Source organism: Schistosoma mansoni, chromosome W (assembly GCF_000237925.1).
Source record: "Schistosoma mansoni strain Puerto Rico chromosome W, complete genome".
In the NCBI taxonomy this organism is placed as follows: Eukaryota; Metazoa; Platyhelminthes; class Trematoda; order Strigeidida; family Schistosomatidae; genus Schistosoma; species Schistosoma mansoni.
The window spans coordinates 28,081,564-28,144,574 of NC_031502.1; the positions used below are offsets into that span (position 1 = coordinate 28,081,564).

At 38.9% G+C, this 63,011-nt stretch overlaps 2 protein-coding genes across 2 annotated transcripts; both read right to left on the reverse strand.

Annotated features, from left to right (window-relative positions):
* Positions 1 to 8,937: 8,937 nt before the first annotated feature.
* Smp_179720 (putative oxysterol-binding protein) lies at positions 8,938 to 39,407 on the reverse strand (the record flags this gene model as incomplete). The annotated part of the gene is made up of 6 exons (XM_018789224.1): positions 8,938 to 8,997; positions 23,337 to 23,411; positions 31,938 to 32,036; positions 33,489 to 33,577; positions 35,972 to 36,101; positions 39,309 to 39,407. The coding sequence occupies 6 exons, from the start codon at positions 39,405 to 39,407 to the stop codon at positions 8,938 to 8,940; spliced, it is 552 nt and encodes a 183-aa protein (XP_018654689.1).
* Positions 39,408 to 49,666: 10,259 nt separating this feature from the next.
* Positions 49,667 to 57,523, reverse strand: Smp_210580 (sad1/unc-84-like protein; the record flags this gene model as incomplete). Its single annotated transcript, XM_018789225.1, has 4 exons — positions 49,667 to 49,872; positions 51,520 to 51,748; positions 53,444 to 53,767; positions 57,182 to 57,523. 4 exons carry the CDS (start codon positions 57,521 to 57,523, stop codon positions 49,667 to 49,669), a joined length of 1,101 nt encoding a protein of 366 aa, XP_018654690.1.
* Positions 57,524 to 63,011: the final 5,488 nt, after the last annotated feature.

Consider the following 63,011-nt stretch of genomic DNA (forward strand, 5'->3'; position numbering starts at 1 on the left):
AGTGCTCAACTAAGGACCTGACCATTCTGATGGGAGATTTCAATGCCAAGGTTGGAAAGGACAACACTGGATACGAAGACGTCATGGGACGACATGGACTGGGAGAAAGGAACGAAAATGGTGAGAGATTTGCAAACTTATATGCCTTCAATAAACTGGTCATAGGTGGCACCATATTCCCACACAAAAACATACACAAAGCCACTTGGATTTCACCGGATCACACTACACAGAATCAAATCGACCATATCTGCATCAACAAAAAGTTCAGGAGGACGATGGAGGATGTGAGAACCAGAAGAGGAGCTGATATAGCATCCGATCATCATTTGCTGGTCGCCAAGATGAAACTAAAACTCAAGAAGCACTGGACAATGGCGCGGACAACATCACAAAAGTTTAACACGGCCTTTCTTCGAGATGCTGACAAACTCAACAAATTCAACATAGCCCTCAGCAACAGGTTCCAGGCCTTTCATGATCTACTCAATGGAGAGGGAACTACCGTGGAGAGCAACTGGAAAGGTATCAAGGAGGCAATCGTTTCAACATGTCAGGAGGTTCTGGGCCAAAAGAAGCACCACCACAAGGAATGGATCACTGTTGGTACACTGGATAAAATTGAAGACAGGAGGAACAAGAAGGCAGCAATCAATATCAGCCGAACAAGAGCGGAAAAAGCCAAGGCACAAGCCGAATACACAGAGGCGAACAAGCAAGTGAAGAGGAGCATCAGAACCGACAAACGTAAATATGTGGAAGATATAGCAGTGACAGCGGAAAAGGCTGCAAGAGAGGGAAACATGAGACAACTGTATGATATAACAAAGAAACTTGCTGGAAATTACCGTAAGCCAGAAAGACCAGTGAAAAGCAAGGAAGGCAAAGTAATCACCGACATTGAAGAACAACGAAACAGGTGGGTAGAACACTTCAAAGAACTCTTGAATCGACCAGCTCCACTGAACCCACCCAAAATCGAAGCAGCACCCACAGACCTCCCAATCGATGTTGGCCCACCAACAATTGAGACCAGCATGGCCATTAGACAAGTCAAGAGCGGCAAAGCAGCGGGACCAGACAACATCTCGGCAGAGGCACTGAAAGCAAATGTAACAGCAACTGCCAAGATACTCCACATCCTCTTCAGTAAGATTTGGGACGAAGAACAAGTACCAATAGACTGGAAAAAAAGACTTCTGATCAAGATACCAAAAAAGGCGATCTCAGAAAGTGTGATAACTACAGGGGCATCACTCTTCTCTCAATACCAGGAAAAGTCTTCAATAGAGTATTGTTAAACAGGATGAAGGATTCCGTGGACGCCCAACTTCGAGATCAACAAGCTGGATTTCGTAAGGATAGATCGTGTACAGACCAAATCGCAACTCTACGTATCATTGTGGAACAATCAATCGAATGGAATTCATCACTCTACATCAACTTCATCGACTACGAGAAGGCATTTGATAGCGTGAACAGGATAACACTATGGAGGCTTCTTCGACACTACGGCGTGCCTGAGAAGATAGTCAATATCATACGGAACTCCTATGATGGACTAAACTGCCAAATCGTACACGGAGGACAACTCACCGACTCATTCGAGGTAAAGACCAGTGTTAGGTAAGGTTGCTTACTCTCACCCTTTCTCTTTCTCCTGGTGATCGACTGGATCATGAAGACATCAACAACTGGAGGAAATCACGGGATACAGTGGACAGGCAGGATGCAGCTGGACGATCTAGACTTCGCGGATGATCTGGCTCTTCTATCACAAACGCAACAACAAATGCAGGAGAAAACGACCAGTGTAGCAGTAGCCTCAGCAGCAGTAGGTCTCAATATAAACAAAGGGAAAAGCAAGACTCTCCGATACAATACAATATGCACCAATCAAATTACACTTGACGGAGAAGCTTTGGAGGATGTGGAAACCTTTACATATCTGGGCAGCATCATTGATGAACACGGTGGATCAGATGCAGATGTGAGGGCGAGGATCGGCAAAGCAAGAGTAGTATATCTGCAACTGAAGAACATCTGGAACTCAAAACAATTGTCAACCAACACCAAGGTTAGAATTTTCCATACAAATGTCAAGACAGTTCTACTGTATGGGGCAGAGACGTGGAGAACTACGAAAGCTATTATCCAGAAGATACAAGTGTTTATTAACATTTGTCTACGCAAGATACTTCGGATCCGATGGCCAGACACTATCAGCAACAAGTTACTGTGGGAAACAACAAACCAGATTCCAGCGGAGGGGGAAGCGCTCGATGTGGATTGGGCACACTTTGAGGAAATCGAACAATTGTGTCACAAGACAAGCCCTCACATGGAATCCTGAAGGTCAAAGGAGAAGAGGAAGACCAAAGAACACATTGCGCCGAGAAATTGAGACAGACATGAGAAGAATGAACAAGAACTGGAGAGAACTAGAAAAGAAGGCCCAGGACAGAGTGGGTTGGAGAATGCTGATCGGCGGCCTATGCTCCATTGGGAGTAACAGGCGTAAGTATGTAAGTAAGTAATCATACAACTGAAAAACATCCATCAATTGTAACACTAAAATAAAACCGATTTGTGAGATCAATAGTTATCATCAAAATTATTGAGTTAATCTTGTGAAATGAGGCAAGAGTAGACAGTCATGAATGTGCCACACCTCAAATCAGCACAGTGGAAAAGCAAGAAAGCAAGATAGGGAGAGCAGAGCACTTAAGTTCAACTCCAATGAAAAGTGAAGCGTGAAGGAAATCGTTAGAAGAAATAAGATTGAAGAGTGAAGAATCAACAAATAAATTTGGCACAAAACTTGGAGGAACACATAGGATGAGTGAATCGGCATCACTGTGATTGATTTTGCGCCATGTTACCAAAAATCCTTAACCAATGAATCAGATTATTGAGTGGACACTAACCAGAACCGAACCGAATTCTTGTTTTTATTCGGTCATTCCTAGCTCTTTTCCAACATACACACGTCAGTTAACATTGCATGTCAAGATAGACGGCAGTTACACAGGCGTAAAACATGCTTTAACCATTCCAATCGATTAAAATTTATAGACTCGTTGTAGAACTTATACATTGATGATCCAGTGGCATTGGCTGCCGATCAGAGATCTCTAACGAACTCTGTCTTAGACATTATTTACTATTCACTACTAATTATTATGCATGATTATGATATGTGCTTCATATTCCTGTAACCACGTATACTTTGTTCGAAATCTTATCCTTCTACCTTAAAAATTTCAAGTTACTGTTTGACTGGTGATGCAGTTTAAAGGTTTTTTTAAAGTGTGTCCTACCCACTTAGAGCAACTCCACCTGTAGCTCCTCCGGGGGTTACTGCCGGTCCCAAGCCCGGGTAAAGGAAGAGGGTTGGGCATGGGGTTAGCGACCCCATCCCGTAGTAAACCAACTCGCTAAAGAAACGCTAACCAGAAAAAATTATTCAAACCATTTAAACTCTGCCCTGGGGGTAGAAGGAATAATTATGACGTCTCATGATGAAAGCCGAGTTCCTTCGGAAGTCATGAGGCCGATGCACCTTCTTACAACCACAGTGACAATTTTTATAGGTACATGGAATGTCCGGACAATGTGGGAAACCGGAAGAGTCTTCCAAATTGCTACAGAAATGAGAAAATACAACCTGGAGATGCTTGGAATCAGTGAAACACATTGGATTCAGGTTGGACAACAACGACTATCTTCAGGGGAACTTCTGTTATACTCCGGTTATGAAGAAAAAAATGCCCCACATACACAAGGAGTTGCATTGACGCTGTCCAGAAAAGCACAAAATGCACTTATTGAATGGGAATCTCATGGACCAAGGATCATCAAAGCCTCCTTCAAAACAAAGAGAGAGGGCATTACAATGAACGTTATTCAATGCTATGCGCCTACCAACGACTACGATGAAGACACTAAAGACCAATTCTACGATAGGCTGCAGTCGATCTTTGAGAAGTGCCCAACCAAGGACCTGACCATTCTGATGGGAGATTTCAATGCCAAGGTTGGAAAGGACAACACTGGATACGAAGACTTCATGGGACGACATGGACTGGGAGAAAAGAACGAAAATGGTGAGAGATTTGCAAACCTATGTGCCTTCAATAAACTGGTCATAGGTGGCACCATATTCCCACACAAAAACATACGCAAAGCCACTTGGATTTCACTGGATCACACTACACAGAATCAAATTGACCATATCTGCATCAACAAAAAGTTCAGGAGGACGATGGAGGATGTGAGAACCAGAAGAGGAGCTGATATAGCATCCGATCATCATTTGCTGGTTGCCAAGATGAAACTAAAACTTAAGAAGCAGTGAACAACGGCGCGGACAACATCACAAAAGTTTAATACGGCCTTTCTTCGAGATGCTGACAAACTCAACAAATTCAACATAGGCCTCAGCAACAGGTTCCAGGCCTTTCGTGATCTACTCAAAGTAGAGGGAACTACTGTTGAGTCGGCTTCCGGAGAACTCTAACAGAGCCTCCAGAGGCTCATAAAGAGCCCCAGCCAATCAGAATACGACGGAACATTCTAGAGTTCCAGCGTGGCGTGATACTATTGGTCGGTATCATAATATGTCGTTAATGGATTGGCTAACATCTATAAATACCTATGGTTTTCTGTAACAAGATGGAACCCTGTAGTAAAGTGCTTCCTTCACAGTTTGTGCCTTTTCTCTGGTCTTCAAGTCGGTGTATAGTTCTAGCTCGGGGGTACGGAACTAGCTTAGGGAAGCGAATATAGCGTTCCTAACCGGCCAGACGTAACAACTACCATGGAGAGCAACTGGAAAGGTATTAAAGAGGCAATCGTTTCAACATGTCGGGAGGTTCTGGGCCAAAAGAAGCACCATCACAAGGAATGGATCACTGTTGGTACACTGGATAAGATTGAAGAAAGGAGGAACAAGAAGGCAGCAATCAATATCAGCCGAACAAGAGCAGAAAAAGCCAAGGCACAAGCCGAATACACAGAAGTAAACAAGCAAGTGAAGAGAAGCATCAGAACCGACAAACGTAAATATGTGGAAGATTTAGCAATGACAGCGAAAAAGGCTGCAAGAGAGGGAAACATGAGACAACTGTAAGATACAACAAAGAAACTTGCTGGAAATTACCGTAAGCCAGAAAGACCAGTGAAAAGCAAGGAAGGCAAAGTAATCACCGACATTGAAGAACAACGAAACAGGTGGGTAGAACACTTCAAAGAACTCTTGAATCGACCAGCTCCACTGAACCCACCCAAAATTGAAGCAGCACCCACAGACCTCCCAATCGATGTTGGCCCACCAACAATTGAGGAGATCAGCATGGCCATTAGACAAGCAGCAACTGCCAAGATACTACACATCCTCTTCAGTAAGATTTGGGACGAAGAACAAGTACCAATAGACTGGAAAAAAAGACTTCTGATCAAGATACCAAAAAAGGCGATCTCAGAAAGTGTGATAACTACAGGGGCATCACTCTTCTCTCAATACCAGGAAAAGTCTTCAATAGAGTATTGTTAAACAGGATGAAGGATTCCGTGGACGCCCAACTTCGAGATCAACAAGCTGGATTTCGTAAGGATAGATCGTGTACAGACCAAATCGCAACTCTACGTATCATTGTGGAACAATCAATCGAATGGAATTCATCACTCTACATCAACTTCATCGACTACGAGAAGGCATTTGATAGCGTGAACAGGATAACACTATGGAGGCTTCTTCGACACTACGGCGTGCCTGAGAAGATAGTCAATATCATACGGAACTCCTATGATGGACTAAACTGCCAAATCGTACACGGAGGACAACTCACCGACTCATTCGAGGTAAAGACCAGTGTTAGGTAAGGTTGCTTACTCTCACCCTTTCTCTTTCTCCTGGTGATCGACTGGATCATGAAGACATCAACAACTGGAGGAAATCACGGGATACAGTGGACAGGCAGGATGCAGCTGGACGATCTAGACTTCGCGGATGATCTGGCTCTTCTATCACAAACGCAACAACAAATGCAGGAGAAAACGACCAGTGTAGCAGTAGCCTCAGCAGCAGTAGGTCTCAATATAAACAAAGGGAAAAGCAAGACTCTCCGATACAATACAATATGCACCAATCAAATTACACTTGACGGAGAAGCTTTGGAGGATGTGGAAACCTTTACATATCTGGGCAGCATCATTGATGAACACGGTGGATCAGATGCAGATGTGAGGGCGAGGATCGGCAAAGCAAGAGTAGTATATCTGCAACTGAAGAACATCTGGAACTCAAAACAATTGTCAACCAACACCAAGGTTAGAATTTTCCATACAAATGTCAAGACAGTTCTACTGTATGGGGCAGAGACGTGGAGAACTACGAAAGCTATTATCCAGAAGATACAAGTGTTTATTAACATTTGTCTACGCAAGATACTTCGGATCCGATGGCCAGACACTATCAGCAACAAGTTACTGTGGGAAACAACAAACCAGATTCCAGCGGAGGGGGAAGCGCTCGATGTGGATTGGGCACACTTTGAGGAAATCGAACAATTGTGTCACAAGACAAGCCCTCACATGGAATCCTGAAGGTCAAAGGAGAAGAGGAAGACCAAAGAACACATTGCGCCGAGAAATTGAGACAGACATGAGAAGAATGAACAAGAACTGGAGAGAACTAGAAAAGAAGGCCCAGGACAGAGTGGGTTGGAGAATGCTGATCGGCGGCCTATGCTCCATTGGGAGTAACAGGCGTAAGTATGTAAGTAAGTAATCATACAACTGAAAAACATCCATCAATTGTAACACTAAAATAAAACCGATTTGTGAGATCAATAGTTATCATCAAAATTATTGAGTTAATCTTGTGAAATGAGGCAAGAGTAGACAGTCATGAATGTGCCACACCTCAAATCAGCACAGTGGAAAAGCAAGAAAGCAAGATAGGGAGAGCAGAGCACTTAAGTTCAACTCCAATGAAAAGTGAAGCGTGAAGGAAATCGTTAGAAGAAATAAGATTGAAGAGTGAAGAATCAACAAATAAATTTGGCACAAAACTTGGAGGAACACATAGGATGAGTGAATCGGCATCACTGTGATTGATTTTGCGCCATGTTACCAAAAATCCTTAACCAATGAATCAGATTATTGAGTGGACACTAACCAGAACCGAACCGAATTCTTGTTTTTATTCGGTCATTCCTAGCTCTTTTCCAACATACACACGTCAGTTAACATTGCATGTCAAGATAGACGGCAGTTACACAGGCGTAAAACATGCTTTAACCATTCCAATCGATTAAAATTTATAGACTCGTTGTAGAACTTATACATTGATGATCCAGAACGTGCACTCCGTACATGTTTTCTATTTTTCTAGACAACATTTTGTAGTCATACACTGAAACAGGGCGGACTGTTTTATAGTATATTCAGCGTTCGGTTAGCAAGCTAACGTTTCTTCTGCAACACAGGTAGCGAAAGAAAGCAAGAGCCATAGAAGCGCTTTCTACCCTTTCAGATATTTTGTCAGATAGTAACCTAACAGCGTTGATGAAAATCCCAAGATAAGTGAAGTGATTAGCACCCTCATTTCGTATGGTTAAACTAGGAATGATGCAGATCAGATAGGAAGCAACATCTCACGTTGACAAGGAGAGATAAATATCTCGAACTAATGGAATTTATAACACTGTATCTTTTCTGCCTTTTTATTTATTTTATTTTATTTAAACACATAAATATTTGTACAAGGAAGCACCAGATACAGATGCGCCTCACAAATCTCATTCGATTTGTGTGGCGGCTGTGATACTGCCCGGGTGCCCAAACCGAAACAGGTGGTTTTCTTAGGGGGCCACACCCCGAGCCTTTGACCTGAAGGTCTAGTCCACAAGGCAGTGGAGCATCGTGAGGAGATGCAGTCCCATGGTAGCCGGTGACCAACGATTGATTCATATGCCATTTGTTCCCTCAGGATACTGGAGCCCATGTGCACCATTGGTTTGGAATCAGGGTTTTCTAACTCCTCTAGGTGGACTCGCCTTATCCACCAACCCGGTTAAAGCGCCGGACATTCGCTTTCCGTCCTCTCAATTTCGTAAACAACACCCGCGCCACGAGAAGGCAGTGAGCAGGACTTCCCTGGCAGAGGCTATATATTCGCGTGGCCATGTGAGAGCATTTCGAGAGGGAGAGCGGACTCTCCCCACTCTCGACTGTACCAGTCAGTCAGTTAGTCAGCTACAACGTAGGACCAGGCACATATATGCATCGGTCCAAGTTGCCATACCTCACTCGTTAGCACAACAAGATCAACACCGGATTCATAGAAATAGTTAATTTAGTGGTGGTGGTAGTATATAAATTATAGGTTGTATATAAGGATATAGTATAGGAAGGAAGAAAGTTATGAAGCAATTTTAATCTCAAGGTTTAAGGGAAGATAAAAAGTGTATACACCTACGCCATTGTGATAGATTCTGAGCCATGTCACCTAGAGTCTCCAACCATTGGTTACGATAGTCACGCGGACCCCAACCAGGTAGTCTGCATCTGCCAACATGGCTCAGGCTAGAAGTTAGTGACTTCAAGCACTGATGCCATGTTTTGGTTTGGCCGCCCCCAACTCTCTTCCAACCATCCCCAATACTAGTCATCATAGAGCGTCGTGGTAATCGGTGTTCAGGCATACGTAACACGTGGCCCAACCATCTCACCATCTCGGCTGTACCAGGGCATTTGGGGGCCTTTTAGCTAAGTCAAATTCATTTTAATAATCATAGAGACGTAGAAACAATGCTGTAGCCCGTCAGTAACTTCGAAGCCAACACAAAAAAACTGCTTATTCACGACTGACATTAGTCTGTTTCGGAAACAGATTTTAATTCATATTAATTTATCGGCTATTATCATTAATATTCAACTTACTCTGGCAAACTGGAGGCATACAATTGTCTTTTTCACCAGTTCGATAAGCCTCTGTAAAGATTGAAAAATGAAAACAAAACACTAGTAAGCATGACCAATTAGACATTTCATTAACAATGGATAAATATGTAAGTGATAAATGATGAAAGGAGAAATGCAGGGAAGGGAGGTAGGCAGGTAAAATATGGATAATTTCGATTTAGTTCACTGCTACACACCACCAGATGAAGACAAAGTGTTTAGCTTGCTCTTTTGAAATACTTATTCAACCTTTCTCAGTATCAGTGCTTCCATGATTATTTTGCTATTTACTGTATTTAACTTATTTCATCATTTTGATGTGGTACGGCAGTGAGGGCGGTTATCACTTCCCGTTGCCCATACACGACCTTTTTGTGAATGATTTTCGTGTTAGCTCCGTACTTGTTGACACCTTACCGCCGAAGACGGATATCAGTGGGATAAGGCAAGGTGTGCATTTTTAGGGTAAACCTTTACTAACCTCACCCCTCCTCTTGGGAAGGCTGCATCGCTGTCACGCTGATTGTCTGAAGGAAACACCTTACTACCGTCACACTTCTGTACAGTCAGCAGTAAGACTTCGCCTGCGGACCTTGTGTTTCCTGTTTTTAGTCTTGCCGCTCTTCAATCGACCTGTATGGCATGGTAGAACCTTGGGAAACGATTGTCCAGCCAATATGGCCTAATAAGTTCGTCATGATTAGCAAGCCTGACCACCACGTCAAGATAGCAGCAACGATCAGGTCATGAGGGCTAACGGAAAATTGTTCCAGGCTCTACAACGATAAATGACTGACTTTTGAAACATCGGAATCTGAAAGCGTTGAAATATCGAACAAAGATAAGAAAAAGAAGCGTGTCACTCAATTCATTAACCAATCCATAGACAGATTTTGATAGACTTGATATACTATCCAATGAAAATAGTAATGATCAAACACGAGGTCAGAGAATAATGCAAGAGGAAAGACAATGAAAACATATGTGCAAGTATTGACAGCACAATTAGTATAAACAACTTGTCACATTTTAAGTGGACAGGACAAACTGTTAGCTAATTGAAAAAAAACTAGTAAATCAATTATCTTTTCAAGTTCATGATGACGAGGCTGAGTATTAACATAAGGAAATCCAACACAAATGGAATGCCGAACTGAGAGAACAAAAGGCCAATAATATGAAACATAATAGGCATATAACATGACTAGTTACGAATTACTATTTGAATAACTGAGATAAAACACAGTTGATCTCCAAAACTCCCATTAATTGAGTAATCTGTACTTTAATTTCCCCAACTTCAAACAGTAACTGATTACAAGAAAGAGTAATGATGTTTTTGTGTTACGATAAGAATCTTCCTAGTCGTCACTTGGATCTTATTTGAAATTAACATATGCGATTTTAAAAACCATTCACTGTTGAAAATCAAAAGAAAGGAATAATCCTAAGTAATGAATAAGGTAATCATGACTGTGCAGCATTATTACCAGTCATCAATAAATGAAAGTGGCGCACAAGAAATGAACATGTCTACGACCACCTTTGTTAGTATCCTTTTTTCCTTCTGACAAATAAGATAGCAACAAACAGAATTATTCTGATTGACAACAATGATCGGTAAAACATTATAACCCAAAAGATACGGTTAAAATCCTTAAAGATAATGCGATAGAAACCGATAGACACCTTCAAATATGGACGTTAAAATACAAGTTACATCAAAAATAACGGTCAACGAATTCTGGATTCGTTGCAATCAATAAGCTAAACAGTCAATTAAGTTATTACCAACTATTTATTGTAATATAATTAGAAGATTTAATCTACCTGATTACTAATATTACAATTGAAGCAAACAGTTTGCGACGAACTACGTGTCGATAGATGACTAAATAGCTTGCGTTAATATCTGACTTTGGAATTTTTCAAGGTGAGTACGAGTACGACAGCGAGCAGCCATGACCTCAAGATCACAGGTAGATCTTAATGAATTATGGCAACCCTAGGACCACGCACAGGGTTTCCTGTTGACCATTTCCGACCAACCAATTGAGAAACGTAGTACACGCAATTTCGGGTCACTTAAACTAGTAACCACAGCATAACTTGATCGAAAAAACTCAACCAGAACTAAAACCTATACAAGTATGCCATTGGTCAATGCTTAGTGACCGATCAATATAGATTATCAGGGAAAATCTCTCTAAGTTATTTATATTCATGCAAAACAAACAAGAAGTGTGAATAATAAAAAACTAAATTTCTATGATTAATAACGTGTTTCGCAATTTTTGTCTTGACTTTTCACAATCGGGGATACGTTTTGTCAGAATATCAAAAAATTCGAACTGTATATTATAAATGCATTAGTATGTCCTATTCATGAGCATAAAGGAAAATTTGGGACATGAAAGATCGATGGACAGAAAATCGATATTGTCTGGACTTTAGTGCCTACCAGTCAATCCATCGAAAACCTAATTAAAAAACATTCTCAAAATGTCACTATAATGAGGTGTAAAATAGAAACATGATTATTACGAATTCACTTAAACCTAAGGAACATTGAACACTAAGTAGATTGGTATTAAACATTTTATGAATCTAATAAGCACTTTCTTAACTGCCTGAGTACAGTGATAAGGTATGTCAATAAGGGTTGTATAGTAGCTGATTTCATATTTAAAATGTTATTAAGATATTATGCAATGGATGGATGATTTTGTTCGCTGATTAAAAACGCGAGTTCAGAAAGATCTGTAACATTCGAAAACAACGAAAATGAGTAAAAAGAGAAACAAAAATTGGAAATAAACTTTCGAGGTACACTAATTATCATTAGGCGTTATCTGACAGACAAAAAAGATGAATACCAAAATAGACACAAAATATCATTACGACAGAAAAAAGGTAATCAAACAAGTGGATTCACATTACATGATCAGTTACTAAAATTATTTATCTATTAAGGAAAAACCCCTATTATATTTACTAAGTTGTTTTTGAACAGTTTGAAAGTAATTCTACTCGGTAATGATCAAAGATCTCTTTTAGAAAAGTTTAAATGTGACCCCTTATAAAAGCCAGTATAAGGTAGTGTGTATGCATTTCGAAACTTAATTACTACACACAAAATAGAAGGTAACCTAATCTTTCTGAGAACTACACAACGGGAAATGGATACAGATTTGTAAAGTTCAGCGGTTTATCACCATCCAACTGTAATCCCAATGAAAATACTCTTTATTTAACTACGATAGAAAAGTATTTCGCACTCCTTCATATACTTTTTGGGGAAAAATGTAAAGATATGTAATTATGCAATCTTCATTTTTACAATACAACATATTGTTGCACACTAATATGATCTAATACATTAGTGAGATATATCAACAAGTCAACTCAGAAAGTTCACAGCCTGATACCATAAGGATTTTTTTTAATCGATGATGTATTTATCTATAAATATACTTTCCAATTAATAACATTTAAGTGAACAACATGTGGAAGAAAAATTCACGAAGCTAATTAGTATCAATGAATATGGAATAAGGTGAAAGAAAGGAAATTGTAAAAGCTACTATTTTTAAGTGGTCATGAGAGACTGTTGACAGAAGTGCTGTATTTGTAGAGGTAAAGCTAACTAAATGACCCTTTTCCAAATGATAAAGACTGAATAATTGAATATTAAACACTTTTATTTCATGGATGATACCAAAGAAGGAACTTAACCGGCATATTTTGCAAATATGTAGTAGAAATAAAATATTTCCAGCGAAAACGTCAAGGTTCTAACGTAAGGAAGGATACGAAAAAACAATGGCGTTAGTAGCTGGAATCAAGAAAGAACTGCTGCTGGCTTTATCGGACCACGTGCTGAACCATCTGTGTTCACACAAATTCTCAACAACAAAAAGCGAGTCCCAGATTAAGATGAAAGTGAGAATCTTAATAATTTATTAGAGTAAGAGCTAGGATACGGACATTGGATTTGGCCGCATCTGAATAAAAGCCCGAAAGTGTAGCCGTTACCAATATAAGATTTCATATACGGTCCTTCTTTATGCTTACTGCCCCTCCAGTGGCATTGGCTGCCGATCAGAGATCTCTAACGAACTCTGTCTTAGACATTATTTACTATTCACTACTAATTATTATGCATGATTATGATATGTGCTTCATATTCCTGTAACCACGTATACTTTGTTCGAAATCTTATCCTTCTACCTTAAAAATTTCAAGTTACTGTTTGACTGGTGATGCAGTTTAAAGGTTTTTTTAAAGTGTGTCCTACCCACTTAGAGCAACTCCACCTGTAGCTCCTCCGGGGGTTACTGCCGGTCCCAAGCCCGGGTAAAGGAAGAGGGTTGGGCATGGGGTTAGCGACCCCATCCCGTAGTAAACCAACTCGCTAAAGAAACGCTAACCAGAAAAAATTATTCAAACCATTTAAACTCTGCCCTGGGAGTAGAAGGAATAATTATGACGTCTCATGATGAAAGCCGAGTTCCTTCGGAAGTCATGAGGCCGATGCACCTTCTTACAACCACAGTGACAATTTTTATAGGTACATGGAATGTCCGGACAATGTGGGAAACCGGAAGAGTCTTCCAAATTGCGACAGAAATGAGAAAATACAACCTGGAGATGCTTGGAATCAGTGAAACACATTGGACGCAGGTTGGACAACAACGACTACCCACTTAAAGCGCCTTTTCCTAATATCTGCCTCGATTGGCAGCCGGTCTGGTTTCTGCCACAGATTTTTACTGATGGTCTCTGTCCAACTGATCTGGAGTATCATACATATTGGGTAACAGTTGTTTTGAGTTACAGATATTCTTCAATAGTAGGAAAGCTCCCTTTTTTTCTTTTTCCCCGTGAATGTTGATGCCTATTCCTGCCGAAGCCGATGCCACACTGGATCCCTTCGTCTGCGTATGTTGCTGTGTATGAGATAGAACGTCTATGTCATCTGTAAAGTCTTTTTCCTAATCCGAGGTCTTCACGATCGAGTCAGCAACTTGAAGAGAAAAGGTGAGGATATGCATTCTTCTTTGACATCAGTCTTTACTTAGAATATATCTACCTGTAAGCTCCCTTCCATGCACGGCTTACGAAGTCGGTCCTCAGTAGGAGTCCCAAATGATGGTGACCATCTTTTCGGGCACTCCATAGTACAAAAGAGGATTTATGGGATTTATCTATTCACACTGTTGAATACCTTTTCAGAATCAAGAAAGTTGACGTAAAATCAAATTCTATTGATTATTCAAAAATGATCTGTAGTGTCGCAATAATGTCGGTACATGAATAATCCTTACCAAACCCAGCTTCCTGGCGTCGAATTTGGTTATCTACTGGATCTTTCATTCGCTTCAGAAACACTTGAAAACTTCCCCTGTAACGAGAGTACAGTGACCCCTCTATAGTTCTCGATGAAGTACACCCAATTCATACCATGTAGTCGTGGTCGTCTTAGTATAGAAAACTTGAATACTAACCAAATGTAAATTATCTTAACCAATTTCCTTTCTCTGTTTGTCTGAAAAGTAGTAATTCATCGTGTAACAAAAACAAATAAGCTGCGATTTCGAGACAGTCTGGTAGGTTTCTTCTCTGACTGACGATGTATCGACCAGATACCCTAACAACCCTTGCAAAATAAACAAAAATTATTGGTGGTCGACTATGCAGATAATAATTATATGTTACTCAACCAAATAATAAATATTTTCAGGCGAAATGGATGAGTACGAATATTTTAAAACCGTTTGAATATGGTGTTCTGTAGCGACAATCGTTGTATTATATAACCTCCAAGACTAAAATATGAACTAAGATGATATAAATTTGAGGAATAATCCCTTTGAAAATCCCTGTGAGTATTTTGAGTTTACAAAATGTGTAATCTTGGAATTAGTTGAAGAGTATTGTAAAAGCGAAGAATCCCAAACGACTACACTTCAGCTTGAGTCAATAGTGTTGCAAATAAACTATATATATATATATATATATATATATATATATATATATATACATAAACCTCGCTGTGATCAGATCGACATTGGTAAAACGCAGTTACCAAGTGCCCGTCTATCTTCTAGTGTGGCAGGCAGTGATGCTACACAGGAAAAACAGTACAACAGATCCATTATCAGATTACAAAGGGTAAATTGGAATTCAACTGCTCAGACATATCATTGCAGAAGGAAATAACTAGACAATAATTATTTAAAGACCAGTTATTTGATAGAAGCAAAGAACCAAAAAGACAGTTAGTCAGTCACAACGTAACACTTCGTACGTAAGTTCATCAGTTCCAGCTGCCATAACACATCAGCACAGAGATGCAGTTGCTGATTCAAATCCCATTGTGGTAGAGGTAGTAAGAGTACAAGCAGTAATCCGGAAGATTATGGTTTGAAGATATTATTCATGAGGTATAATTCAGTGAAATAAATTTCGAAAGATTCTCCCTAGTAGGAAATACAACATTAAGGTGAAAATGAGTGCTTTTGGCGAGAAAACAAGAAATTCAAAGTTTTAAAGTAAGATTACAAAACTAAGGCATTTACCAAGTGAGTTCTGGGGACCTAACATTCCCAACAACTTGTGCAAGCAGTCAGTAGAATGCGTCATTTAATTTGACCACAAACGAAGGCTGTTACGTAGTGAAATTGGGCAAAGCTTGCGTAAGGACCGAGAAGCCTGGTGGTCGGAGCGTGCTAATGAGATGGAAGCAGCAGCTGCATCTGGTAACTGCCGGAAGCTCTTCCAACTCATCCGAGCCACTGGCAGCAAGAAGTCTGGTGTGAGTGAAACAATCTACGAAGATGACGGGATGCCAATCACTAACATCTCTCGACGTCTTGGACGATGGGCAGAATTTTTCGAAGGGCAGTTCAACTGGCCTGCTGCTCCGGCAACATCAACCAGTTTGTCCTGCCCTCCATGGCCGGTGACGACCGATCCACCAAACGAGGCGGAAGTCCGCAAGAAACTCCAACTCTTGAAACGTTACAAATCACCGGGCCCAGATGACTTACCCCCAGCTCTTTTTAAAGATGGTGGTGACTTTCTGACTAAGGAATTGACTGTGTTGTTTGCAAAGGCTTGGGAGCAAGAAAGTGTTCCAACATCATGGAATGAGTCGATAGTCGTCCCTATCTTTAAAAAGGGTTCACGTTGTTCCTGTGATAACTATCGTGGGATAAGTCTACTTCCGATTGCGTCCAAACTATTGGCTTCTATCATTCTTCGTAGGTTGTTTAAAACCCGAGAACGATTGACTCGCGAGGAGCAGGCTGGTTTTCCTTCTGGTCGAGGATGTATTGATCACATCTTCACCCTCCACCAAATGTTACAGCACCGTCATACTTATCGCAGGCCAACAATCGTAGTGTTTCCTGATATCAGGGCTGCCTTCGATTCGTTGGACAGGACTGTTCTCTGGGATTGTCTATTGAAGAAGGGTGTGCCTGAGAAGTTTATTAACATATTAAAAGCCCTGTATACAAACACCTCAGGCAGAGTGAGGGCATACAACCACCTTTCTCCCTTTTTCCATTCGAGCAGTGGGGTTAGGCAGGGTTGCCCAATCTCACCATTCCTCTTCAACTTTGCCATCGACGACATTCTGGAAACAGCTCTGATGGATGTAAGTAATGGCCGTGTGGATCTGCTGCCTGGAGAAAGACTTCTCGACCTTGAGTGATGAGATTGATGCACGTATAATGAAAGCCAGAGCGGCTTATGCCAATCTGGGCCATCTTTGGCCCAGATGTGTGGCTAGTTTGATTTCGGATAAATTCGTCATATAAACTGAAAAAAGCAACTTGTTAAACAGCAATATTAATGTCAATGTTTTCTAATATTTTGTATCCAACATAGGTTGTTACTAGTAGAAATATTGTTTTACTCAAAAGTGGCCTCATTGGCAATATGTAGTGAGATAGGAATCTTGACATAATGGACAAAACCTATTCTCTGTTTAGTACTGTTGTAAAGTATTTTTACTTTTGGCGAGCTAGTTTTTGAAACATAACTAGTAGGCTTATACTGTTTGGATAAAATGTATAACTTAGTGATTCTTACTGAGTGCTGAATTTTTTTCTGGAAAAGCTTATATATTCTGAAGGTTTTGGAATTCATTTTTTCCGAACTGTTGTCTATTGAACATGTTACTGGTTTTAAGACTAAATACTCAGCTAATTCGTTGACTAAGTGACATGACCATCAATCATAGTGAATGTATTACTCATTATTTCTTCGTCTAACTTTTCCAGAAAATAATACGTCTTCAAGCGTGAAGAATTTCCATGTTAAACTGCGAATATCCTCTACTCTTATCGGCCATGTTTCACTGCCATAAAGTAGGACGGAACGAACTGCTGCACAGTAAACCTGTCCTTTCGTTGCTAGACGGATATCTCGCCTACACCATTAAAGACGCAAGTTGGCAAAAGCTACACGAGCTTTCTGTACCCCTGCTGAGATTTCGTCACACATCAGACCACAAGAGTTGATGAGACTCCCAAGATAAATGAAGCGGTCGACACGCTCAACTATTTCACTTCCTATCATTAGTTCGGGTGCCGATTCAACCCAATCCCTGAAGTAACATTTTGCATTTCAAGGGAGAGAATCGCATACCGAACATGCCTGCATTTTTGCTTATAGTAGTCAGAAGACTGCATTTTGTCATCCTCCTTAACAATTAGAACTATGTCATCGGCGTATTTTAAGTCAACAAGTGAGTCTCAAGTTGCGTTGGACTAGATGGTCTTTATAAGGTTAATGTATTTCTTTGGTACTCCTTTCAATGACAGACACTGTCACAAAACGTCACGATCAACGGAGTCAAAAGCCGCCTTAAGGTCGAGAAATACTACTATTGTGGGACGTCTGAATGTGTGTCTATGTTCTAGGACCTGACGTAAAGTGAATATCTGGTCTATACAACCACGTCTAGGTCGGAAACCACCCTGGTTTTCTCTAGTCTGCTCTTCACCAGCTTTGGTTAGGCGTCGAAGTATTATTGAAGCTAATATTTTAAACACTATATTAGTTAAACTAATTCCTCTGTGATTGCCACAAGAGGACTTTTGTCCTTTCTTATGGACTGGCACAACCAGTGATTGAAACCAGTCAGATGGAATTACGTCTAGTTCTCAGATTCTACCTAAGACCTCAGTCAATCTCGCTGCTGGTACTGGACTGCCATCCCCGAAAATATCAGGGGTAAACCTGTCAAGGCCTGCTGATTTTCCCTCGCTTCAGATTTCTTATAGCTTTCTCAATCTCATAAAGAGTTGGAGGACTAACATTAACTTGCCGTTTAGGTCAACTGGGGATCGTGGGAAACCGACGTTTGGCTGAAGGGGAGTTGAATTGAGCCCTAAAGTGTTCTGCCCATCGATCCAATCTCCTGGATTGAGAATGAATGATATGTCCATCTATTTCCGAGATAGTTTTGCTAACAGTTGGATCCCTAATGCCGGTTTACTTAACAAGTCTGAACAGTTGTATGCTGTTGCCTATTGCCGCTGCCTTTTCCATCTCTCTTGCTTTCGCTACCCACCACTGTTCGCGATCATTGCATAGGCTTCTTATTAGCTTGCGCTTAAGTTGACTTCGCTCTTCGTTATGTTCAGAGCCAGATGGGATGAGTTTTCGAGCATCTACCAGTGCGGTAGATGCTGCCGAGATCCATTGTTTCTCCCTGACCTTATGGTTTACCTTACTAGCGGATATCACTGCTGTTTCCACAGCTTTTCGGATTTCATTCCACGCTGCCTCGTGGTGGGCACAACTTACATAGCTGCCTAACTGTTTTTCTAGTTGTTCCTGAAATATATTCTTAGCTAGCCTATCATTAAGTAGGACCCTAAAAGGCTTCCTTGCAGCGTCTTTCCTACGTCCAGTAAGACACAGACAAATACGCGCTCGCACTAGAGCATGATCTGAATCTAAGCACGTGCTCCAGAATGAACGACAGTCTTCTGTCGAGCCTCCCATCGGTGGCTGATAACGATGTGATCTAGTTGGGTCCAACGTTAGGATGAATTGGGGGGTCTCCATGTCAAAAGATGTTTTTCCTTATGCTTAAAGTTAGTATTTGCAAGAAATAGGCGGTTATCTGAGCATAGCTGCAACAGACGGTCTCCATTATCTGTTCTTTGAGCTACGACACCATAAGATCCACCCAGGTGTCTTTACCTTTCGCTTAGTTTATCTACTTGAACATTGAGGTCACCAGCCACTATTACTACATCAGAACGCCTAGTTTTTCGAAGGTCGGAAAGCTTTCTGTAAAACTCATCTTTTACATCATCTGAGCTGCAGTCAGTGGGAGAGTGGGCAGAGACGACGAAGAGGCAATAACGAATGTCCCTATCTTTCCGAGTCCTTACTGTTCCGTTTAGTTGGACAGCGCACAAACGACTGTCTACTGGGATCCAGTCCAAAAGAGCTAGTTCTACCCTAGGACTCAATCTATATCTACGCCAGCGAGGCCACGGGAAGTAGCATCAGGGCTTCCAGATACACGAAGCGTGAAACGAGTTGGTTTTTTATTACGACATGGTGAGGTCAAATGAATAACGCTTCTCGGATCTTGTATGCGCGTTTCGGAGATGCAGCACACATCGATGGTGCGAGATTTTGAAGTTCTAGCTAAGGAAGCCTGTTGTCCTATTTGGCACAATGTTCGGACGTTAAAAGTTCCTACATGTAGTTTAGAGTGTGGTTTCAGGAGACCGAGTATAACGTTCCACGTACTCTAATCGTTTGCCCTAGTGGTGCGAGGTGATGAAAGGATGTAAGAAGGGTTAGTCGTGGAGATAAGAGTGTTATTAGAAGGTGTAGGAAGGATTTGAATGTGACCAACTTGGTCTCGTGTGCTGTTACGGGTATGAGAGCTAATATCCCTTCCCGACTGCCCATACCGTGGAAGGGTATTTCTTGAGGGACCTGAAAAGGAAGTTAGATTAATGTTGGACTTAACGACCTGGGGGCGTGACCGCAGAGTCCAAGGGACAACTGCTTGGTGCCAGTCGCGCACGGCCTTTTTGTGGGTTTTTGACGTATTAGCTCCGTTTTTCAAAGGGCCTTATCGCTGGAGACGGAAATCCGTGAGGTAAGGTGACTTCTTTTAGGTCGACCTTTTCCAACCCCACCCCTCCTTGTGGGAAGGCAGCATCGCTGTTATGCTGGTTATCTGAAGGAAACACCTTGCTGCTGTCACATCTCTCTACAGCCAGCTGCTTTTAGTCTTATCGTTCTCCAAACGACCTGCCTGGCATGGTAGAACCTACAGGAACATATGTTCCAGCCAATGTAACTCGGTTGGGTCATCACGATAGACAAGCCCGACCACCACGTCAAGGTAGCAGCTACGGTGGGGAAAGAACCAAACACTTACACATGGTACAGAAATATAAATTATAGTAAATTTATATTAACAGAACGAACCATGACTCAGTTAACTCAAGTGACAAACATTTGTGCATAAAACAATACGATTTAGGTAATGACAAAATTAGGTTTTAATGATGAAACCAGTTATGATAACAAATTTCGTGTTCGTATAGTTCTAAAAAATTAACAACTGGTAAATAAAACCATCTTGTAAAATGGAAAAAAACTAGAGACGTTAATGTAACATAATATTACGACTTTGCTTACGTAAACAGTCGTATACACCGTTACAGTTTGACAAGAAATCCTTTCACATTCGTGGGCAAAGTTTTGCAGTACATTAGGCAATGGATACTTTATCATATCACTATTCAATATCCACGTTTTATAACTTTTATGAGTAAATATTTATTTAGTAGTAGTAAATTCAGGCCAAATATGTTCATTGTAATTTGTACGGTTTAAGTGCACGAATTTAGTGAAGAACGAAACGGACAAGTTAAACAATGTGATATGCACACAGAAAGATGGTTAAATTTTGTCTATGGTGGTAAAAATTGTTTCCATGGCACTTCCTTGATAAATGGAGTGAAAATAAAAATAATTCTAGAAACCAGAATGAAAATGTAACGTATCCTTTGTAAAATAACGTGAAAAAAAGTTCTCAGATGACCATAAATAAGAATGATATATAGCTAAACAGAATGTCAGCTTTTGAAGAACTGTATTTGAGAAGGTCGCTTTCAGAGTTGAGGAAGCGCACCAATATAATCCTAATAGGTAGTATAAAATTATTGATTAATTTCCGACTATTTATCACTTGATAATGGCTATGATTTAAAGTATATTGTGATAGTTTAAATCCAAATAGATCAGTGTGTTTTTGTTAATTGTGTTGCACATATTCTTTGTTATCTTTATAATACTTACTAAGTAAACAATGCTTTTCTTTATTTTATGATTACGGCATGCAATAAATTAATCATAAACAAATTGAAAGCACTACGGAACACAACCACGGTATGAGATCAAGGTGCGGAACACCTCAAATTATGATTTTTGACGAAAAATGAAATACGAGCAAACTGCATAATTTCACAATGAGATGAGACAGCTGTGATTGGATAATCAGTAAGTCATAATCACTGTACAGCCTACCACAAATCTGTGTCATTCAAAGTATCCACACCCCATCCATTCAACGAGACAAAAGTAACAGGTTGAATGAGTTGGAACAATAGTAGTGGTAATGATAGTATGAGGGAAACTAAAGCACCACGATATAGTTTAAAAAGACAGAATAACATATGCATGGCAGAACATTACGACTCAAAGTTTAGTAGAAGATAAAGAGTAAATACATTTTTGTCATTGTGACTGATTCTAAGCCATTTTAAACATCTTCAACCAATTGTTATGATAACCACGTAGACTCTATCCGGGTAGTCGGCATCTACCGGCATGATTTAGACCAACAGTCAACGATTTCATGGACTGATGCCACATTTTGGCTGGGCTACCTTTAGCATTTTTGCAACCTAGTCTTACATCAATTACCACTCTACGTCGAGGTAGGAGGTGAATAAGCATATGTAACATACGTCCCAACCACCTAAGTTCACGAACACTCACAACGGCATCATCCTTAATACCAGACGTTGAAAGTCAACATTGTTCACCCAGTCGTTCCACAAGCTAATAATGCTTGAAAACACTGCAGCCTAAGCATATATTGCACTTGCATAGACCGTTTTTTAAAGCTATAAAATGATACAAAGTGAACTACCATGAAGTTGATCAGCTGAATTTTGTATACGTAGACGGTGACTGAAACTACGAAACGTTATGAGCTGAGGAAGAATCCAAAGTAGCGACCTCCAGGCAGTCAGCTAAGCACTGTGCCATCTAAGACACGAAACCCATATTCAAAGAAGGTTCCGATTTCGCCACAACCACTGAGTGGTTTCAACTAATTCAGCTACAGCTACCGCCCCGGTGAACAAAACTAAATTTGTCCATCAAGACTAGGCAGAAATCAATCAGTTTCTCATCCTGTCTTCCTTAAATATGGTTCCATTGGGTGTAGAAGAGTGGATTGAAGCGAAGATATGGTGATAAGATGCGTTCCACAAGCTAATGTATGTCAAAAAACTAAAAAAATTTACTGATCAATTAAACTTGTAAGAAAAAGGATAAAAATATCATTATCTATACGATATTTTTTGCTTCATTCTTTAAACAATACCATATTATATGAAAGTCCTCATAAATTATATACGTTCAAAATAGTCGTTACCATAAAAACCACGCAAATATATAATTTACATCATAAATAGTACAACTATCTGTAGTAATATGAAAAATTTAATAAGAGACTCAGTAATGGTTGATATGCTTATGTACACAGGCCTTTGTAGATTGACAGTAAAAAATAAAAGGAATATACGTAAAATCAAAAATGAAAAAAAGTTTAGGTATAAAAATAATAGGGATAAATATTGTCTCATAAATACATACAGTTGAAGGTTAACTAACTCTCAGTTATTGAGTTCAACAATAGGGGAACTGAACATCTAATACAAATAATGATATTAAGAAGTAACAACAAAAGATAAACCGGTAAATTGTGTAAATATTTAGGACAAGTAATTCTCATATGAATAAATGGTGTAGCATTTTCTTAAGCAGTTTAGCAAATTATGCGTATTAGTGAGGCATTTTGATTTAGTAGTATTGTAAATTGAGTGGAGCTACATGTTGTCGAGATTGATGCAATCGTGTGCAAAGTTGTGGTTGGGCACTAATAATGAGTCCCAAATCACAACGAAACAACTGTCGTTTCTCCTTCGTTTCAGTTTATTTCACTTTGTAGTGAACACTATTTTTAAATTCCATAAGCCTTACCACAAAACACTTTAGTAAGAACTAATGTGACTTTAACTTACTTGCATCCGGAAAGTGACAGCACCCATAATCTCCGGCCGACATTCATCGGACGATGGAATATGACTGACAAGTTGCTGAAATCGAACAGTATAAATGTAATTACACACCTTAAGTTGACTTTTGAAAAACTTTACAAAGAAAAGTTGGGTAAATATCTATAGTCAATTGCAAACTTTATATATATATATATATATATATATATACCAACAATTAGGCTGATTGAATAACTAATCAGTTGCACTTTAACATAACTGCAGAGAAAAGACAGAAATGCCATAATACCCAAATTCTATAAGTTCACGGCAGCTTGCCAAATTAATTTTAAACCATACAACTTAGGCTTCAAGATCGACCAAAAAAATCATTAACCTAACCAACCATTTATACTGTTCACCACATGTTTTAAACAAAGACAAAGATTTGAGCAAAAGAAAGCTACACAAAGGCAAACATGATGGAAAAATTTGCACCACACAGTAATTGTTTAAGCTGCTAGACTTTGTAAAAACAAAGACAAGACTAAGTAACGGTAAATAGATGCAGGATAAAACTTTTGGGTATGAGAAAATACAGAAGGAATAGCTTGGTAGGTGATCAATTTAGCCGGATTGGTACGTTACAAATGATATGCAGGTAAACAATTTTCTCACGAGCGTAGTCTATGTATCAAGCGTCACCAGGCATGAACACGACTACACTGCTTTGAATATTTATCAAAAAATTGCAAACTAAATGTATGGGAAATATTTGCGAACATTGTTTATCTTTAACAAAGCTCGTATTTACAACAACTAATATAGCATTTACGAGACGAAGTATCACCTGGTTCAATTCATATGATCTAAACTATCAGTGTGAAACGTTGTAAAAAAATAATGGATCACAAAAATTTGTTAAATTCAATATGTAATTTAACATACGTCATCACCATTCTTAATGCTTTGATATATGTCGGTTTATTCCAATGTCCATAACGCAGTCTACCTTATTTTATACTCAAGTGCTGTTAAACAGTTGAGAAAAATACGTTACAATCATACTTTTGTTTTCACAATAAAAATAGACTACAGTTCTGAGTGGATCGCTGTAACACAATCAGTTATTCCTCGAAGGCTCACAAATATTCATGCCATTTTAACAACATGTAATTTCATGAAAATAATATTAAATTTGTTTCAAAATAAAACCTAGATTATATGATTATAGAAAACTACATTACATGTAACAAGGTAGATATAAGCAATGGACTAGACCTAGTGATACTAAGCAGTTACGAAGAAAAGACTAGTATGGAAGGAAGACCGAAACTAAAATCTAACATCTATCGGAATCTGAATCCGTTTAACCATTATACCATAACTAGCAAGCTGATTAGGATGTAATAGGACGATAAGCATATAATTCAACTCTAATACAGTTAAAATTAGTACTCAGTTTCTACTTCAAATATAGGTTGAAGAACATAACTAACAAAACGAGAAACAATTAAAATAAATGTTTACGATTAATTTAACTCCATTGTTATTCATCTTAAACGATTCATTATGTAACTTCTTCCCAATCAAATAACAAATTGTCTTGTTGGATAGTGTTAGTGGGATATAGATTGGATTAAGCATGTTTTATGCATGATGGTGTTGCTGCGCGCTGATTGGTTAATTTTAAACCGATCAGCCCGGGCATATTATTGCAGAAAAATCTATAAGCTTCTTATGCTTATACTATAAATATATGAACGATATTTAAACTATTGATTGCTGATTGCTGCTTGCTGTTCACTTATTATTATTATTTTGAATACAATTTCATTCCTGTTCAACGTGTTCTGATTTTGGGGTCTTGTCGAGTGCCATCGTATAAGAATACTAAGCAATAGGAATAGCTGGGTCGTTTATATAGCAAAAACACAATTATAACAGTGGCGAAGGGGAAAAAGGAAAATTCATTCAAAATGCCTATATCAGATGACCAGCTCAGCCGAATACTACAGCAACAGCAAGCACAACTTGACGCACAAATGCGCCTGTTAGAAACTCTGACGCAACAGCTTAACATACACTACTCGAGTTCACATGCTACTACAATTACTTCTTCTTGTGATGCAGTTGCCAGCAGCATCCCAGAATTCTATTATGACCCCGAATGTGGCAATACATTTCTCACATGGTTCAAGAGTTGGGAAGACACATTTAGAATAGAGTTCTGTAATCAAGACGACGCATGGAAGACTCGACTGTTGATGCGCAAGTTGGGAAGTCATGAACATGCACGCTATGCTGATCATATATTACCAAAGTTACCTCGAGAGCTCAGTTTCGAGGAGACAGTATCTCAGCTGTCAGAAATATTCGGTGAATCTTCCTCATTGTTTAGTATTCGCTACCAGTGTCTTAATTTGGTGAAACGAGAAGCCGATGAATATGGTGTTCTAGCAGACATCGTCAACAGAGAATGTGAAAAGTTCAAGTTACGCTCGTTGACAGAAGATCAATTTAAATGCCTTATATTCATCAAAGCTCTCCAGTCACCACAAGATGCTGAGATTAGAACCAGACTTCTAACTCGTTTGGATCAAGATTCTAACATCACACTCAGAACATTAACAGATGAGTGTAAGCGGCTACAGAACATCAGTTGATTAAACAGGTAAATCCTAATTTAACCTGCAGTAGTGTCAATGCTATTACGAGGTTAAAAGTTCAGAAACCGAAAACAAGTGGTAGCAAACCAACGATTGCATGTTGGTTATGTGGTGATTGGCATTATGTACGATTCTGCCCATTCGAGAAACATAAATGTCAGATGTGTAACAAACGTGGGCATAAGGAAGGTCATTTGTCCTCAAAATAGTACGTCCCAGCCTAAGCAGAAGCACAAAACGTCCTCGACACATAAAGTCAGCCGAATCTAAATCACTTTCTCTGGTAGCAGCCTTTCAAACAGACTATGACATTCGGAGAAAGTATGTTACGATCCAGAATAATGGTATAGCGGTTCGTCTTCAAATTGACACAGCATCCGATATTACTCTAGTGTCTAGAGAGACTTATAACTTGCTGGGAAAACCGCCAATGAAGCCATCCAAGAAAACGGCTAAAAACGCATCTGGAGGTGTACTGAAACTAGTTGGTGAATTACAGTGTGAATTTTCCTTCAATGGAAATAACTGTAAAGGGGTATGTTATCTAACAGAACGACCGAACCTTGATCTACTTGGTCTAGATATGTTAGAAAAGCTTGGATTAATGGATATACCCATCGACAGCGTGTGTAACGTATCGTGTCCATCATCAGACACCACTTCATATGCAAAAAAGACAGGTGAAAAAGTTCTAGAAAATCTGAAGAGAAAATTCGCCGGTCTTCCAGAATAGCCTTGGTCACTGCACTAAAGTGAAAGTTCATTTACCCCTGAAAGCAGATGCCAAACCGATTTTTCGCCCGAGACGTCCTGTGCCATATGCTGCTCTTGAATTAGTCGATCAGGAACTTAATCGTTTGCAGCAAGCTGGTGTTATCCAACCGGTTAATTACTCTGCATGGGCCGCGCCGATTGTAGTGATTAGAAAGCCCAATGGAACTATCCGCATATGTGCTGATTTCTCAACGGGTTTAAATGCTGCATTGGATGAATATTAATATCCACTACCTGTTCCTGAAGACCTGTTTGCTAAACTAAATGGTGGTACATGTTTCGCGAAAATAGACTTTTCGGATGCCTATCTGCAAGTAGAGGTAGATGACGATAGTAGAGAGCTTCTGACTATCAACACTCATCGAGGGTTATTTCAATACACCCGCCTACCATTCGGCATCAAGACCGCACCTGCCATCTTTCAGCAAATAATGGATACAATGCTAACTGGCATACCGGGTGCAGCAGCTTATCTAGATGACATCATAGCTATGGGTTCCACTAACAGTGAACTTTCCGATCGTCTACACCAAGTTCTCAACCGAGTGTTGGAGTATGGTTTTCAACTACGTGAAGAAAAGTGTATCTTCTTCATGCATTCGATCAAATACCTTGGTTTCATCCTAGATAAGAACGGCCGACGACCAGACCCTGTCAATATAGAAGCCATTCAGAAAATGCCCGTACCAACTGACGTCCCTTCATTAAGATCATTCTTGGGATTAGTTAGTCACTACAGCACATTTTTGCCTGAAATGCATCGAGTGAGAGGCCCTCTGAATGAATTACTATCGAAAGATAAACCTTAGCAGTGGTCAGCAGAATGTCAAGCATCCTTTGACAAAGTCAAGTCAATGCTCAGCTCAAAGCTTCTCTTGACACACTTCGATCCCAGCTTGGAAATTGTTGTCGCATCTGATGCATCTAGTCACGGAGTTGGAGCAGTTATATCACACGTGTTTCCAGACAAAACAGAGAAGACAATCGCCCATGCTGCCAGATCACTTACCCCAGCCGAACGCAACTACAGTCAAATCGAAAAGGAAGCTCTGGCAATCATTTTTGCTGTCAAAAGATTTCATAAAATGCTTTACGGCCGTAAGTTCACTCTGTTAACAGACCACAAACCACTGATTGCAATATTCGGTTCCAAGAAAGGGATTCCTGTTTACACAGCTAACAGACTACAGCGCTGGGCAATAATGCTTTTGAGCTACGACTTTAACATAAGGTATCAGTCAACCAATACTATCGGTCAAGCCGATGCCCTCTCACGACTTATTGGAGTTCAGCATCCTGGACCGGAGGACATGATCATTGCCTTGATATCAGTTGATCCAGAAATACGGAGCGTAGTAGCAGCGGCAATTCGAAACACTCCAGTGTCGTCAGATGAAGTCAGAAAAGAGACTCTTCGAGACCCTGTTCTACAAGAAGTCAGAAAGTTCCACCTAGAAGGGTGGCCCTCGAAGATCAGTTCAACAGAGCTTCAGCAGTTTTATCAGCGCAGATTATCTCTTTCAATCATCGACGATTGTCTCATGTTTGCTGAACGTGTTATAATCCCAAAAAAGTTGCAACCGGCAGTCCTCGAACAGCTGCATGCAGGGCATCCTGGAATAAACCGCATGAAAGCCCTAGCACGAAGTTATGTATACTGGCCACAATTAGATACCCAACTCGAGCAGCTATCCCGTTCGTGTACAAAATGTGCATTGGCAGCAAAAGCACCACAAAAAGCAGAGTTGCAATCATGGCCGATACCACAGTCACTGTGGCAGCGTATACATTTAGACTTCGCTGGTCCATTCCATGGACAAACTTACCTTCTGGTAGTGGACGCATACAGCAAGTGGCCGGAAATCTTCATCATGGAGCATCCAACTGCAAGCTGCACAGTCAAAAAGCTACGTCAATTATTCAGTCGTTTCGGGGTACCAGAACAAGTAGTCAGCGACAACGGCACATAATTTACATCATCTATCTTTTCAGAATTTTGTCAGCAGAACAGAATCAGGCACATCAGAACACCTCCATTCCATCCGCAATCGAATGGTCAGGTGGAACGCTTTGTTGGTACGTTCAAAAACGCCCTAAAAAAATCAAGAGGGGAGGGTACCACCGACGAGATCTTAGAGAGGTTCCTGTTTATCTACCGTTCTACACCGAACCCTCAAACAACAAATGGGGTCTCTCCAGCGGAAGCGTTACTTGGCAGAAAAATAAGGACACATTTCGATGTCGTCCGTCCGACGCCAGCTCGTGAACCCCAACGAAACTTACAGATGGAGAAGCAGTTCAATCGACACCATGGGGCACAAAGAAGATTGTTCACGGTGAGTCAAAAAGTACTTGCTATGGACTATCGTGGTAAACATCCTACGTGGACAGCTGGTCGGATCGTGAGAAAGAAAGGGAATGTGGTTTATGAGGTGTCAGTTGGTTCAGAAGTTTGGGTGCGTCATGCTAACCAACTGAAATCAACCTCGATCTCCAACAACGAAACGCAGCATAGATTACCTCTTGATGTTCTGCTAGACACCTTTGAGATCAAAACACCTGAAACAGACAGGACAGTCAAGGTGCAAACGAAGGATGATACAACGTCCTTATTACCTAGAAGATGGACTAACCGGAAGCGCAAACCAGTAAAGCGGTTGCAGTTGGACCCTAACACCAGATCCTACGAATCTGCTCAAGGGGGAGGTGTTAGTGGGATATAGATTGGATTAAGCATGTTTTATGCATGATGGTGTTGCTGCGCGCTGATTGGTTAATTTTAAACCGATCAGCCCGGGCATATTATTGCAGAAAAATCTATAAGCTTCTTATTCTTATGCTTATACTATAAATATATGAACGATATTTAAACTATTGATTGCTGCTTGCTGTTCACTTATTATTATTATTTTGAATACAATTTCATTCCTGTTCAACGTGTTCTGATTTTGGGGTCTTGTCGAGTGCCATCGTATAAGAATACTAAGCAATAGGAATAGCTGGGTCGTTTATATAGCAAAAACACAATTATAACAGATAGAATAAAAAAACACTAATCAGATGGAAGTCAAGTGAGGAGATCGGTATACAGGTTAGCGAAGCGACTACTTCTCAGTTTGAAAAAAACTGATGAACGATATGAAGAACCAAATAAACTTGAGCAGCGTAAAAAACATACGAGTATCTTGATAGTTCAATACATACTAGCCTGATATACAGCTTCAAGTCGTTGTATAGGCTTTTTTGAGATTCTGAGAAAAACGTTTGGGTCTGCAGAATCATGCTGCTCAAAATATGCTGTACTGATATATAGAAATGATGAACAGATTCATATATTAACCTCCAAGCCATGCTCAATGTGTGAGGCCTAATTACACTACATGGCTCGCAATTCTGGCCCTTTTGGTTAAAAGTGGAGCATTTCAAACAATTAGGTACAACTTTACGTTGACAATAGTGTGAATACATCACAAGCGCTAGAAATTAATTATAAATATCACAATTTCGATACTGTCGATCTAGTAAACATAGTGCTCTGTTTTAAAAGTATGTATCCAAACAATATGTCGTTGTTATTATTATTATTTAAACACATAAATATTGGTACAAGGAAGCACCAGATACATATGCGCCATACAAATCTCATTCGATTTGCTTGAGGGCTGTGATACTGCCCAGGTGCCCAAACTGAAGCAGGTGGTTTTCTTAGGGGCCCACACCCGGAGCCTTTGACCGAAAGATCTGATCCACAAGGCAGTGGAGCATCGTGAGGAGATGCAGTCCCATGGTAGCCGGTGATCAACGATTGATTCGTACGCCATTTGTTCCCTCAGGATACTGGAGCCCATGTGCACCATTGGTTTGGAATCAGGGTTTTCTAACTCCTCTAGGTGGACTCGCCTTATCCACCAACCCGGTTAAAGTGCCGGACATTCGCTTTCCGTCCTCTCAATTTCGTAAACAACACCCGCGCCACGAGAAGGCAGTGAGTAGGACTTCCCTGGCAGAGGCTATATATTCGCTGGCCATGTGAGAGCACTTCGAGAGGGAGAGCGGACTCTCCCCACTCTCGGCAGTACCAGGGCATTTGGGGGCTAAGAGTTATGTTATCAATAATTAAGGACCTGTAATAGCTTCAACTGAGCCAATTTAGTGCTCATGCACACGAACAACAACTGATTCTTTTGGAACGTGGTCTGTAGCCCTTACTGAAACATACTTTTTTATAACAGTCTAAACATTCACTAAATAATTATTCTGTTTTAGAGTAGCACACAATTATTCGAAGTGTGTCATATGGGTAGATTATTTAGTTTGGTGAACTTTGATTCTCTGTACATCATTTCAAACTTAAAGGATTATCTCAATTTTGCTTACGAGATGAAGCAAAGATTACTGATTGTATCTCACTGATTTGATATTCTTAAAGAAATAAGGGATGTATCAAACAAGATTAGTAGAAAGAGAGAATAGAAGAAACTAAAGTAACAACGATGATGGATTACAAAACAAGGAAAAAGGAAATTGTATAAATATTGTGCTATGTCTGAAGAGATTACGAGATCACCTAAATAGGTTAACGGAACGAAGAATCAGCAACACAACGAAAAGACAAGCTAACTATTCCGATGCGTTCAAGACCTGCTAATTAGAGGGAGAAGACCAGGTTTAGATGAGGGAAAGGTATATTCCACAGGCAGCCAGAAGCACGAACAAATCAAGCACACAACTCAAGCATATATATACACAGTATAAAAAGGTCCTTGAGAAACGTCACAAAATAGCGTATTAAAAGATGCAACGAACCACTGACATTTAGGGTCCTTCCACGTGTGAAATATAATCTGAAGGTAAAAATGGACGCTTTTGATTCGAAAACGAGAAATTCAGATTTCTAAAATAAAAATTACAAAACCAAGACGTTTACCAAGTGATTGCTGGGGATCTAGCATCCCTAACATATTGAAACACTGTGTTTATGCTGTTCCCATCGTACGGTTGTGTGTGTCTCGTTCTATCCATTGAAATAAACACCTAGAAGCCCAGCTTATCGAATAAGTTATAATTTTCTGGTCACGCTCAACTGATTAAAACGGTTGAAATGTTAACGATTACATAGGACTACAGAAAATGGACTCGATAAACAAATAAAACATGAAAATTAAGAATAGTTTCCTAAATATACCTCATGTTGATCTATAAGAATTTGTAAAAAAGCATCTGCCTCTACGATACGACGGTCAAATTCAGAAAGGCAGCAAGGATGTTCCAGTAAACGGTTGGTCTGTAAAAATGAACAAATAAATGCTTTATAAAATAGCTATCAAAAAGTAAAAATGATTATGTTCAATATGATATAAATCGAGTGACATTGATCATTGAAGGAGAATGAAGGTAATAAAAAATCCCATGTTCAGAGAAATTTTGATGTCAGCAGAGAACATTGTAATAACTTACATGTAGTTACAAAATATTTATGAAATAAAACGTTGTACAAAATGATTACTAGTTGCTGAAAACTAACATTATGTATAAAGTGAGTCATACAGGCTGCGAAACAAGTTGTAAAGATGAACAATACATATTGGGATTAAAACGTTAATAATGTTAAAGTTGTCAAATAAATTTCTCATGAACTCGAAATCAATACATAATCGGCTTTAAGTAACAATAAATTTGTGTTAAGTAATGAACATATCTAAGATACATGACAACATGAAAACATAACATCTGTCTTAGGCAACTCAGCATCAAGAAGATATGCAGTCAGTTTAATGGTTTAAGGGTGACAGTTAGTAGCTTCGCGATGGATTTAGTGTTGTATTCAGAAAATGTCAGTTAAATTTACTTCAGTCTGATCATTCTCCTGCAGTTTGAACACCACTCATCAAAAAAACGCTTGAAGTATTTTGTTTCATTCAATGCGATCCTTAATAAAATGTTTTAATATCTAATGTCTTCTATTTACCCGTCGTCCGATTTTTGCGACACTGTCCAAATTCTGACAAAAACCGAAGTAAATGCACTTGTATTGGTGTTAATGTTGCCACTGAGCTTTGAACTTAGTACCGACTAATTAACTGTTCGTATTCAACTTACTGTTTTTCCAACTGTGTGAACTTAAGCAAAAATGGAGGAGGAGAATTAGATCAGAACATTCATAGTTTAATAAACCTGTAATTCCGTAAAATCCTAAATAACAGTTTGACATGGAAATTCTTCACGCTTGAAGACGTATTATTTTCTGGAAAAGTTAGACGAAGAAATAATGAGTAATACATTCACTATGATTGATGGTCATGTCACTTAGTCAACGAATTAGCTGAGTATTTAGTCTTAAAACCAGTAACATGTTCAATAGACAACAGTTCGGAAAAAATGAATTCCAAAACCTTCAGAATATATAAGCTTTTCCAGAAAAAAATTCAGCACTCAGTAAGAATCACTAAGTTATACATTTTATCCAAACAGTATAAGCCTACTAGTTATGTTTCAAAAACTAGCTCGCCAAAAGTAAAAATACTTTACAACAGTACTAAACAGAGAATAGGTTTTGTCCATTATGTCAAGATTCCTATCTCACTACATATTGCCAATGAGGCCACTTTTGAGTAAAACAATATTTCTACTAGTAACAACCTATGTTGGATACAAAATATTAGAAAACATTGACATTAATATTGCTGTTTAACAAGTTGCTTTTTTCAGTTTATATGACGAGAGAGAGATCACTAACCTGATTAAGAAGAGCATAATTCTGTGTATGTAAATCCCTAGCCTCTTGTAAAGCGTCTAGCCATTTTTGACGTTCATCTGAGTTACGAGCTGAAGAAGAAAAAATCGATCTTTAGGATAACTGGATAAAGATGATAGGAATAGATTTTGGAAACTAGTAAAATGAGCACTGATTTAGTTAAGCAGCAAAGTTTACAGTCTTTACTGTTTAACTTTCACTAGAGTAACAATGCGTTATAATCCACGAATAGAAGTTTGCAAATTGTATGAAAACTTTACACCCACATTTTCCCCTATCAATAAATATACAAGCTTAGAAAGCGAATATCTTATCATGACAGTCATATAAATCCTTAGTTTCGAGTTGTACTTTTATTTAGAGATGAACAACTAGACGTTATCAGTATTTCATTTTATTAGTTAAGGGTATTAAAACTTAGGTCTAGAGTTTTTACTCATCCCTTCTACAACAAAGCAATACTAATCACCACGCACTCTGGGGTCAAGTCCTTCAAGTGACAATGAATAATAAAAGAAAGAGCGTGACACTAAATAAAGGGAAGTGTTTGACTGTAGCCAATACTGTAAATCAACATTCATATTGATCAGTCAGTCAGCTACAACGTACGATCAGGCACATATATGCATCGGTCCAAGCTGACATAACTCATCATCACAACAAGAGGAACACCAAATTTAGACGTAGTTACTTCAACGGTAGTAATATATAAAAGAAAGATTTCATATAAGGATATAATACAGGAAGAAAAAAAGATATGAAGCAATTTTAACCTCATAGTTTAAGGGGAGACAAAGAGTGTATACACCTACGTCATTGTGATAGATTCTCAGCCATGTAACCCAGTCTCCAACCATTGGTTACGATAGTCACGCGGACACTAACCAAGTAGTCTTCATCTACCAACATGGCTCAAACCAGGAGTTAGTGACTTCAAGGACTGATGCCACGTTTTGGTTTGGCCGCCCCTAACATTCGTCCAACCATCTCCAACACTAATCAGCATTGCGCGTCGTGGTAACCGGTGGTTGGGAATGTATAACACGTTGTCCAACCATCTCAGTCGATGGAGACTCATGGCCTCATCAACTGATTTACAATCATTCCCTAATACCCTGCGTCTAACCTCACTAATACTTACCCGGTAATTCCAAAAGATGAGAGCAATATTTTCAAGACATCTGCGATCAAATACTAGTAACTTACGGGTATTATCTACTTTTAATGGCAACGTTTCGCAGCCATAAATTAAAACAGCAGTAGGTCTGTGACGAACTTGAACAAAAATAGAGATAGTGGACAGTCATGCTGAACGCCACTTGGGGATGCAAAATCATATTATAACTTCAGCACTCAGTCGCCCAGTGTTATTGCTTATTTACCGATCGGCAGTTCATTTATTCGTTCTAACAAATGAAAATACGCTTATTGTCATCAAATCTTACAACCCCCTTCCGTATCAATATCATGTCCGCTTATCCCAAGAACAATACGGCGCTTCTGGGACAGGTCCAGAGAAAAACAACTAAAAGAAAGCTTGAGGTCAGGAATAAACCCTACCTAGTTGGGCCGAAAGTAATGGGTATAAAGCTTTTACAATACATAACGATAATTTTGTATGGCATGGGTATATCATAATGATAACAATTGTCTTTATTAAGAATGATCTATTCCAAGCTTTCATAGTAAATAATGATCATGACGTAGCTTAGTGCTTATAGTCCCCCATTTTAAATGATCATCTTTAAGTTTTAACGGTAAGTAGAGGCTAATAAAAAAAAACATGATAACATGGTTGCATAACATGGTAGCATAAGTGTACGAGGAGACGCTTTCATGGTCAAAGTATGTAGGTTGTAAAATTCACCTCCGAATCAGATAGTGTTGTTATCTACTTCCAATTCCCATACTGTACTGAGAAAAACTATCACATATATATCCCCTCAAAAACCCCTATCAACCATTGACTAATATTTTGGTTTTTCAGGTTCCTGGATGTTTATACCGTTTCTTATCTATAGCAATCGATGGTTAGAGACCTTGAATGACATGGCTTAAAATTGTTTGCAATGGCGAAGGAGCATTCACTCTTTGTGTTCTACCAAATTCTAACCTTCTGAATTCTTCATGTCCTTATCCTTTTTCTCTTTACAAATTTGTTTCACTGAGTTATACTCCTTCAATAACATCTTCAAACCCCAATCTTTCATATAATGCTTATACTCTTACTACTTCTACCACTATGGGATTTAAATCGAAAACTGCATCTCTGTGCTAATGTGGTATGGCAACTCGAATTGATGTACGTACGTACGAAGTTCTACGTTGTGACTGACTGACTGACCATCTGGTACGGGTCAAACACAATGTCCACAGAACAATCAGTTGGGCACTTTTGCACAGAGCATTTTGAAATTTCAAACAAAAAAGCGTAACGAAGACGGAGAATAAATTAATATGGTTACCTTGGAAGTGAAATGTTTTGTGGTCAACAGTAATGGTGAATGTACTATCATCCTCATCATCAATCCCAACTTGAGCATTTTTCAACTTTACACATCCACGTCTATCGCCTCGCATCATCTTCTCTTTAGACTAACAAAGGGAAAAAACAAGGATTTTAAAACGACTACTTTATGATGAACTAACATAAACTAGTCAAGGACTGAACATTTTAAAGAGAGATTCTCCCGTAACAACAATAAAGATGTTAAGCTTTTGAACAAAACTCAAGTGAATATCTAGCTTATAATGTAAGTCGTGCGTACCTGAAAATTTGGATTAGGTGGATTCCCTATAAAATTATCAAGATCTCGATTATTACGACCTAGTTACTTATTGCTTAATATTCTTCGGACACTACTTCACTTGACAAGTCCCAAATCAGAACACGGTTGAACAGGAACGTGATTATATTCCAAATAAACAAGGCTGAATAGAAGTAGGAAGCATTATATAAAAAGCGTTAGTATATTTGTAGTTTTACACAAGAAGCTTTTAGAGTCTTCTCCAAGTATCTGCTAGGATTGGTTGGCTATTACTTAGCCAATCAACATGCCCCAATGCAATACTGCTCAAAAAATGCTTTATCCAATCTAGATTACACTAACAAAGATCTAGTAAGCAATTAACACAAAAAGCAAGAGTTAGAAGTTTACATTACAGTAGCACATGATTCAGGGACATGTGAACTGGTGCGTCGCAGGCTGAAACGTAGATGGCTAGACATTGAACTAGTTGTAGTATGCCATAGTCCAGAATGTGTAAATGATTTTCTCCTAAGCAAACTTAAGTTCTGGTGTAATAGGGGTAAAAGCCTGTAGTAGGAGACTTTAATGCACCATACATAAACTGGATAAACTTAGAAGTAAGGTCATCGACAACGTCACTTGATTGGAAATTACTAAAAACCACAATTGCACTAGCTTTATTACAGCACATTAGAGATCCCACCATACATCAATTACGAAGCGCCTCGTCTCTTTTGGACTTGGTCTTCACACACGGTGATGATGTCAGTCAAATGACTTTCCTCCCACCTCTAGGGAGAAGTGATCATGCAGTTCATGGCTGAGATGGCCTGTCAAACAGTTGCGCCGGCCCGTCCTAACATATGGAAGACAGACTTGGAGGCGGTAAACTCTGCAGCATCGGCTGAAAACTGGATTATTGACTCTGTGCATCAGTAGAAAAGGCATGGACTCATTTCTGACAGTTATACAATCGGGTAACCCAACCATATATACCCTGAACAGTACCAAAAACGAAGAATGGCCATCCCTGGATGGGCCGATATATTCGTTTACTAAGACAAAAGAAATTTTGGAACGTTTCCATTAGCCTTGGCACAGTAAATACTATGGAACGCTAGAGATCCGTAGGAAATAAGTGTATAATTAAATTCCAGGAAGCTCAGAAAATATATGAAATGCAGTTGGTACAATCTGCAACCAGGAGACTATTCTCGTGCATAAATTACAGAACAAGGATGCAGCATTGGGTTTCCAGCCTAATTAACGAAGAAAGTGGATCTGAAATGATAGAGGATGATCAGAAAAAGCAGAGGCTATGAGAAGCTATTTGGGAACAGTCTTCACTCAAGAGCTTATTCTGGACGAAGAACTAGACCCAAATACAAAGTCAACAAACCGTTTGCTCACTGTGGACTTTGACCGAGACGATGTACTTAAGGCCATTAGCACCTTAAACACGGAAAAGTCAACAGGACCAGATGAACTACACTCCAAAATCCTGAGACATATTGCACAATATATTGCAGCCCCACTAATTGTGGCATTCAATATGTCACTTGGCCAAGGTGTGTTACCTACGGACTGGAAGGATGCAACTGTCACTCCAATATATAAAACAGGACCAAGACAACTTCCATCGAACTACAGACCTGTAAGCTTCACAGAGAACAGCATGGTTTCAGCAAAGGCTTGTCTTGCACAGCAAACCTTATAGCAAGGGAGAAATGGATAGTCTCTAGGTAATGGAAAATCAATGGATGTTGTCTACATAGATTTCAGCAAAGCAAGGTGCCAACAAATAGACTGCTATTGAGGCTAGAGAATCTTGGCATTGCCGAACCCCCTACTAAAATGGCTTAAAAACGTCCCAGTAGGTAGTAGACAGAAATTTAGAGTAAATTCGAAGTGCTCCACCCGAAAACCAATACTTGGTGAAATACCGCAAGGTTGTCTTAGGTTCTTTACTTATTATACTGCATGTAAATGAACTCCCAAGCACAGATGAGTTTCCAATGTTATTATACGCTGACAATGTAAAAATCTGGCGAGAATTAACGGAGCATGAGCATTTCAAGCAGACAAATAGCGATTAGCTGATCTAAAGAGTGGCTGATGCCTGTCAACGCGCATACTGTGTTTACATGCTTTATGGGGATACGAAGGTGAATTGGTACAGCATAGCGGAAGTGTCTGTACCCATGGTTCTGTCTTACAATTATCTTGGGGTGACAATGAGTTATGATTTTAGGACCACAATCCACTGCTCTGAAGTTGCAGCTAAAGGGTTTAGAACCCTAAGGGGTTTAAGATGGACATTCACTAATTTAGATACTACCATGTTCACTACAGTATACACAATCTTAGTGAGAACTAAGCTTGAAAACTGCGTCCAGGCTGCAAGCTTGTTTCAAAGGTGACCCGGATATTCTGAAAAACGTACAGATGACAGTTACCTGTGTAATTCAAGAACTCCATGGTTTACCATACAAAGAGCGGCTTGAATAACTAAACTTATTACTCTATCCTATTGAAAATTAAGAAGTGATCTGATTTTGGAGTATAGAAAACTAAGAGATGATTGTAAACTTAATATATCCTTTATTATTCTTCCCAGTAGATCAAAACATTTCAAAGAGCAAAGCAGGCGAGTAGGAGAGCCACAAACGAACAAAATACCCGTGACATACAGGTTTTCACATATCGATTCTTTAAACCTGTTACTCAAAGCAGCGGTAGACTAGACACTCACAGAATCACACTAGGAAAAGAATAACATATGCTGTAGGCGTTCTGCCCTCATTACGCATATCTGAATCTGCAGAAACAACAGCGTATGGTTAACATGGACATCTCATAACACAAAACTGGAAAAATTTCTCGTCAAAAGTGCGCACATTTGATCGAAAAAGATGCATAAAAAGCAATATGTTGGAAAGGCTGGATAACTGACTTAAAAGTGACAAAAATACACGCGCTGTACCATTTCTCTAAGTGTGATACTCTTTGTCTTTCGAAGAAACTGTGAGACCGCGAAATTTAAAAAACTAACCGTGTAATAAGATAAAACCCCTAGGCTTATGTCAAGCACAAACCAACGATATTGCCAGCCATTGACGAGATTGGTCCATTTGCTTAAAGGGCCTTCCATCATAAACGAGTTATCCATATTTTCCGCATTCGAAAACCTCAGCACACAATGAGCATTCGTCCAGATAAACAACATATTTGAACACGAGGACCAAGAGTAATACACTAAATTTTCACTCGGTAAAGTTCAGACCATTAGGTTTTATTTCAAAATTTCTTTGTGAAACACTGCACATTGTTAGAAATGCTAATTTTTTAAGTGGAAATCCGCGGTATTAAATATATTCAAAGTCTATTCATATTGCTTTTGGTTTCTCGCCTACCATTCAATGCTAGTTTGCCAATATTTATTCATTGTAGAAGCATTTTGAACACAGTTAAGAAACCGTGTTGTGTAACAAATCGACAAGCTGCATTTTACCAAAACCGCCTTCACTCTTCAGCAACTAAATGTCGGTGACCTGTGGGAATCGTCTCCATGAAAATCATGTGGTAGTTCACTTCGCTAGAAGTTCTCACTTCGTTATTCAATCGCACTGGGTTAGGACGTTCTAGCCATTGGGCATTCAATGAAAAGTTCGGGATCACAACCTGAGTTTCTATGGTCGCTATATCCTCAGGGACGATTTGTTCTAAAAGTAAATATAACGACACCCAAATTATCAGCCACGACACAAAATGGCGGCATGGGATTGACCCGCGTTTTGCGACTAGCGGAAACACCCAACCGTTTCTGTCACTCTACGTGTGAGAGATTGGAAAGACCTGTCACCAACAATTTACTGATTGGATGCACCCGATGATTTTATTACAAGACATGGAAAAACTGCTTGGACGCACCATTCTAGCGCAGAGTACACGCTTTGACACCTAATATGTATGTTTACATTTTTATATAGACAGCCGCCTATTCGTTTAGTTTCAGCTATGACCGTCTGAGATCTAGTTAGCAACCCAATGATCTAACTAGGTTCAGTACTGGCCAAAGCTTCGAGAAATCTCTACTACTATTGCTATTTTTCGTTCCGCCGTTATGAAACGTGTTGAATGCTAGTATCTCTTTCGTCACTGATCAGCTGCTTGACCTGATTTCAATTACCTTAATTATGGATAGTTCACTGACAATCGGTTCAGTACACTGAGGATACCACCAGTATTATAGTTTGACGACTATTAACCAGTAACACCTTCTATAATCGAATCGTCCCTCACTCAATTAAAATCAAAAGTCAGAAGCGGAGAGGTTGGAAAGATATATTTGATGCGTTATCAATATATCGAGAAGCGGTTGTTCTAATTATTATTATTATTATTATTATTATTCACAAACACCTTATGGGTACATAAGTGCTGTGAAGAAACCATTTCGGCTAATGAACGCAGGAGATGTTTCCCACGCTGAGCTGTAACGTGATATGATGCGGATGCATGACCGAACGCCTTCAGCTAAACAAGTCCACTAAGACTAATGTGGTCAGCATCCAATGTCAAACACTTACAGAGCTATTGATTTTGGGGAATTATTTACAGCTACACATCACTTCCCCCCTAGTGAGGTAGTGATGACCCTACGACGTGGACGGCCATAAGTTTAGACCCAACGAGTTTGTCGTTGGTATACACTCTTTTGATAGCTTGCTATGTTTAGCAGCGTCTCGTCGTCTTTCCTTACTATAAAGAGCCATGAAATACAATATGGTAATCGTAAAATAAAATACAATCGAGATCTCGGTTCTTTATGTACGACATCGTTCTTTTCCAGTCATCCTGGAAAAGAAAAGAAATTGAACGTGTCAGTGCATGTCGACATACACTCGCACTTGCGCAAGGACACAAGGTGAGAGGAAAAAAAGGTAAATGAACTAATACACTTGCGACAGCATAAGAGCGATTTTAAAAATTTTCTTTGTTTTTTTCATTAAAAAAATATACTCTTATTAGTAAAAAAATTTTTCCAGAAAATCTGTAAGTATGAGCTTATCAAATTTTTCATAATAAATAATGCAAAGGAAATTCGAGGTAAGTTTGTGTCCTATGTGCAATAGTCGTTTAAATGTTCTGGAAATCTTACTCTTCTTCCAGAACGCGTTGTTTCAAGTTTCTCTTTAGTTACTGACGAAGTATCAACGTGCGTGTTGGCTGTTGGATGAGACACTACAAGTGTAGAAGCCATGTCGTTCGAATGTACCGAAGGAAAATAGACGTAGATAGGTTTTCCTTTTAAATACGCTGCCTTGAGGCAATCGATACTGATGATATCGTTCGTGCCGTTCTTATCGACTACATAGTACTTAGGTTCATGTTGAAGAACTTTGAAGGGTCCTTCGTATGCTGATTCGAGAGGTCGTCGATGTGAGTCTCGACGAACGAAGGCATGCGTACTATGTCGTAATTCAGGTTGAACGAAGACATCAGTTGATTGAGGTCGAAGGTGAGCAGGTTTAACTGAACGCATTGCGTTTGTAAGCCTACTCGTGTAAGAGTTTAGATCCATGTTCAATGAAGAAGATGAAGGATCTATGAATTCTCCTGGAAGTCGGGGTGTCGTTCCATAAACAAGTTCAGCTGCAGTGTATCCAATGTCAGCTTTCACTGCATTGCGGCTACCTAGCAAGACGAGTGGAAGAGCGTCTGTCCACTGTGAAACGTTTGTAGCTGATAGTGAAGCCCCAAGTTGTCTATGAAAACGTTCTACCAACCTGTTTGCTTGTGAGTGGTAGGCGGTCGTTCGGAAGCGAGTGATTCCTAATAGTGTGGTCAGACAACGGAAAGTTCCAGATTCGAACTGGCGTCCGCGGCCTGTAGTGATCGTGGAAGGACAGCCGAAATTTGCTACCCATCGTTCGATGAAAGCGCGAGCCACTGTTTCAGTAATAATGTCTTTAATAGGTACTGCTTCAGGTCATCGAGTGAAACGATCTACGCATGTTAAGAGATATGAGTATTCATTTGAATCTGGTGAGGGTTCTACCAAATCTAGATGAACGTGGTCGAAACGAGCGTCAGGGGTTTTGAAAGAGCCTAAGGAACATTTGTTGTGTCTTATGACCTCATACTGGCAGCTTACGAGGATGCGTGCCCACTCCCTCACGTCTTTATTCATACCAGATCAGCAAAATCGTTCGGCTATAAGCTTGATGGATGCACGAACGCCTGGATGAGAAAGATTGTGCCACGTATTGAAGACGTTGCGTCGATAATGTTTTGGTACTATTGGACGATCCCTACCTGTAGATGTGTCGCAAAGTAAGGTTTCTTTACCTGTTCCCATCTGCTTAATACTTAGTTTAAGAGTTGTCGAGGATAACTCATGCTGAAGATCAATGTCTTCTTTTTGAAGCTGAGCGAGTTTAAGAAGGTCGATTCCTTGGAAACTGTTCAAGGACGTTATATAAGACAAGGCGTCTGCAAATACATTGTTTGCTCGAGAAATGTGTTGTCTATCTGAAGTGAACTGTGAAATGTAGTACAGTTGTCGAGACTCTCGGAGTGAGTACTCGTGTGAAGACGAACTTAAAGAGAAGGTAAGAGGTTTGTGACCGGTAAAAAGTGTGAATTCTCTTCTTTCGATGGAATGTTGGAAATGCCGTACAACACATTACATAGCTAGGAGTTCCCTACCGAACGTGCTGTACCTAAATTCAGCGTCTAGCAACCGTCTCGAGAAAAATCCTAAGGGTTGCCATGAGTTGTTAACCCATTGTTGCAAGACTCCTCCGATTGCTGAGTCGGATGCGTCTACGGCGACACCAATGGGCGCTTGAGTGTCCTGATGAGCAAGCAGGGTTGCCTTAGCGATGTGTTCCTTAACTGTGGAGAATGCTTTACGGGTTGTGTCGTCTAAACTGATTGATTTTGCATTTCCACGAAGTTGGTCGGTTAACGATTTCATAAGTGACGTGCATTTTGGTGTGAACCATCTATGGAAACTTACGAGACCGTTAAATGTACGCAATTGCATAATGGTAGTCGGTTCTGGGTAATCCAGAATGGCCGCCACTTTGCCTCTTAGAGGTCGGATGCCTTGAGCAACAATAGTGTGTCTTTCGTGCCTTAAGGTAACCCTCGTGCTATTGATAGAAGGAACCAGAGAAGTAGTGAATAGGTCTTTATTTCGATCTTCGCGCAGTCACAGTGGAGCGTGGGATTATCTGTTCAGACAAACAAAGGCTCTCAACATTCAATATAAGATAATAGGGAATATAACGCTTACAAAAAGTAAGGAAGTGAATGAATACTTGAACAATACTGTTTTAGCATATGCTTGGTTGTTTGGGGTCAACTCTTAACCAACTAACCTGAGCTGTTACATGTCCTAAGAAGTCTAAGGAGTTGGTTCCGATTTGGCATTTCTGAGTGTTTACAGTAATGCCATGCCTTTGAAGTCATTCGAACACAATGTCCAGATGCTTGAGATGCGATTCTCTGCCTAAACTTGCTATCAGACAGTCATCAACATACGCATGTACGAAGTTGAGACCTCGGAAGACGTCGTCTATAAACCTTTGGAAGGTTTGAGCAGCATTTCTTAAGCCGAAGTGCATTCGTAAAAATTCGTAGAGTCCGAAAGGAGTTATGATGGCGGTTTTAGGAACATCGTCATCAGCCACATGGATTTGGTTATAAGCTTTAACCAAGTCGATTACCGAAAAGACAGTCGTGCCTTTCAAGGTAGCTGTCAAATCGTGAATATGAGGCAACAGGTAACGATCGGGAATGGTTTTAGCATTCAGACGCCGATAATCACCAGTTGGCCGCCAATCGTTGCTGTCCTTTTTAGGGACCATGTGCAATGGGGACGACCATGGACTATTTGATGGTCGAATTATCCCTAAGTCTATCATGTGGTCGAATTCGTTTTTGGCTAACCTAAGCTTTTTGGGAGCGAGTCGACGGGCTTTCGAGAAAACAGGTGGTCCTGTAGTCGAGATGTGATGTGTAACATTGCTGGTTACACAAGGCAATTTCGATTGCGGTTGGTATATCCCGGAGTATTTGTCGAGTAATGATTGGTACAGGGGGTCTATGGTGTGCTTAATCGTGACTGGGGATAACCTGCAACCAGAACAAGGATTTACGCAAACAGATAACTTAGTGTTTCCGTCTATTAACCTTCGTGAGCGTGTGTCGATTAGTAGATTGTGGTATTTTAACAGGTCTATACCAATGATTGGCATAGAGACATCTGCAACCACGAAAATCCAGTGTATGGGTTTGCGTAAACCCACGTTAAGGTAGACGTACCTTTTACCGTAAGTAGCGATCGGCTTTCCGTTTGCCGCCTGTAAACTGAAAACAGACTCGCAAAGTCTGTCGTTGGGATTTGCTGGAAGAACGTTAACTTCTGCGCCGGTGTCGACGAAGTAGCGAACTTTCGTAGTCACATCCGTGACGTATAACAGACGGCTGTGTTCGCCGGCTGCGGTTGCCGTCAACGCGTGCCGGCTGGGAAGTTCCCCGAAATCTTATTCGTGTCAGTCGCCTTGGACTTCGGGTAATTGCAGGGCTTCCTGCAATTTCTAGAGGATTTACCGTACTGGTTGTGATACCAGCACCAGTCGGGGTCGCTTACGTGAAACGCTACTACGTGGGGATTTTGACCGACTACGGTCATTACGAAATCGAAGATAGCGTGTCAGTGTATGACATAGTTCGGTAATGTCATTCGGGGTCGTTTGAGGTTTTTCTTTGACTGAAAAGACCTCGGCCTTAGATGATTTTGTGATTTCCAAGATGCAGTCGGCAGATGCAGCCAGCTCGTCTATGGCGTTGTTTTGAAACGAGCAAAGCCTGCACCTGTTGAGGGAGTTTAGACAAGAAAAGTTGTCTGAATAGGCCATCATCGAAAGTTCGTTGGCCGATAACCTCTCTCATTCTTAGCAACATGTCTGTCGCAGAACCATGTTGCAGGTCGATATTGTTAAGGAGTTGGTCTAACCGTTGTCGATCAGTTAAGTCTCCGCGTTTTAAAATCGACCGTTTGAGAGTTTCGTAAGGTTCCGGAACATCACTAGTAAACATACTAGGTGTTACGTACCTGTTGAATTCGTGTGGTAGTGCCTTAACTACCGCGAGGAATCGTATGCGCGAGTCCGTGATTCCGTGCATGCAAAAATCAGCTTCTGCGTAGCAGAACCAGGACTCGATATTGTCGGGCCAAAATGGCGTTAACTGAATCGAAGTAGGGGGAATAGGCTTTAACTTAAAAACCTTAGGTGAGTGTTCCGTCATAGTAAAGATCGAAAAATGTCTAATTAAAATATATCCGGGAAAAACTAGCGAAAAAAGTATATCGCAATATATAAAATTCAAATAAAGAATAACAATGAATAATAATATTCCAAAAAGGAACAGACTCACAGTTTGTGCGCTTGGTGTACCAGATCACGTCGGGCTCACCACTGAAGATACGACGGTTATTCTAGTTTTACAACTAGCAACCAGTAGTACCTTCTATATTCGATCGTTCCCGACCAAAGGAAATCAGAAGTCAGACGAGAAGAGGTAGGAAAGATATATTTGATACGTTTCCAATATATCGAGAGGCGTTCGTTATTAGCTGACTATGGAAACGTAGGAGCTGTGTCCCACGCCGAGTTGCAACGTGATCTGGTACGGATGCATGACCGAAAGCCTTCAGTTAAACAAGTCCACTTAAACAACGTGGTCAGCATCCAATGTCGAACACATAATGAGCTATTGATTTTGGGGAATTGTTTACAGCTACAAGTGCATCCATTTATGTTTGGACCCAATAATCACGTCAGTTTGTACTCATTACAGACAACGATGCGAAGGGTGATAACCTCACAATTTCAATATGCGCTCAATCACAGATTTCGAGCTCACAAACAATCCAGAACAGAGAAAAAATAATTGGAAACCGTAATTGCTTCTCAGATAATAGTTTTTAAAAATTAAACTCAACTACTGGTACGATCAAACGCACTTAGTCTTACATTTAACTGAAGCGCTCTACTTAATGCAGTGAACAGGCTGTGTTTCCCTAATTCCAATGAAATACCTTATTTAGATCCGAAGAGAACAAAGATGTGAAGGAAGCAATACCCAGTTCTTCAATGTGCATCAGCTAATTCGTATTGATTTTTATCATGGAAATAAACATTTAGTTGTCAGTCTCCGAAGAATAAGAGATATAATGATAACCTGGTTTGGTTTTAGCGAATTGTCTCCGGTCCAAGGTTTCAAAAAAGTTTGCTTTCGGATTCAGCTAGAAAAATAGAAGGCGACTAACGTTTAAAGCTTAAGAAGTATATGTCTAATCTATTTACAATCTTTCGGTGTTAATTTAAGAGAAAATCAAGACATTCAAATTTATCCCTTTTGATTTAGATATGATTAGATTTACATAATAAACGTATATATGTGTATTCATACAGTATGGACTGGTGATCTTGGTAGAGAACTCCAGTGTTTTTCCACCAAAGTTCAACAGATGTCTCTTCCAAACTTTGCTGTAGCGTCGCCAATTCAGTTGTCATACCTTTGAATGTAGGGGAATAAATATGAAAAATTTTCGCTTCAACTTTGACGGTAACCGTTTTCGAAATGACTGCCTCCATAGACTACCACTGCTTGTTTTAAATAATTAAAAGGAAACATTTCAACCAGAATACCTCTTACTGCGCAATGTCTATTGAGAATGCGGAAATGGATACAAAGGGACTTAGGAAGTTGATTGAGGATAAGGCAAACGATGCAATAGAAGGAATACAAAGATGTCGCGATACATATCGAAGAGAGATGGCTGAGTGTAAGCACTTTGTGATCGATAAAGTAATAACCAATGAAATCTGGACAGTAACTTGTTCCTAGGTATCTACTTTTTTTGCTGATTTAGAAATGCGAAGTCAAAAACAAGAAAACGTCGATGACGGAATAATACAGGGGCTCATAGTAGAACTCATGGAACAACTCGAAAACATAGATACTCTTTTGAGCGAAATTCATATGTGTAGAGATACACTTTCAAAGCTAAATGAGATGTTAACTGGGAAAGTGGATTCCAGTTGATTTACGCTCGTGTAAATCTTCATAGGCGTTTTTTGCTAAACGATTATATCTCTAAACTTTACGTGAACTGAAAAATTCAGTCAACTTAGTATGTTAAATACTTCATTTTTCCTGGAAATTTTGCGTAATTTCAATAAAATGTCTATTCTGGAGACCGGATTTTAAAACGATCATTAAGTCTATCACGGATTAATATGTAAGCAGTTATTATGATCCGATTACTTTTTGGTGGAAAATGACTCCATCATTTCCTTTCCCAAGGTAACATTTAAATTTCCTATTAGTCACTTTATTTTCACCATCGTATAGTATGTTATCTCAGCCGTTCTAAGTTTACACATTTAAACAAACGTTTAGTAGTGGAAACAATGTTCACATATTGTATCACCTCATCTAAATGCTTGTGTTCTACTATAACTTTCGCCACCAACTTAGATGTTACATTCGATTTGCATTTAGGACGCAGTACATCAACCAAATACTTGTATAAGATGAACGGATAACATTTAGCCGAATGACTTGTTGTCTTGTTTACAGTGACGTCCGTAATGCTTCCTTATTTCTACAACTTTACGAATTTATGTTCGGAAATATCGATGTAATTCTACACATTTGACTGTGGATAGTATAATAACATTCTACTATAGTCTGCTCTGTGGTTTCAACAAAATAAGACAACTATAGTGAGCATATATAACTGTGATAAATTACTAGTCATTGAATTTTAAAAGGAAAATACTGTATGCCCCCCCCCAGAAGTTGTTTATTGCAAGTAATGGGTTAATAATAGTTTTTAAAAGTAATACTTATTCGGTCGAACAAATAAAACTCTTGCTTTCGTTGATGAATAGATCCACGTAATGTTTCAACCATCGATAGTATATAGGTTCAGACTTATCAGTTGGGCAGACAGTCAAGACTTAATTCTCAGTGAAACCCTAAAAACTTGAATTTGATTAAATTAACATTCTTATCATTGATTTAATGGACTAATATTGATATAGTGGAATTAAATTAACACTAACTGTTTTAGCTAATGAAAGTGTACACGTTACTAGTGTTACAAACTGGTACATTTGTGTGACCGCAACTTGAATTGGTTCAATCAAGTAGTCAAGAACAGTGTATAAACTTCATACTGATATAATTACAGACTGTAGCAGAACGTTATACAAGTCATACTATTGCATAAGGAGTCTTAGATGATAAGTTAGTATGATAATATATTATCAGAGAACAATAATCGACTTCAGTTTGAAATGAATGGCTCCATATCAATCACACACAACTACACGGACAGACTTTGTACTAAAATCTAAAAAAGTGAGAAATGCAATTATTTTGAAGACAGGGCAAATGTAGCAAACAAGTGTGTTCATCCCAACAACAGTCCTAATTTGTAGGTATCTTGGCGTAGAAAACTTACATTACCAAAGTTCCAAGGGTGCCACAATTTATCTCATACATTAATCGTACTCTTTAGTACTAATACAGTGGCTGAAGAACAGCTCAAGGCCATTACGGTTCTGGGCGTGTTCTGCCAAATAAAAAATTCCAATCAAACTACCATTAGCTTGTAAGGGTTATCGAAAATATCTCGATGCGTTTATTTTTAAAACCAACCACTTAATATTCCAGGTAGTCTACCAAATATGAGTCGAGTAAAGCTTCACTTTCTCTTGGTTTTACGAAATTAATTTCGTAGTTTGAGCGACGGTTTTATAACATCAAGTCGACAAGTATAATACATGTTAATAATGTGAATTTCCTACTCTGGGTTGTCAAACGATTATTAAAGGGGTCTTTATTAACAAATACCGTTCCATCGACATAACTAACAATCTTTAGTTACGAAGATTCCAAATCGATGTTAAGGAATAGCTTTGAAACAAACCGTAGAGACGACAACTAAATCTATAACATTTTATGGTAGGTTGATGCGTCCAAACAAGTTGACCAATTGCATAGATTGCGCGAAACCTATTGCAATTTACAACGCTTGAACATGTACCACACACTATATAAGTTTTCTATCCGATTTGGCATTCATTTGCAAAAAAAACCAAAGATTGGGATGTTAGTTGATGAAATGAAAGTGTTCTTGGTATTGTGTACATAATAAACAAATTGTTATATATGTAATTTAAGAATATCGCAAATAATTGACGTATGTTTGTGCAATATTAGAGCTATGTTTACATCCATTGAAGTAGTATGAATAGGACTACTTACATATTAAGGATGATTATGTATTATCAAAAAGTATACGTTAAGACAAACGCGGCTTTATGTACTTTTATATACAACAGATTTTTTTGATGGAAGAGCATAGAATCGTGAAGGAATATTTTCAAGTAGAGCCCTCTTCCAGTCTCCATTAGTTTCCTTGGCTGCACACATTATTGCATGAATGCAATTTATGGATAGGGTTTTGCTTTTGCCATTTCCCCATCTCATATAGCGATCCAAAGGTAAACTGACACATTTTATGCCTTGAAGACATCAGGTGTTAGGAAAAAAAACGAAAATGCATAAAGCTAATTATTATAAAATTGAAAAGAACAAAATCACTACATGTAATTAATATAATACTCCTCAATAAAAATATAAACAAGCTATCTAAAGACATAGCAACATCGTGGGCGTAAACTACCAAAATAATAATAATAAAGTTCACAAAGGGGAACATAAAGAAGGAATGACCACAACTACAGTAGTATAGGGACAGAAAATGGTTACAGAAAAAAGATTAAATGTAAATAATAACCCAATGCTTATTGTATATGGGAAGATAAACTATACAAGTGAAATCGAGATTATACGATTCCATAAAAAAAAGCGGAAAAAGACTATTCTTCCGCTATTCAGAGAACTTATTTCTATCATAAAAGTAAAAATATCCACACATTTCGTATGCACCGTTTCTCAAGTAAATCTTTAAAGATATGAATACAAGTCAACAGGCTTGAGGATGCTAACAGGGGAGTGACTGCATGATACATTGGGACAATTAAATTTTAGTTAAATGACAAGTCAAGAAATTGCTTTTATTTCCAAAAAAAGTACTGCAAATATTTGGTAGCTGATACTTTTTACTAGTTTCTTTTACGTTTCAAAACCACTGACGAAGTAATATTGTAGTTTGGTGGAAAGATGGGCTTCGTTGCGGGGCACGGAATTATATAGTGTGTGTTCTTGACAGTTACTTTGTCTTTGCACCCACATTGTATCAAACAGTTATTGAATAATCTACATTTATCTATTGCCTTAGTATACCAGGGAAATTTCAAATTACTACACCAGGATGGAAACACTTGGTTAGATAAACTAAGTAGGATCTTGGGTTTAGCTTATTAAGATCACAGTAATCATTTGGCACATACAATTTATGGTACGAAGTAGTTCTTAACTTGGCCTGTAAATAATAATGTAAATTTTAAAAGGATGACCTTGTTTACAAAAAAGACTGAGTTTTGAATGATCGACACAGTACCAGAATATGTAATACGTTTCTACTACGAAAAAAGTTATAACAACCAAAGGATAGAAATTTAATAGTTCATTATTTGCAAATGCTTCCGAAATAACACAGATATCGATGTTATATACACTACTGTGAGCAGCGAGGAAAACAGCAGTTACAAAGCAACCGTATAACTCTCTAATCCAAACCAAAAGAAATAAAAATCTACAGATTACAAGGAACAAGATAAAAAACGATTTCAGAATATAAGTCAGAGATTCTAAATTTAAGATTAGGGTTGAGAATAAATTATCATGTATATAACAAATTAGAAGCCAGTTTAAGGAGGAAAAAATGGTATAAATCGAAACCTAGAAAAACAAATTAGAAGGGAACTTGGAATTGCTAATCGCTTAATCTGTTAGATACTGACACAAGAACATCCTTTTCGAAGGGATCAAGTTCTGATTTATCTGGATGCTACTGAAAAACAAGGATAAGGGGACTCTACTTACCTATCCTGACCACTGCGGTTTTTCATTTTCTTATTAACACGATACGAAAAATATAAGAACAAGGGCTAAGAATATGAGTCCACTAAGTTAATACTCAGTCTTATGCAATAAACTTTGGTATTTTCTTGATAATTACCAAATACAAACCAGTTAATACTTACGTAACTGTCGGGCTATTGCAGAAGAAATTGGTCTCCGAACAGCTTTATCCACTATTGCCCCAATGACATAAGCGGCATTATGGTCATATTCACCAGCTTCAAATGTTTGACGTGCATTTGGAGACAACAATATAACAGGCTGTTCTAAATCATGAATAGGATATTCATGGGAAAAATGATTGGGAGTGATTGTCCACGGTAACTCATTCAAACTTTTAATAGTTGATAGCTTTATATTTGTACATCAAAAGAATGAGACACATAAGACTGAAATTTAGAGAGCTCGTTGATCAAATATAAAACGGAAAGTATCAATAATCATCTTAAAACTATGTCAATTAATCGAGTGGCTAGTTAACACAATTCGAATGTTAGATGATATTTGGTTAATACGAGAAGATTGTATGGATAGAAAATAGACAGGACTGTTAATGTAGATTTTCAGAAATCATGACGAGATTACCAATAACTGAGATTTCGAAACATATTCGAAATTTTGTCTTTATCAACTTCATGAAACCATCCAGAGTCAGGATGCACTTACAAAAACTAGTTCAGAAATACTACTCGTCCTAAGTGGCGAAATAATGAACAGATGTAGCGTATAATAAGTAAGTGTCAAGCTGTTTAAATCAGTGTTTTTAGATTATCTTAGTGATATCTTCGTTCTATTTAAAAATAATGTCTGACTTTTGAATTTACATGATACTATCACTAAATACAAAAAAATTACAGATACTACCGTGTTTGGAAGCAAAATATCATTAACTCATAGTGATAAAAATTTTTAGGCACCAGAGACGATTAAGTCCATGAAAACATTTAACATTATTGTTACAGTCAGTCGAAATTGCTGACGCAGTTCATACTATCTCATACTTCTTCAATAATTTAAATAACGATCAGGGTATATGGTGTTCTCGACTATTTCACACGATGTGATGTTATGTATGAAAACAAACAAAGATCACTGAAAGTCTGGCAAAGTAATTTTAGTTTTATTACTGATTGAAAGACGAACCGTATTTAAATATACTAGTCTTCAATAGACTTAATGTTACAATGGCTATGACCCATTCATTGATAATCCAAGATAAAATAAAAATGCGACATTGCAATGATACATCAATGTTATATATAAGAGTAAAGCGAAACATATCATCGCTAAACATAAATTCGTATTTAGTCATGTCTTATGATTGCTGTTAAAGTATCCTAAGTAGTCATCGATCAGATTGGTTTCAAAGTTATTTAAAAGTCTAAAGATGTGCATATTGAACTAAGAATATGGATCTGGATTTTGATGTTCACCTTTAGTTGCTAAATGACTAACCTTTACTGAAAATTCGTAAATGTACTACTCATTAATGGTCAAAACTTAATTTGACTGGTTTGAAAAAAGACAAACTTTAAGATCGTGAAATTCGTCCAGATTACGGGTTATTATTGAAAATGAAATGGTGGAGAAATGTTATATCGCTAATAAATCTCTTAAAAGATTCTATGCTTTGTATTTTCTACAGATAACTGAAAGAAACAACAGGAGACTCACAAGGGCAATATTGATGGAGAAAGGCACATGGTAATAGACAAATAGGGATATACGCAGACTTTATGAAGACAAAATGAGCGAATACATAGTATTGATATCCTTCTACTATTTTAGAAGTCCTATATTTTTAGGTTGATTAAAAATTCAAGACATCTGAAAATCACTGTCCTATAATTTCAAAATCCCAATTATCAGAATTACTAGCGAAAACCATTAGGTATTATTACATCGTCCTTTCTAGCGAAATATTAGAGAACGCAAATGTAAACTTAAAAAGCCTAATAATAAGAAGTCGTAATGACTACTACTCACTAATATCGTGAACAAGTTTTTACGATGATTACTTATAACTTAGAAATCCAATAAACAAACCTTCGCAGTCACACCAAAAGCTTCTTCCATGTAAGCAAACTGATTTGTTCCTTGTTTTAAACCACAAAGCACCATATGGAATGGATGGGGTCTCATTATACGATTTCTGTTCAGCACATACGTCATTTGATTAGAGAGAGACTTTAGATCAACTAATCTCATCTCAGATTCATGTGAGAAATCAAATAATAAAGGCTGAGCTGAATCGGGACATCGTATTTCAGAAGCTTGCCAAAAATCCCAATGTGAACGGGAACACTTATCATCAATTACTCGAAGAATACGGTCAGAAGATCCAGGTTTTCTTTCAGGGCAAACAGTTACCTAGTATGGTAAGAACAAAACATGTCTGATAAATTTAACCTTACTTTTAAAACGTTCAAACATTCCTTTCTACAAACCAGTGATATTACTAAAGAATACATGTAAAGAGTGGAAAATTAATAAAAACAGTGTCAAGATAAGATTCAATATAGAGTATGTGAATATTATCAATAAAAGTATTTAATTTCACACAATTTCTTATTTTAACACACACAGTTTCATATTAAACATGATCGTTACAGAGTTTTTGTTTGGAGTCAGAGTTTATTAAATCAAGGAAATTTCGGTAACTGGATTATGACAGGAGTCGATAAGTCAACTACAACAACACAGGACCAGGCATATATATGCATTGGTCCAAGTTGCCATGCTCATCAGCATAACAAGATGAACACCAAATTCATAAAAGTAGTCACTTCAATGGTAGTAATATATATTAAAGATTTCATGTAGAAATGTAATAAAGGAGAAAGAATTAGTTCATAAAAAGAGAAGTATAAGATAACTTTAACCTCATAGTTTAAGGGAAGGCAAAGAGTGTATACACCTACGTCATTGTGATAGATTCTCAGCCATGTAACCCAGTCTCCAACCATTGGTTACGATAGTCACGCGGACACCAACCAAGTAGTCTGCATCTGCCAACATGGCTCCGACTAGAAGTTAGTGACTTCATGCTCTGATGCCGCGTTTTGGTTTGGCCGCCCCTAAGTCTCTTCCAACCATCTCCAACACTAGTCAGCATTGCGCGTCGTGGTAACCGGTGGTTGGGAATGTGTAACACGTTGTCCAACCATCTCAGTCGATGGAGACTCATGACCTCATCAACCGATTTACAATCATTCCCTAATACCCTGTGTCTAACCTCACTAATACTTACCCGGTGATCCCAGCAGATGTGAGCAATATTTCTAAGGCATCTGTGGTCAAATACTAGTAACTTACGAGTATCTTCTACTCCTAATGGCCACGTTTCACAGTCGTATATTAGAATAGAACGCACTGCCGCGCAGTATACTCGTCGCTTAGTCGATAGACGGATATCTCGTCTTCACCATAGGTGATGTAAGTTGGCAAAAGCCAAACGAGCTTTCTGAATTCGTGTTGAAATTTCGACAGACACCAACCCATTAGAGCTGACCACACTTCCAAGTCAACTTGTCGACGAGTTCGATTACTTCACTCCCTATCCTTACTTCAGGTGTTGACGCAGACCAGTCCTGAAGTAACAATTTACATTTAGAGGGGGAGAAACGCATCCCAAATATCCTGCCATTGTTGCTCAGTGCTACGAAAAGACTGCATTTTATCAGCGTCTTCAGCAAACAGGATGGGATGATCAATGTTTGCGACCAGTCAGATACGATTGCATTCAGTTCCCAGATTTTAGCTAAAATATTAGTCAACCTGATCGCTAAAACTGAACCACTATGCTTAAAGACCTCTGGAGTCAATACATCTGCTCTTCCTCGTTTCAGATTAGCTATGGCCTTATGAACTTCAGCTAGAGTCGGGGGACCTACTTCAATGTACCATTCAGGCTGTTTGGGAATGGTGGGTAACTCTAGAATAGCTGAAGGCCAGCTGAACTGTGCTCTAAAGTGTTCCGCCCATCGTTCTAAGTGTCTGGGCTGAGAGCAGATAAGGGTTTCGTCTTTTTCCGGGATTGTTTCGCTTACACTTGACTTTCTAATTCTGGTGACTTTAGTTGTCCATGGAATTTACCTTTGGCTTCCTCGTTGCTGAGTTCAACTCTAATGGGTCTTCTTAATGTGGCTTTTCCGCGTCCAGTAAGACGCAAGCAAATACATGCTCGTATCAGAGCATGGTCGGAGTCTAAAAATGTATTCCAGGAGATCTGCTGGCTGATTTGACATAGACCACGTACGTGGAAGGCTCCAATATGTAGTTTGTAGCGAGGCTTCAGTAGACCTGGGATTGTATTTCGCTCACTAGAATCGTTGGCAATGGTGACACATGGAGAGGAAGTTTGGTGGTAGGAGGATTAATAGGAATTGAAGAAGGGAACTGATTACGAATACAGTGGTCTTGAGTGCTGCCCACCCCGTGGAAGGGAATTTTTATAGGTACCTGAAAAGGAAATTAGGTTAGAGTTGGTCTTACTGACCCGAGAGCGTAACCGTAGTGCCCAAGGAAAAAGCGCTTGGGCCCGTCACACATGATCTGTTTGTGGGTATTTCTGTGTTAGCTCCGTACTTGTTGGGACCTTACCGCCGGAGACGGATATCAGTGGGATAAGGCGAGGTGTGTATTTTTAGGGTCGACCTTTTCTAACACCAACCCTCCTTGTGGGAAGGAAGCATCGCTGTTATACTGGTTGTTTGAGGGAAACCCTTTACTGCTGTCACACTTCCGTACAGTCAGCAGTACGACTTCGCCCCAGGACTTTGGGTTTGCTGCTTTTAGTGTCACCGCTCTTCAACCGACCTGTCTGGCGTGGTAGAACCTTGAGGATATCTTGCATTCACCACAAATGACGTAAGTCGACAGAAGTTAGTCGAGCTTTCTGAATCGGTGACGAGATTTTGCCAGACATCAAGCTATAAGTACTGATGAGACTTCCAAGATAAGTGAAGCGTTCGATACTCTCAACCACTTAACTCTATATAAATAATTCAGATTAGTCCCGAAGCAAAATTTTGCATTGAGATGGAGAGAAACGCATCCCAAACATACTAGCATTTCCGCTTAGGACTATGAGAAGACTCTTTATTTTGTCAGCACCTTCACCAAACAGGACTACGTCATTCCCGTATTTTAAGTCAACAAGTGAATTTCCTAGTAGATTAATCTTTGAAAAGACAGACGATGTGAGCATGTCTCCAAAATGATGTTTATAATGAACGTTCCACCAACAGTTTCTAATGTCTGATCTGAGACTGGGTCATCGTCTGTAATAGCGGACGTGCATTCAATCTTTATCTTCCTATAAAACCAGAGTCTTGAAATCTCTTTATACCTTCGTTTTCTATGCGTAATCTATGTTTTACTACTAATGATGCGGTTACCACTCCTACTACCCTAGGATTCGTCTTGGAATAATCTTATCTCGCCATGTTTGTTGGTGTGGCGACATAAACCGATGCATATATATCACATTTTACATTGCGTACGGTAATGGCGTTAGTATTAGCATGACAATAAATGGTAAAAATCTTAACCTCAAAGGGAAAACGGATTCCTATTACATGATCGAAATACATTTTATCCACACCAAGTCTTTCTGATCAACATCATGGTATACGATATGATCACAAACAATCCTAATACGTTGATCGAAATGTTATCGAAAGAAATAAAAGTAAGATCCACTACTTCATATTTAAAAACGAAAATGCCAAACAGATAAAAAGATTCAACAGAACAAACTTTAGTGGCATGCTATATATTTACCTTTTCTAACTTTTTCATAAGAGCATTTTCTTCGCGCTTCTCACACTTGAACAGAAACCTCAGAAATTTTACTCGAGATGTATGACTGGTGCAGCACAAGAGGTCCAGAACATTCCTTTTGTTTAAACACTTAGGAACATCAGCACCTTTTTCAAGCATATTTTGATATTCTGCCATACAAAATTCCAACCTTTCTGTATCCTCAGGTGTAAGGCGACTTAAAACTTTATCTGGTTTTACCGTTCTGTCTAGAAGATATTCAGGAATTTGAATCTTCGAAAAACATCTCTTTTGAATGATCCACTTTTTCGGAAAACTATTAATGATGGACCGAAGGAACATGATTTGGGTGTGATTAATTGTTCCGTCAGATGTTGATCAAATATAAGAGATCCAACTTTGATGATTGGTTTTATATGCCTGAAAAATATTTCACATGAATAAATACTAGTACTGAACCTTAGAGACAGTAAATTTACATTAAACACAAGATATGGTTTGATCACATGGCTCCAATGCTTACATTTAGATTCTTTAAGTGACATAAATTATATGGAATTCGTTAATATCAAACACATTGCTAAACCATTGTATCTATTTGTATTTATCAATCAACTGGTAAGAAACTCAGAACATGGATGTTTTTGTAATTTTACCTCTTGAGAATGGAACCACTTTGAGTCTTTCTTCCCGTTTAGCTTTATACAAGGTAGCTTGTTATGAAAACAATGGCCAAATTAAAATTAGAATATTTCATAATAACCATTTGATTGATAACTTTTCAACTAACCACCGATACCAGCCAGATTGTTTGTTCTTACGATATGCAACGTTTCACACTTTATATGACCTGGAAACCAACACCAATGTTACAAAAAGTATTCATCATACCATCACAGAATGAGAACGAAAAAGCACTGAGTGTTTATTACTACAGGTGTTAAACAATCTACACACATCAAAGTACACAATGGACTGAGAAAACGTTAACGCTTTATTTGTGAGGATATTCTGCAACTGCTATATTGTCGTGACTAATTATAATTACTTACTTTAGCCAGTTCATCAAAACTGTGCAAGTAGACTTCAAGTTTGTAAGTTATAATCTCAAGAATACTTCGAAAGTAATGAACTTTAATTACACGTATTTCGATCAATTTATTTGCATTCATTAATAAATTTAAAAAGTTGTATTTTCTATAAGAATGTTTTAATTAGTCCCCATGTGAAGTAGTGATTTGATAGCTACTTTAAAAATCCGTACCATACTAAGGACAGTATTAAATGAAGAAATCATTTACATTCGGCTCCTAATTAGACTGCAAGTTCAGATCCCACCGCAACTACTTCACATTGAGTATCTGGGCAATCTCACATATAACAGGTAAACAATTTGCCGTACTGTTTATTGGGTAATAACTAAATAAATTCAGTGGAACTCAACAGACATCTGAAGTAGTAAGTCATTTTCATGCTAATCACAATAATGTTTTCAGGAAATTTTTACTGCACTTCTAGACACAACATAGCGACTATTACTTATTTGCATAAAATTTGAGTACATGGACACGTCCTCTACTGAGCTACATTACTTAACTAAACTCTAGTATGAACCAAGCGTCTGTTTAAAAGCTAGAGACGTCTCGTTTTCCAAAGCTACATAAAGTGTAGAAGGGGTTATAGGCAGTTTTTCTACCAAATATCCTCTTTATAGGTGGGGTTAAACAGTCAACAATAAGTTCTAAACAATCACTAGTGCTACAGGTAAAAGACATACAATTCCATCGGGAAAACATTGAAAAAGACATTTAGTCGTAAATAATGGCATTTATTTCTAAACACAAAGTTAAATGAGTGAACATACGATCAAGTGGTGATAAATAGCCATATATAGAGGTGAATAAACTGCGTTTCAACAGTATCGAATAAAAAACTGATGAGATTAGGTGCAAATCTAAAAGATTAAGGTAGCACTAGCAGAAAGAAAAGTGGAGTGAAATTAGGAGCTAAGTATGACTAGCCATTTATCATGTAAGCATTGACTTTATGTTTGAATTTTCATGAGAAACCATGACTAGAAGGGCGAAAAAATTGACTGAAAAATACCCCAAACCGTGATGCAGAGGACCAAAGCATTATATGAAACCGAAAATAAAGAAATCCAAGTTGTTAAAATTTCAGTTTGAAACAAGTTTATGATAGAAAATTCGCATCTTTTTGTAGTCAGAGTAAGTTAGTACAGTCTTACCACGCTTTACTTGGTAAAATTATAATATACTACCAACCTTCGGTGATCTCAAAATTGATCATACAAGTTTAGTGTTAAATATTTCCCAAAAAGCAATGATATATTGTGCACAAATTCGATTGTACACAGCTTATAAACTTACGCTTTGAGGTATTGAAACTTATTTATTCAAATGCAGATCTCTAATTCTGGGATCCCACTATCAATAATTGATTCCAGATATTTCTTCCCCACAGAGCAGAAACTAGTTCAAGCATTCATGAATGTCATAATATAACGATCCGAACGCATATGCATGTTTTGAACCGTTTATGCATCTGTTGGTTATAAATATGTCACACAGTTTATGAATGATGACAAGACTCACTTGACAACTTTCTTCAAACGAACGAACAAGCAACACGTAATCACTGATTAATCTTAGTAATATTTGGACGAGACTTAATTAATGGACAAACCAGTGAAATTAAGGATAGTAAGTCTTAGATTTCGGTATGAAATCCATTCATCATATAGTTAAATGGCATTTTGGCATTAGAGCTAGTCAGTTTTTGATAAAAACACTTCCTTTAACTTTTAACCCTAAATTCTAGCCCGAAAACCTTAAACTAATTGAAATCATGTTTTACCCGGCGGCAGCTCTTCTGGGACTACATCCGGTCCCGATTCTGGGTAAACGAGGAGGGTTTAGCGATGTGATAAACCTACCTATCCCGGAAAAGACAATTTAAATCTTCATTCAGAAGAATTATGAGGCCTCATGGTGAAAGCCATGATTCTTCGTTAATCACGAAGCCGATGCCCTACCTAACAACCCGAGCAACAATTAAAATAGATACATGGAATTTTCAGGCAATGTGGGAGACTAAGAGGACCAATCAAATAACTACGGAAATGAGGAGATACAGCTTGGTAGTGCTTGAAATAAGTGAAACTCGATGAAACCAGGCTGGACAGAAAAGGATAGATGACGTACTCTGATCATGAAGATGAAAACGCTTCGCACACGCAAGGAGCCGCTCTAATGATGTCCAAAGAAGCATGAAAAGCACTTATAGAATGGGAATCTCATGGACCCAGGATCACTAAAGTATCCTTTAAAACAAAGGAGGGAATCACAACGAATGTTATCTAATGTTATGCGCCCACCAATGATAGCGATGACGTCATTAAAGATCAGTTCTACGAGAGGCTGCAATCGATCATAGCGAAGTGCTCAGGAAAAAACCTGACTATCCTGATGGGAGACGTACATTCGAATGTCGAAATGGACAACAACGGTTATGAAGATATCATGGGACGACATGGACTGGCAAAAAGGAATGAGAATGGCGAGATATTTGTAAGTTTATGTACATCTAACGAAATGGTTATAGGCGGCACAATATTCCTCCACAAACCCATATACAAAGCTACATGGGTTTCCCCGAATCACACTACACAGAACCACATCTATCATATTTGCATCACTAAAAAATTCAGAAGGTCAGTGGAAGACGTGAGAACCAGAAGAGGAGCTGATATAGCTTCAGATCACCATCTGGTGGTTGCCAAGATAACACTAAGGCTAGAGAAGCATTGGAAAACTGCAGAAATGGCAATAAAAAGGTTTAATACAGCCTTTCTTCGACATAGTGACAAACTCAACCAATTCAAAAGAAACTCTCAACAACAAGTGCCAAGACTCACAAGATCTACTTAAAGGAGAGGAAGCTATTATGGAGGTAAACTGAAAAGAGGTCAAAAAACACTAACTTAAACGTGTCAGGAGGTGGTGGGCCTAAAGAAGCGTCACTATCATCTCTATCGAAACCCTGGACAATATTCAAGAGAGGAAGAACAAGAAGACAGCAATTAACAACAGCCGAACGAGAACAGAGAAAATCAAGGTACAGACCGAATAAACAGAAACAAGCAAGAGAATGAAGAAGAGCAGTGGAACCGACATGCAGAAATAAGTGGAAGACCTAGCAATGACAGCAGGTAAAGCTGCAAGAGAAGGAAATACGAAACAACTGTGTGATACAACGAAGAAGCTGGCACGAAAATATAGTAAACCAGAGAGACTAGCCAAGGAAAAAGAAAGCCAATCACTGAGATTCAAGAACAGAGGAAAAGGTGGATAGGACGCTCAAAAGAACTCTTGAATAGACCAGCCCCACTGAACCCACTGGACATGAAGGCAGCACACACAGATTTTCCTATAGATGTCACTTCACCAACAATCGAAGAACTCAGCATAGCCATCAGACAAATCAAGAGTAGGAATCAACAGAACCAAACAACATACCGCCTGAAGCACTGAAATCAGACATAGAAGTAACTGCAAGCATGCTTCACATTCTATTCAGGAAGATTTGGAAGGAAGAACAAATGTCACTAGCAGACTGTAAAGAAAGATATCTCACCAAGATACCAAAGAAAGAAGATCTGAGTGAGTGTGAAAACTACAGAGGCGTCACACTACTATCGGTACCGCGAAACGTTTTCAACAGTGTTGCTAAACAGGATGAAATATTTAGTGAAGCCTCAGCTTCGAGATCAACAGACCAGATTCCGTGAGGACCAGTCGTCCACAGACCAAATCGTGACACTACGGATTATTGTTGAATAATCGATTGAATGAAATTCTTCAATACAAATCAACTTCTCTGACTATGGGGAGCATTTGACAGTGTGGATAGAACTCTGTGGAACCTTCTTCAACACTATGGTGTACCTGAAAAAATCATCCGGAATTTATACGACGAACAATTCTGAAAAGTCGTGCATGGAGGACAGCTGACAGACGCATTCGAAGTCAAGACAAGTCTTCTTCCTCCCCCCCCCATTCTCTTTCTTTTAGTAGTTGACTGGATTAGGAAGGCCTCCACATCTGAGAGTAAGCACGGAATACAATGGACAGGTTGGATGCAGCTAGACGATTTGGACTTTGCAGTTTACTTGGCCCTTCTATTACATACTCAGCAACATAGCAGGTCAAGACAACCAATGCAGAAGAAGCCTGTGCATCAATAGGCCTCGAAACACACAAGGGGAAAAGCAATCTCCTGAAATACAACATGGAGATCACCAACCTAATCACACTCGATGGAGAAACTGTGGAAGGGATGAAAACATTCACGTACCTGGGCAACATCATCGATGAACAAGGAGGATTCGATGAAAATGTAAAGGTGAGGATTGGCAAAGCAAGGACAGCATTCCTACAGTTGAAGAGCATATGGAACTCAAAACATTATTTATTTATTTAAACACATAAATATTGGTACAAGAAAGCACCAGATACATATGCGCCGCACAAATCTCCTTTGATTTGTGTGAGGGCTGTGATACTGCTCAGGTGCCCAAACTGAAGTAAAACTACTGTCAACCAATACCAAAGTTAGAATCTTCAATACGAACGTCAAGACAGTCCTAATGTACGGAGCTGAAACTTGGGGAACTACCACAACCATCATCAAGTAGTGCGAGTATTTCTAAACAATTGTCTACGTAAGATACTCAGTGTCCAATGACCGGATACCGTCAGCAACAACCTTCTGCGGGAGGGAACAAACCAGCTTCTAAACGAAGATGAAA